At 34.2% G+C, this 72,089-nt stretch overlaps 1 pseudogene across 1 annotated transcript; it reads left to right on the forward strand.

Annotated features, from left to right (window-relative positions):
* The first annotated feature begins 43,521 nt into the window (after positions 1–43,521).
* On the forward strand, positions 43,522–43,864 carry LOC306659616 (protein BEX3-like; annotated as a pseudogene). The gene has a single exon. The product of its transcript is annotated as a protein BEX3-like (transcript).
* Positions 43,865–72,089: the final 28,225 nt, after the last annotated feature.

A 72,089-nucleotide genomic window follows, 5' to 3' on the forward strand; every position in this document is an offset into this window, starting at 1 on the left:
TTGGGTGCCCGCCTGCTACCTCCGCGATGCAAGCAGCCTGACTCACCCACCAGCTCGCTCCAAGACTGCGACCAACCAGTGATGGCACCAACCTAGGTGCGGGGATCAGGCGGGGTTGCTCAATTATGATATCTGTCCTTGGCCTGCTGGCTGGGCAGGTTATCTGCCCACCCCCTACCTCCACAATGTAGGCATCCTGGCTCACCCGCAAGCTTGGTCCGTGACTATGACCAACCAATGATCTTAATGGATATTGTCTAATTCTCTTTTTCTTTCAGCATCTGAAATATCTGACCATTAAAATGACTTATTTAAAAATAAATACAAAATGATGATTGATTCTTCCTCATAACTCCAGAAAGCTTTTTAAGAAACTTTTGTCATCCAATGCTTCTGTGTCCAAAAGGCATCATATCCTTTTGGGTGCTCATCTTAGAAAGGAATTCTCTAGAGCATTTGTACATATCTTATGACATTAACTCTGCCATATCTGCTGAGATTCTTTTGTTGGATTGACATGTTCCTGGATAACAATGGTAATAAGTACATAATTGAATACACTGTAGCATATGGAATTTAGCAGAGTTCTGTAAATTTATAAAGATGTCAGGCCTTTATTTTACCTTATAATTTTCTATAAAGTCTAGTTAGGAGCAAGAAAAGACTGAGAAAAGAAATGGATTCGTAGCTACTAGAATTGAAAGCATCAATTATGCAATGGTCAAAAGAGAACAACATCCTAAGCTAACAACTTAGACCCCAGGAGGTATGTGAGAGGGAAAGCATTAATATTCATCTTTTAAAATGACCTGTGGAGTCTTTCTTACAAAGGAAAGTGCTCTAGTGAGACTTTTCCAAATATTTTCAAGTGCCTTATGTTTAAATAAATGTTATCTTCAGAGGTTCTCTTGAGATCAAAAGAGGATTTTGTTCTGCCTGCATTAAGGATATATAATTGTTTCTAACACTGGCCTCCACCTGTCCCTTTCTCAGATTTTTGACCTAGTATAAATGTCCAGCATTTAATACCATCTGAGAGTCTGCTTCCTGCAGAATCCAAGAAAAATAAGGTAATTTTAAGCCACAAATGTAACAGTGCTTATCCTAGTAATTTCACTTGAAAGAAACATGGAAAGTACATACTTCAGGAAGGTGGAAAGTGATCACAGAAAGATGATATGAGACACAGGAAGGAGTGAAGCATGGTGATGTGTGCCTGGAATCCCAGCAACTTAAAACTGAGGCAGGAGGATTTCAAGTTTGAGGTCAGACTCAGAAACTTAGGGAGACCATCAGCAACTTAGAGAGACTTTGTCTCAAAATTTTTAAAAAATGGTCCAAGAATTTAGCTCAGTGGCAGAGTGCCCTTGGTTTCAATCCCTAGTAAGAAAAATAAAAGCGATTCAAGAGACAATGGTGGACAAACGGAAATGAAGGGAAGGGAGGGGATTGGGAAAACTCAATAAAATTATGAAATTTCATAGCCAATTATCAAAATGAGGGGTATAAGTGGCAAACAAACACACAAAGTGAATCTCAATGTCACTAATGACTAGGGAAATATCTCTTAAAACCCACAAGTATTTAAAATCCAAAAATAAAAATCTTGATCATATCAAGTATTGGTATAAATGTGGTGAAAGGAAAAGTCTTATGTACTGTTATTTTGTAAGAGCATATAGCCAATCGGGAGAACAGTTTAGCACTTTCTTTAAAACAGTAAAATACATCTACCACATGTTCAAGCCCTTCCTCTATTGCTATTTGCCAAAGATAACTGAAAGAATATCTCTATGTAAAAAACTGTAGAATGTTCACAATGGTTTTACAGGAAATGCCCCCTAAACTAAATGTCTATTAAAAGAATGAATAAATTGGGCACATTCACAAAATGGCATATTATAAAGTAATAAAAGAATAAGCTCCTCATAAACCCAGCGTGGGTGAATCACAAAACTGCAATGCTGAGATTCAGGTACAAAGTTTGACTAAGTGATAAATTTGACTTAAGTTTTGATAAGTTTTGGTATGCATACATGTACATGTCAAAATACATTGATCTTATAAAAAACTGGACATACAGACATAAAAGAATCTAATTGTACATTTTAAATAGATGTAGTTTATTACATGTCAGTTATACCTAAGGAAAACTGTTTTTAAATTGGTTTCACTTCACATTATTTTTCAATAAAGTTATTGCTTCCTAAGTACCACACATTTCAATTTCCTGGAGCCATTGCTCAATTACATATTCCAAAACCCCCAAGTCCTATGTGTCATAGTAGTACTGTCTCTTAACTTAGACTTCCAGGGTTGTCATTGCTGTTTTTCCATTTCTACCTTATCCTGATTGAACATAAAGTGCTACAATACAATTCATACTGTCCCTAGATGAACTCTCATAGTTTGTTTCTCATAAAGTTCACCTAGATACCCTCCTTCTAGCTGGAGTGTCTAATCCCTTTAACTACTCATCTTTAAAATCTTTAGGTTACGTAGTTATGACAGTATTTCGTATGATTTTATTGGATAATAATGCAATTTTTTCTCCTGTGTTGTTGATACACAGAGTGCTTAAGCTGACCCGAAGTATGTCCATTCCCACAAATCACTTCATTATCTTTCAAAAGGGACTGTTAACTATTGCCAGTTTTCTGGAATAGCATTTTTCTTAGGACATCAGGGGTTTTTCATTTTGATGGGTTTATAGAAAAGCCATGTGGTATTATGCCCATCATCCAAGTTCAGTTTTCAAAACCCCAGAGGTTTCTTTTGTTCATCAGACCACTGTTTATTTCATCGCTACATATGTTGTTTGTCAGAAGAGGCAATTATTATATCATTAAAGTGGTGTACCAAATTAGTCTTAATTGGAATGCTTATTCTTAATGGTTAGGTATGGCTCTCCTACAATATAATCATGTTCTGGTAAGTTTAAATTTTCTGTGGAAATTTCATGAAACTGATGAGGGCCATTCAATTAAAGTAACACAAGGTGTATGACCTGACTAGTTTCCAAAATAGGTATGGAAAAGAGCCTTGGTTGATGTTAGAAATGGAATTAGTGGGTATCATTTTTTCTCCTTCAACCATTCTGATACTGGGAGGAATATGTTGTCCTAAGGTGTCACTTTGGGCCTTCTCTGAGTTAACTCTCTCTAATATAAACAGCAATGTGCCCTGGCTTTCCTGGAATTCTATATTATTTAAGATTCATTGTAATTCTACAAAGGATGGCTTAAACAATTTCAGAGAACCCCATTCAGTGTGACTCATTGAAACTGGCTGAAAGTTAGATTTAGCCAACAACATTTCTAATTTGAAAATTGAAGAGAAAGAAACCTACTTTTTTGTATACTGTCAATTTCAGTTATAAAGTAGGGTGAACTATTGCAATCACAAACTATTTTCTCAAGTTTTGTTTTCAATTCATATTCAAGGTAACATTTAACACAAAACATTATCACAGAAACCCCAAACTGTCTTTTATATTGTTGTTGTTTTTGTTTTGTTTTTTGGTTTTTGCTGAATAAATAACTTAAGTGAGTTTATTTTGTACAGATAGTATAAAATTGAATTATCTTTCTGATATTTCATGAGGTTAAATTATCACTTAATGAACTATTTTTCTTAGACAAGGTCTCAGATTCTGGCTATTTATAAATTCTTTAGCATTAGACATAGGTTATGAAGATATCTTATCTCTCTTCTGTTCAACAAAACAGATCCTTATCTAAGGATTCTTTGCATTCTAAAAGCCACCAAATCTATGAATGCAGGTTTGCTTGATAACCAGCTACTTTATCAGTGAGAGCCTCTCAACGCAGAGCCAGCCACAAGTGCCCAAGCCAGCGGAGATATCCGACATGCAAGCGGCTTCTGGGACCAGGGCTGGGCAGGCAGAGATCTCTCCAGGCAGCCTTGTCCCCCGCCCCAGGTTGCAGGGTTTTTCCACGGGGTGATCCAAGATGGCAGACTAGAGGGTGACTGCATCTCCAGTCGCCCCAGAACCCAGGATTCAAGAAGGGGAGGCATTGAGAGTCTCGGACTAAAATAGAACCACGGGGTGAGTCTCCCCCACCCAGCGAAGCTCAGCTGGGAGGCAGGACCGGATTCGAGTGGCTTATTAGAGTAGGACAGGGCAGATAGTGTCTCCCCCAGGCAGCTCTGTGCAGTCTGGCGGTGGGCTCCTCCCACAGGGACAGATCCTCCAGCCTCTTGGAACAGGCCCCCCAGTGAGAGCCCTTCTGCACAGAAGCAGCGCAGCCAGCTCCGGCCCACTTGCAGGTTGCTTCAGTGACTACCACAGGGCGCCAGGGACTTCCTGAAGCAGCCCAGCCCCCTCCAGCGGGAAGCGCCTCTCTAGGCTAGATTCTCGTGGCAAACCCCCCAGTGAGAGCCTGTCTACACAGAGCCAGCCACAAGTCCCCAAGCCAGTGGAGACCTCCGACATACCACCAGACTCTGGGACCAGGGCTGGGCAGCAAGGGACCTCTCCAGGTCTCTCTCCCTGGAACCAGTAGCGGGCTAGGGGCAGTGTTCTTCGGAAGCACTGGATTATAAAATTAATCCAAGACTTCTGGCTACTGAAGGCTGGGAGGTGATACACTGGAAATCTACAGGGACACTATAAGCCAATAGAGGAAATCTACAATATCACAGAGTCCCATTGACATCTGACCAATATGAGAAAACAAGGGAAGAAAATGTCCCAAACAAACCTAGATACTATATCAATAAAACCCAATGACAGCACAGGAGAAGAAATGTCAGAAAGGGAGTTCAGAATGTACATAATTAAAACAATCAGGGAAGCAAATGAGGAGATGAAAGAACAAATGTAGGCATTAAATGAAAGCACCAATCAACAGTTAAAAGAGCAAATAATGGAAGCAAACGAGCATTTCAATAAAGAGTTAGAGATACTGAAAAAAAAAACCAAACGGAAATCCTTGAAATGACAGAAACAATAAACCAAGTTCAAAACGCCATAGAAAGCATAAACAATAGTATCGATCACCTGGAAGACAGAACCTCACATATTGAAGACAAAATATTTAATTTTGAAAACAACGTTGACCAAACAGAGAAGATGGTAAGAAATCATGAACAGAATCTACAAGAATTATGGGATATCAAGAAGAGGCCAAATTTAAGAATTATTGGGATTGAGGAAGGCTTAGAGAAACAAACCAAAGGAATGAACAATCTATTCAATGAAATAATATCAGAAAATTTCCCAAATTTGAAGAATGAAATGGAAAACCAAGTACAAGAGGCTTATAGGACTCTAAATATGCAAAATTACAACAGACCTACACAAAGGCACATTATTATGAAAATACCTAACATTCAAAATAAAGACAGAATTTTAAAGGCCGCGAGAGAAAAGAATCAGATTATATTCAGGGGGAAACCAATAAGAATATCAGCAGATTTTTCAGTCCAGACCCTAAAAGCTAGAAGGGCCTGGAACAACATTTACCAAGCCCTGAAAGAAAATGGATGCCAACCAAGAATTTTATACCCAGCAAAACTTACTTTCAGATTTGACGATGAGATAAGATCCTTCCATGATAAACAAAAGCTAAAGGAATTTACAAAAAGAAAGTCGGCATTACAGAACATTCTCAGCAAAATATTCCATGAGGAAGAGATGAAAATCAACAATGTAAATCAGCAATCGGAGGAACTAGCCTAAAGGAATAGCCAAATAAAGGAGAAACCAAATCATGTCAAAAAACAAAAATGAGTCCAATGACTAGGAATACAAATCATATCACAATAATAACTGTGAATGTTAATGGCCTCAACTCATCAATCAAAAGACATAGACTGGCAGATTGGACTAAAATGAAAAATCCAACAACATGCTGCCTGCAAGAGACCCATCTCATAAAAAGAGATATCCATAGACTAAAGGTGAAAGGATGGGAAAAAACATACCATGCACATGGACACAGCAAAAAAGCTGGAGTATCCATCCTCATTACAGATAATGTGGACTTCAAGCCAAAACTAGTCAGAAGGGATAAAGAAGGGCATTACATACTGCTTAAGGGAAGCATAAATCAGCAAGACATAACAATCATAAATATCTATGCCCCAAACATTGGCTTATCAATGTACGTCAAACAAATCCTTCTCAATTCCAGAAATCAAATAGACCATAACACAATAATACTAGGTGATTTTAACACACCTCTCTCACCGCTGGATAGATCGTCCAAACAAAAATTGAATAAAGAAACCATAGATCTCAATAACACAATCAACAATTTAGACTTAACCGAATTATATAGAATATACCATCCAACAAAGAATGAATACACTTTCTTCTCCGCAGCACATGGATCCTTCTCTAAAATAGACCATATTTTATGCCACAAAGCTACTGTTAGCAAATACAAGAAGATAGAGATACTACCTTGTATTCTATCAGATCATAATGGACTGAAATTAGAAATAAATGACAGAATAAAAACAGAAATTTCTCCAATACTTGGAGATTAAATAATACACTATTATACGATGAATGGATAACAGAAGACATCAGGAGGGAAATTAAAAAATTCTTAGAAGTAAACGAGAACAAAGACACATCACATCAAAATCTCTGGGACACTATGAAAGCAGTACTGAGAGGAAGATTTATTTCATGGGGCACATTCAACAAAAGAAGTAGAAATCAACAAATAAACGATTTAACATTACAGCTCAAAGCCCAAGAAAAAGAAGAGCAGACCAACACCAAAAGTAGTAGAAGACAGGAAATAGTTAAAATCAGAGCCGAAATCAACGAAATTGAAACGAAAGAAACAATCGGAAAAATTAACAAAATAAATAGTTGGTTCTTTGAAAAAATAAACAAAATTAATAAACCCTTAGCCACGCTAACAAAGAGAAAGAGGGAGAAAACTCAAATTACTAAAATTCGGAATGAACAAGGAAATATCACAACAGACATGAGTGAAATACAAAACATAATTAGAAGCTATTCTGAAAATCTATACTCCAACAAAACAGAAAACCTCGAAGACATCAACAAGTTTCTAGAGACATATGAATTACCTAAACTGAATGAGGAAGACATACACAACATAAATAAATCAATTTCAAGCAATGAAATAGAAGAGGTCATCAAAAGCCTACCAACAAAGAAAAGTCCGGGACCAGATGGGTTCTCAGCCGAGTTCTACAAAACCTTTAAAGAAGAGCTCATTCCAATACTTCTCAAAGTATTCCATAAAATAGAAGAGGAGGGAACCCTCCCAAACTCATTCTATGAAGCCAATATCACCCTGATACCTAAACCAGACAGAGATATATCCAGGAAAGAAAATTTCAGACCAATATCCTTAATGAACATCGACGCAAAAATTCTCAAAAAAATTTTAGCAAATTGCATACAAAAATATATTAAAAAGATAGTGCACCACGATCAAGTTGGTTTTATCCCAGGGATGCAAGGTTGGTTCAACATCTGGAAATCAATAAATGTCATTCACCATATCAACAGACTAAAAGTTAAGAATCACATGATTATTTCAATAGATGCAGAAAAAGCATTCGATAAAATACAGCATCCTTTCATGCTCAAAACACTAGAAAAAATTGGGGTAGTGGGAACATTCCTTAACATTGTGAAGGCCATCTACGCTAAGCCCATGGCCAATATCATTCTAAATGGTGAAAAACTGAAAGCATTCCCCCTAAAAACTGGAACAAGGCAGGGATGCCCTCTTTCATCACTTCTATTCAACATTGTTCTTGAGACTCTAGCCAGAGCAATTAGACAAACCAAAGAAATTAAAGGGATACGAATTGGAAAAGAGGAACTCAAACTATCCCTGTTCACTGATGACATGATTATATATTTAGAGGAACCTGGAAATGCCACCAGAAAACTCTTAGACCTCATAAGTGAATTCAGTAAAGTAGCAGGTTACAAGATCAATGCTCATAAATCCAATGCATTTCTATACATTAGTGATGAATCTTCAGAAAGAGAAATTAGGAAAACTACCCCATTCACAATAGCATCAAAAAAAATAAAATACTTGGGAATCAATCTCACAAAAGAGGTGAAAGACCTCTACAATGAGAACAACAGAACACTAAAGAAAGAAATTAAAGAAAACCTTAGAAGATGGAAAGATCTCCCATGTTCTTGGATAGGCAGAATTAATATTGTCAAAATGGCCATACTACCAAAAGTGCTATATAGATTCAATGCAAATCCAATTAAAATCCCAATGATGTACCTTACAGAAATAGAGCAAGCAATTATGAAATTTATCTGGAAGAATAAGAAACCCAGAATAGCTAAAGCAATCCTCAGTAGAAAGAGCGAAGCAGGGGGTATCGCAATACCAGATCTTCAACTCTATTACAAAGCAATAGTAACAAAAACGGCATGGTATTTGTACCAAAATAGACAGGTAGATCAATGGTACAGAATAGAGGACACAGACACAAACTCAAATAAATACAATTTTCTCATAGTAGACAAAGGGGCCAAAAATATGCAATGGAGAAAAGATAGCCTCTTCAACAAATGGTGCTGGGAAAACTGGAAAACCATATGCAACAGCATGAAATTAAACCCCTATCTCTCACCCTGCACAAAACTCACCTCACAATGGATCAAGGACCTGGAAATCAGACCAGAGACCCTGCATCTTATAGAAGAAAAAGTAGGTCCAAACCTTCAACTTGTTGGCTTAGGAGCAGACTTCCTTAACAGGACTCCCATAGCCCAAGAAATAAAAGCAAGAATCAACAACTGGGATAGATTCAAACTAAAAAGCTTTCTCTCAGCAAAGGAAACTATCAGTAATGTGAAGAGAGAGCCTACAGAGTGGGAGAATATCTTTGTCACTCATACTTCAGATCGAGCACTAATATCCCAAATCTATAAAGAACTCAAAAAACTCTACACCAAGAATACAAATAATCCAATCAACAAATGGGCTAAGGAAATGAACAGATACTTCACAGAAGAAGATGTACAAGCAATCAGCAGATATATGAAAAAATGTTCAACATCTCTCGTAATAAGAGAAATGCAAATCAAAACTACCCTACGATTTCATCTCACCCCAATTAGAATGGCGATTATCAAGAACATAAGCAACAATAGGTGTTGGCGAAGATGTGGGGAAAAAGGTACACTCATACATTGCTGGTGGGGTTGCAAACTAGTGCAGCCACTCTGGAAAGCACTATGGAGATTCCTCAAAAGCTTGGAATGGAACCACCATTTGACCCAGCTATCTCACTCCTTGACCTATACCCAAAGGACTTAAAATCAGCATACTACAGAGATACTGCCACATCAATGTTCATAACTGCTCAATTAACTATAGCCAGATTGTGGAACCAACCCAGATGCCCTTCAGTTGATGAATGGATAAAGAAACTGTGGCATATATATACAAAGGAATATTACTCCGCCATGAGGAATGACAAGATTATGGCATTTGCAGGCAAATGGATGAAATTGGAGGATATCATGCTAAGTGAGATAAGCTAATCTCAAAAAACTAAAGGACGAATGATCTCGCTGATAAGCGGATGAGGATATATGGGGGGTAGGAGGGGTTAGTGTTAGGGTTAGGTTTAGGTTTAGGGTTAGGGATAAGGAGGGTGGTAAGAATGGAGGAAGAAAGGAATGTATACATGGAAAAGAGGGGTGGGAGGGGAAGGGGTAAGGGAAAAAAAAATAGAATGATCAAACAACATTGCCCTATGTAAATTTATGATTTTTAATTAAAATTAAAAATAAATAAATAAATAATCACAAAAAAAAAGTCCCATAATACCCCTGATAACCTCACTAATGACTATAAAAAAAAAAAAAAAAGATGAAGAAAATGAGAATCAGTGTGGGTAACTCATCTTGTCCAAAGTTACATAGATTGCAATTCTATGAGAAGACCATAAACGTTTTAAAAAATACTGTAAAGGAATGCCTTGTGCATTATTATGCATAATGAAAGCAATTTCTCTGATTTTTCCTTTTCATACCAAAATGATAGATGACATTTTCTCTTCTTGTATTTTAACTTTGATAATTGAATATCTTGTGTATATGCTTAATTCTACCCTTCCAGCCTTATGAATTCTAACTTTGTCCTCTACTAACAAGCATGGTAATTTATTTCCAGAATAAGTGATTCATTTATGATGTTTAATTCTGAATTGTAGTATTTACTTGCTATATTTACAATTATGAAAGGAATTGAAGTTGCATGTAAATTAAACATAAGTTAAAAAGAAATAAGTAAATAGATCATCCAAATTATACAGAGAAGATATTGAAATATTTCTAAGAAATCTGATTTGTACACCTTTATTCTCAAATTAGTCTTAGTTTTTTGATGGTTAAAACAAATAAAATACAATTTGCAATCTACATTACATTTCCGATAACAACAAAAGCATGTGAACTAATCTGCCAATATTTTTCTAAAGCTGTACTTAAGAAAAAAATTTCCAACACAAATTCCAACATAAATCTTTGAAACTGGAGGATTTCATTTGATGCTGATGTACATGATCTGAATTAACTCTTCTAACCTCTTGCCATACAATAAATAAACAAGTCATAATACCAAAAAAAAAAAAAAAAAAAAAAGAATCATGGAAAGATACAAGTGGAAAAGACTTAGCCGAACTTTCTTCTTAAATCTTCTTACCTTTTTTCTTTTTTTGTCTGTGGTGAGGGTGATTACCAGGGGTTGCACTCAGAGTCATTTGACCACTGAGTCACATCCCCAACCCTATTTTGTATTTTATTTAGAGACAGTGTCTCACTGAGTTGCTTAGCGCCTCACTTTTGCTGAGGCTGACTTTGAACTCGAGATTCTCCTGCCTCAGCCTCCTGAGCTGCTGGGATTACGGGCGTGAGCCACCCAGGCCTGGCTTTTTATGTTTTTTGAGGTCATTCTGCATCCCTCATTGAGAAAACATAATAAACTAACATATGATATTAACAAAAACTGTTGTATACCACTCCTGAGTCACTAATCAATGAAATTACACACATCTCTCCCTGATTCTCCACTCAGGGTTATGTGAGCTCATTTTGGCAGCATATTCACTGCAACTAATTAGCTGTCCTAGACTAGGGAAGTTTGTTTTTTCATAAAACTTCACAGTCATTTGGTTTCTGGCCATTAAGCCAACATTTCTCTTATGGTTTGCAACATTTAGCAGTTTCAAGAATCAGTGCTTTTCCCCCAGATTGATTCTTTTTAAACTCCATGCCCTCAGGAATTAAAAAGACTTCTACCTGTGCTTCTGCATGTTGTGCTCTATATTCTCAACAGACCACTCCCGGGATGCTGTCATTACTTGATCATAGGTTTTATCTACCCATATGTTTTTCAGGTGACAAATAGTCACATTACATATGATAGCTGATTGGTTCAGTCACAAGATAAATCAATATTATCTTTCTGACAATATTTTAATTTCTATCAATGGAAGTTTCATTTAATTAGTGTTGTCAATGACATCCAGAGAAAATGATCATGTTTTTTCCCCTAAACTTGACTATTCTCATCTACCAACTTAATAATCTATTTTTGAGTCTATCCCATCGAATTTTATTAATAGGTCATAGACCTTATGATGCGTCCCAAATCAGGAATTAATAGCTACCTGAATATCAATTTTTATTATATCTATTGATCCCTCCTATTTCTTCTGATAAATCTCTTAGACATTATATTAATATATGTTGTGGAGCTGAATGACTTTGCCCCTTGTTTGCTTATTTAAAAATATTGATCAATTAGACTTATGCAAAATCTCAAACTCTTCCATCACAATGATTCAAAATAATTAGTATGGTATACAAGAAAGTCATACCCTTTAAGGCACACTGAGGGAGTCCCAATTTCCACAGTGGGATATGTTATGGCATGGAAAGATAAATACAAACTGAGTACAGAAGGAGTTAAAAAAATTGTGTAATTTCTGAGTTTTATATCAGCACTATTAACACAGAGAACTGCAATTCATATAAATGATATAAACTACTAAGACCATTCTTAACTTAATATTAAGAAAAATTTTCCAAACATTCTAGGTAATAAATTTTATCATAGTTGTTCAAAATTTTGGTTAGTGCCAACACTGTGTCAGCATCTGACAGGCATAAGGTAGAATGTAACCTATCTTTCCTTCTCAATCTGGAATAACTAAAATAATCTTGAAGGAAAAATATACCACAGGTATGGTTTGCACAAAAACTGTTAATTAAAACATTGTGTACTGGCACAATGTACAAAAATGGATTCATGGGAAATAATAAATTTTTCAGAAATATATTGAAATATATTTATTTGTAACAAAATAGAACCTGTAATATTTGTAAGATTTGTAAGATTTATAAGAAAAAGATCCTAATATAAATCAATGGGGGAAGGAATAATCACTTTAATAAATTACAACTATATATTTAGGCAGTTTATTTTATTTTTTACTTTTTACTCATACCCATTGGAATAAAAATATAAAAAGCATTATGCCAAGAAGAATGGGAAATACTGTGAATATTTGTATATAGAGTAGCAATCAAAAGAATATCTGGATATGGAAGGCAATAAAGTGATATTTACATATATAGCCTTACTTATATTATAAAAGAAATTTATAAAGTTGCTTGTTGTACCAATCACTTATATAAGAGAAGATAGTAAAAATGAGAATATGAATACCATTTTTGACATACATAATCTCATAATCTGGGTTTCCTGTTGAATTTGGAGGATATAACTTTCTATAGTTAATTGCAATGCTGTATGGAAGGTCAGATAAATGCCGGGTTTTGGGGTTGTCTCCCCATAAATTGCAGCTAAGTTTTCAAAGAGAGATTATATAGTTAACAAACAATCATACACTTTGCCATTAAAAGAGTGCAACTTTGGGGTTTATAACTTCTCTTTTATGCTTTCTATGTCTTTCAATGGGTCCAAATTGACAAAATTGCTCTATTGTGTCTAGATGCTTATTCAGATATAATTTTAACTGGATAGATGGCCTAGCTCCCTCTTGAGAATTTCTTCCTTCAGTATTTATGGACTGGGGAAAATTATCTCTGAATAGTTTATCCCTTTGTATCTCCCCAACCATCTTTAGTTATTCTGTCATGTATTTTGTATCCTTTCATCAGATTAAAGTTGAACAAAAGAGTTTTTACTTTTGCTTGCTTTTTTACCTAAATTTTTTTTTTTAATCCTCTCCCTGGAATTTTGTACAGCTCACTCCAATTCTGCATTGTAGATTAGAGATAAAAATTTCAGCTTGTATCAAAACAAAAATTCTATTTGCTTTTTTTCCTATGTATATATTCCTTTGAAGAATTACAGGAGCAAGCCAGGCATGGTGACACACACCTCAAATCCCAGAGACTTGAGAGGTGGAAGCAGGAGAATTGCGAACTCAAAGCCAGTCTCGGCAACTTAGTGAGGCCACGAACAACTTAGTCAGAACCTGTCTCAAAATAAAATGTGAAAAAAGCTAGGAATGTGGCTTGGTGGTTAAATGTCCCCAGGTTCAATCCCCAGTAAAAACCACAAAACAAAAAATAACATTACAGGAGTAAATCTGACATAAGGAAGAATGTATATATATCCTGACTCTTGCCCAAAATATCCCAAATAGCCTCTAGGCTATCATCCCAATTTGCTAATATTTAATAAATAACAACAAGTATACCTAGGACAATATTTAAGTATTTAGGTAGCCAAACAAATGAGAGTAAGTGAAGGTAATTAAATATACTACTTCACAATCTAAGAAAACTTACATCCATGGCTTTAATTTACAGTGAGCTAGTATTTTCAATTTTAAAAATAATGAAGTTATTTTCTATTTTTAAAAAGAGACAGTGATAATTAATTTTCCCCTTGCCTTTTCTTGTTTTTTAAATTTAGATAATTAAAGTATTGAGAATATTTAAGTATAAGAAAAAATTTTGATTTATTTTTTCCACTTAATATGTAGGACTCACAAAAAAAGTCCTACTATTTGGAGATATCTTCATTTAAATCATATTGAATGTCCATCATATAACATAATGAAATGAAATATACTACATGTAGTCATATTTTCCAAATTCATCAAGAAGTAACATGATATCAACGATAGATATTAATCTTTATCGCTTTTTTGTGATTTGAAAAACAAAAAGCAATGCAAAATTCTCAGCATTATACACAGCACTGAATTGCTAGGTGAAATAGATATCTCTTATCCAAGCTCCCCTGGACAAGAGACAGATCACTAATTGCACAGATATTTATGTTAGTATGTTTGCTCCCATTGAAGTAAATTTTTCCGAAGAATTTTGTATTTCTTTCTTCCATTCCAATGTTTGAACTACTAATAGTCCCTTACTCCTTAAGTAGAATTTCAGTAATTTCTGTACCCTTTTTTTTTAAGTTGCATTTTTACAGAATGCATTTGTTTTGTTTTGTTTTTTTATTTTTTATTTATTTATTTTTTGTGCATTTTGATTCATTGTACATAAATGGGGTACAACTTTCATTTCTATGGTTGTATCTAATGTATATTCACACCACCATTCATGTAATCATACACATACATAGGGTAAAACTGTCTGTCACATTCTACTATCTTTCCTACATCCAACCCCTCCCACCCCATTTTTCTCTACAACATCCAGAGTTCCTCCATTCTTCTCTTGCCCCACCCCGCTACCACACTCCCTGTTATATATCATCATCCACTTATCAGAGAAAACATTCAGTCTTGTTTTGGGGATTGGCTTATTTCACTAAGCATGATTATCTCCAATCCATCTATTTACCAGCAAACGCCATAATTTTATTCTTCTTTATGGCTGAGTAATACTCTATTGTGTATACATACCACAGTTTTTTTATCCATTCATCAATTGAAAGACATCTAGTTTGGTTCCCCCCGATCCCTCTGACCCCTCTTTTCCCTCTATACAGTCCCTCCTTCCTCCATTCTTGCCCCCTTCCCACCCCCCATTATGTGTCATCATCCACTTATCAGTGAAATCATTTGTCTTTTGGTTTTTTGAGATTGACTTATCTCACTTAGCATGATATTCTCCAATTGCGTCCATTTGCCTGCAAATGCCATAATTTTATTATTCTTTATAGCTGAGTAATATTCCATTGTATATATATATAGATATATATACCACAGTTTCTTTATCCATTCATCAACTGAAGGACATCTAGGTTGGTTCCACAGTCTGGCTATTGTGAATTGAGCAGCTATGAACATTGTTTTGGCTGTATCTCTGTAGTATGCTGATTTTAAATCCTTTGGGTATAGGCTGAGGAGTGGGATAGCTGGGTCAAATGGTGGTTCCATTCCAAGTTTTCCAAGGAATCTCCACACTGCTTTTTGAGCATGAACAGGTGTTGTATTTTGTCGAATGCTTTTTCTGCGTCAATTGAAATAACCATATGATTCTTATCCTAAGTCTATTGACATGATGGATTACATTTATTGATTTATGGATGTTAAACCATCCTTGCATTCCAGGGATGAACCACACTTCATCGTGGTGTACGATTTTCTTAATATGTTTTTGGATACGGTTTGCCAATATTTTGTTAAGGATCTATATTCATCAAGGATGTTGACCTAAAATTTTCTTTCCTTGATGTGTCTTTTCCTGCTTTGGGTATGAGGGTGATATTAGCTTCATAGAATGAGTTTGGTAGGGTACCCTCCTTTTCTATTTTCTGGAATACTTTGAGAAGTATTGGAATGAGTTCTTCTTTGAAGGTCTTGTAGAACTCGGCTGAGAATCAGTCTGGTCCTGGGCTTTTCTTGGATGGTAGATTTTTAATGGCTTCTTCTATTTCATTGCTTGATATTGTTCTGTTTAAATTGTGTATGCTCTCCTAGTTCAGTTTGGGAGGAGCACATATTTCTAGAAATTTGTCAATGTCTTCGGTAGTTTCTATTTTGTTGAAATACAGATTTTCAAAGTAGCTTCTCATTATGTTCTGTATCTCAGTGGTGTCTGTCGTGATATTTCCTTTTTCATCAAGAATTTTAGTTATTTGAGTTTTCTCTCTCCTTCTCTTTGTTAGTGTGACTAAGGGTTTGTCTATTTTGTTTACTTTCTCAAAGAACCAACTTTTTGTTATGTCAAATTTTTAATTGTTTCTTTTGTTTCAATTTCATTGATTCAGCTCTGATTTTAATTATTTCCTGTCTTTTACTACTTTTGCTGTTATTCTATTCTTCTTTTTCTAGGACTTTGAGCTGTAATGTTAGGTCATTTAGTTGTTGACTTTTCACTCTTTTTGGAATGCACTCCATACAATAAATTTTCCTCTTAGTACCACTTTCATAGTGTCCCAGAGATTTTGATATGTTGTATCGTCGTTCTCATTGACCTCTAAGAATTTTTTAATCTCCTCCCTGATGTTTTTTGTTATCCATGTTTCATTCAATAGCATATTATTTAGTCTCCAGGTGCTGGAGTAATTTCTGTTTTTTATTTTGTCATTGATTTCTATTCTCAGTCCATTATGATCTGATAGAACACAAGGCAGTACCTCTATTTTTTTTGCATTTCCTAAGGGCTGCTTTGTGGCATAACATGTGGTCTATTTTTGAGAAGGTTCCATGTGCTGCCCATAAGAAAGTGAATCCACTCATTGATGGATGGAATATTCTATATATGTTTATTAAGTCTAGGTTATTGATTATGTTATTGAGTTCTATGGTTTCTTTGGTTGGATATTGTTTGGAAGATCTATCTACAAGTGACAGCAGTGCGTTAAAGTCACCCAGAATTATTGTGTTGTGGTCTATGTGATTCCTGAAATTGAGAAGGATTTGTTTGATGTACAGGGATGCACCTTTGTTTGTGGCATAAATATTTACTATCCTTATGTCTTCCTGATTTATGGTTCCCTTAAGCAGTATGAAATGTCCTTCTTTATCCCTTCTGACTAACTTTGGCTTGAAGTCCATGTTATCTGATATAAGGATGGAAACCCCCGCTTTTTACTGAGTCCATGTGTGTGGTAAGTTTTTTCCCATCCTTTCACATTTAGTCTATGGATGTCTTTTTCTATGAGATGAGTCTCTTGCAGGCAGCATATTGTTGGGTCTTTCTTTTTAATTCATTCTGCCAGTCTATGTCTTTTGATTAATGAGTTTAGGCCATTAACGTTCAGGGTTATTATTGAGATATGATTTGTATTCCCAGTCATTTGGCTTATTTTTGGTTTTTAAATTGGCTTGGTTTCTCCTTTGAGTGGTTTTTCTCTAAGGCAGTTACTCACTTTGCTGACCTACATTGTTGTTTTTCATTTCCTCCATGGAATATTTTGTTGAGAACATTCTGCAGCACAGGCTTTCTATTTGTAAATTCTTTTAACTTTTGTTTATCATGGAAGGATTTTATTTCATCTTCAAATCTGAAGGTTAGTTTTGCTGGGTATAGGATTCTTGCTGGGTATAGGCAACCATGTTCTTTCAGAGCTTGAAATATGTTGTTTCAGGCCCTTCTAGCTTTTAGAATCTGGTTTGAGAAGCCGGCTGCTATCCGTGTTGGTCTCCCCTTTTTTTTTATAATCTGATGCTTTTCTCTCGTGGCCTTCAAAATCCTATCTTTATTTTGAATGTTAGGCATTTTCATTATAATGTGCCTTGGTATACTCTGGTTTCTCTTCAAATCGTATAATGTGCCTTGGTGTGGATCTGTTGTGATTTTGTGCATTTGGTGTTCTGTAAGCCTCTTGTATTTGATTTTCCATTTCATTCTTCAGGTTTGGGAAATTTTCTGATATTATTTCTTTGAATAGGTTGTTCATTCCTTTGGTTTGTATCTCTGTGCCTTCCTCAATCCCAATAATTCCTAAATTTGGTCTTTTCATGATGCCCCATAGTTCTTGGAGATTCTGTTCATGATTTCTTACCATCTTCTCTGTTTGGGCAACTTTATTTTCAACATTAAATATTTTGTCTTCATTGTCTGAGGTTCTGTCTTCCAAGTCATCTTGTCTTTTGGTGATGCTTTCCATTGAGTTTTTTATTTGGTTTATTGTTTCCTTCATTTCAAGGATTTTTTTTTTTTTTTTTTTTTTTTTTTGAGAATCTCTATCTCTTTGTTGAAATGATCTTTTGCTTCCTGCAGGTGCTCTTTCAGCTTATTGGTATTATCATTCATTGACTGCATTTACTCTCTTATCTCATCCTTTGCTTCATGAATCATCTTAATCATGTATAATATGAAGCCTTTTTCTCACATTTCTTCTAACATACTGTCATTGGATTCTATGAATATAGAATCCAGATTTGTTTGGATCATTTTCTTCCCTTGTTTTTTCATGTTGTTCATGTATCTTCCCCTCTAGCAGTGCAGATCTGGTGTAATACAGATTTCCCCCTATAGGCTTATAGTGGCCCTATAGGTTTCCAAAACCCTTTCTTTAAGGGGAGATCAATATTAGTAGTGCCCAATTCAGACACTATGCAGTCATAGACCAAATAACCCCTATGAGGACAATAACAAAATTGTCACAATAAACAGAATGAGTTCAAATATTATCTTCAGTAAAACAAACAGATTTGCTATAAGGTCTGCAGTTTCAAATGGAGGACAAAGAGGATGCAGAGGGATGTAGAATGTGGCTGTTAATGGAATAAGAAAATAATATACAGAAGTTCTAGATAATAGAAAGGGTGAGAGTGTAATCAAAAGAAATTGGATGTTAGTATGCAAAAAAGGGAGAAAGAGACTCTGAGGGAACAGGTGAACAAAAGGAAAAGAGAGCAAGAAAAGTAAAGAAATAAAAACTTAAATTCTTTCAATAAGAAGAAAAAAGAAAATCTATAAGTATAACAGTCATATAGTAATGAAACTCCCAGAATTCAGTAGCCTGATGCATGAGAGGTAACCTGACAATGAGCTTCAAGCCTCCAGCAGGTGTCTCAGGATGGGTTTTGCCCCAACTAAAGATGAGAGCTACAGCTTCCAGGATTATCCAAGATGGCTGCTCTGTGTTCAAATGTGTTGGCAAATGGGGAGTTGCAGCTTAGGGGGTGGCCGTGGTCAGTTGGAGGTCCTGGAGGCGGGGTGCGGTTGGTCAGGCAGGGGTCCTGGAGGTCGGGTGTGTTTGGTGCGATTGTGGGATCCCGGAGGCTGGTTGCAATCAGTAGGTCTGGGGTCCCAGAGACAGGGCACAATCAATTGGTCTGGGCGTCCTGGTGGCAGGGAGTGGTCAGTCGACGTGAGGGCCCCAGAGGCAGGGAGTGATTGGTTGGGCTGAGGGATCCTGGAGACGGGGCTCAGTCAGTTTGGCCAGGGGTCCTACAGGGCCTGGCTGTTGTCTCAAAATGGTGGCAGCCATGTGTAATCAAACCTGCAGGTACTGTAACAGTGAACTTCCAGGCAACAGCAGGCAGCTGGTGCTCCACTGGTGATCGGTGATCAGTTTGCTGACTGTTGTCGGAGGATCGGGAGGTGAACCTTGTGCTTTGGGTAATGGATAGGTGTAAGGCAGGCGATGGACAGGGGAGAGGCAGGAAAATGGCGGATGATAGGCACCTGACAATGAGCAATCTGCACTCCAAAAATGCGTCGATATGCTGGCAGACTGGTAGCCACTGCCAATTCTCACTGAGATTTCCACTTCTCCCTTCCTCCAGTCACACGCTCCTTTGAAAAAAGAGCACACTTTTTCATAAGTTTGTTGATCAGCTGTATATCTTATTCTGTGAAGTGTCTACCCAGTTCCCTAGCCCATTTATGATTGGATTCTTTGTATTTTTGTTGTAAAGTTTTTAAGTTCTTTATAAATTTTGGAGATTAGTGCTCTGTCTGAGGTGTGTGAGGAAAAGATCTTCTCCCCTGCTGTAGACTTTCTTTTCAAATTATTGACTGTTTCCTTTGTTGAGAAAAAACTTTTTAGTTTGAATTCATCCCATTTATTGATTCTTGCACTCTGGGGGTCTTGTTAAGGAAGTCTGGTTCTAAGACAACATGATGAAGATTCAGGCCTACTTTTTCTTCTATTTGGTGAAGGATCTCAGGTCTAATTTCTAGGGCCTTGATCCATTTTGAGTTGAACTTTGTACAGGGTGAGACATGGAGGTTTAATTTCATTTTACTGCATATGGATTTCCAGTTTTCTCAGCACCATTTGTTGAACTGGCTATCTTTTCTCCATTGTATGTTTTTGGTACCTTTGTCTAGTATGAGATAACTGTATTTTTGTGGGTTTGTCTCTGTGTCTTCTATTCTATACCATTGGTCTACCTGTCTATTGGTGACAATACCATGTTGTTTTTGCTACTATTGCTCTGTACTATATTTGAAAATCTGGTATTGTGATACCTTCTCCATCACTCTACCTGCCTAGAATTGTTTTGACCATTCTGGGTCTCTTGTTCTTCCAGATGAATTTCATGATTGCTTTTTCTATTTCTATGAGGAATATCACTGCGATTTTAATTCGAATTGTGTTAAATCTGTATAGCGCCTTTGGAAGTATGATCATTTTGACAATATTAATTCTCCCTATCCAAGAACATGGGAGATTGTTACATCTTCTAAAGTCTTCCTCAATTTCTTTCCTTAATATTCTGTAGTTTTCATTGTAGATACCTTTCTCCTCTTTTGTTTGATTGATTCCCAAGTATTTTTTTGAGGCTATTATGAACAGAGTTGCTTTCCTCTTTTCTCTTTCAGATGATTCAACACATATGAATAAAAATGCATTTGATTTAATGTGTTGATTTTATGTCCTGCTATTTTTCTGAATTCATTTATTAGTGCTAGAAGTTTTCTGGTAGAGTTTTTTGGATCATCTAAATATGGAATCATGTCATTGGCAAATAGTGACAGCTTGAGTTCTTCTTTTCCTATTTGTATCCCTTTAATTTCTTTCATCTGTCTAATTGCTCTGGCTAGTATTTCAAGTATGATATTGAATATAAGTGGTGAGAGAGCATCCCTTTCTCTTTCCAGTTTTTAAAGAGAATGCTTTCAGTTTTTCTCCATTTAGAATGATGTTGTCTGTGGGTTTAGCATAAATAACCTTGACAATATTGAGGTATGTTCCTACTATCCCTATTTTTTCTAGGGTTTTAAACGTGAAGAGATGTTGTTTTTGTCAAATTCTTTCTCTGCATCTATTGAAATAATCATATGATTCTTAACTTTAAGTTTATTGATGTGCTGAATTACATTTATTGATTTCCAAATGTTGAACCACCCTTGCATCCCTGGGATGAACCCCACTTGATCATGGTGCACTATCTTCTTAATATGTTTTTGTGTGTGATTTACCAGAATTTTGTTAAGGAATATTCATAAAAGATATTGGTTCAAAGTTTTTTTTTCTTTAATGTGTGATTGCCTGGTTTTGGTATCAGGGTGATACTGGCTTCATAGAATGAATTTAGAAGGGTTCCCTCATTTTCTATTTCATGAAATACTTTGAGGAGTATTGGTATAAGTTCTTCTTTGAAGGTCTTATAGAACTCAGTTGAGAATCCATCTGGTCCTGGGGTTTACTGAGTTGGGGCCTTTTGATTGCTTCTACTATTTCAAGCTTGAAATTAATCAGTTTAAATTTTCTATATGCTTCTGGTTCAGTTTGGGAGGATCATATGTCTCTAGAAATTTGTCAATGTCTTCAATATTTTCTATTTTGTTAGAGTATAGGCTTTCAAAGTAACTCCTAATTATGTTATGTTTTTCAATGGTATCTGTCATGATATTTGCTTTTTCATCACTAATTTTAGTAATTTGAGTTTTCTCTCTCCTTCTCTTTGTTAGTATGGTTAAGGGTTTATCTATTTTATTTACTTTTTCAAAGAACCAACTTTTTGTTTTGTCAATTTTTTGAATTTTGAATTGTTTCTTTTGTTTTAATTTCATTGATTTCACCTCTGATTTTAATTATTTCTTGTCATCTACTACTTTTGGCATTGTTCTGTTCTTCTTTCTATAGGCCTTTGAGATGTTGTTAGGTCATTTAGTAGTTGACTTCTTATACTTTTAATGTATGAGCTCAATGCAGTGAACTTTCCTCTTAATACTGTTTTCAGAATGTACCAGAGATTTTGATATGTTGTATCATTGTCTGCTAAGTCTAAATTATTGATTGTGTTATTGATTTCTATGGTTTATTTGTTCAGTTTTAGTTTGGAAGTTCTATCTAGTGCTGACAGTGGTATGTTAATGCTACCCAGAATTATTTTCTTGTGGTCTACTTGATTCCTGGAATTGAGAAGGATTTGTTTGATGTACATCAATGCACTGTTGTTTTGGGCATGTTTAGAATCATTATGTCTTCCTGATTTATGGTTCCATTAAGCAGTATAAAATGTCCTTCTTTATCCATTCTGACGAACTTTGACTTGAAGTCCACTTTATTTGATATAAGAATGGAAACCCCTACTTTTTTACTGAGTCCCTGTGCATGGTAGGTTTTTTTTTTTTTTTTTTTTTTTTTTATTCTTTCACATTTAGGCTATGGGTGTCCTTTTCTATGAGATGAGTCTCTTGAACGCAGCATATTGTTGGGTCTTTATTTTTAATCCAATCTGCCAGTCTGTGTCTTTTGATTGATGAGTTTAGGCCATTAACATTCATGGTTACTATTGAGATATGACTTGAATTCACAGTCATTTTGGCTTATTTTTGGTTTTTAACTTCACTTTGTTTCTCCCTGACTGGCTTTTCCTTTAGGGTAGTTCTTCCTTTTGCTGACCTACATTGTTGTTTTTCATTTCCTCCTCATGGAATATTTTGCTGAGAATGTTCTGTAGCTCTGGCTTCCTATTTAGAAGTTCTTTTAACTTTTGTTTATCATAGAAGGATTTTATTTTGTCCTCAAATATGAAGCTTAGTCTTACTGGGTGTAAGATTCTTGGTTGGCAATCATGTTCTTTCAGAGCTTGAAATATGTTGTTCCAGGCCCTTCTAGTTTTAGGGTTTGGACTGTGCAGTATGCTGATATCCGTATTGGTTTCCCCCTATACGTAATTTGATGCTTTTCTCTCGCAGCCTTTAAAATTCTATCTTTCTTTTGTATGTTAGGCAATTTCATTACAATATGCCTTGGGGTGGATCTGTTGTGATTTTGTGCATTTGGTGTTCTGTAAGTCTCTTGTAGTTGATTTTCCATTTCATTCTTCAGGTTTGGGGAATTTTCTGATATTATTTCTTTTAATAGGTTGTTTATTCCTTTGTTTTGTATCTTTGTGCCTTCCTCAATTCCAATAATTCTTAAATTTGGTCTTTTCATGATATTCCATAGTTCTTGGAAGTTCCATTCATGATTTCTTACCATCTTCTCTGTTTGGTGAACTTTATTTTCAAGATTAAATATTTTATCTTTATTGTCTGAGGTTCTGTCTTCCAAGTGATCTAGTCTGTTGGTGAAGCTTTCCATTGAGTTTTTTCTTTGGATTATTGTTTCCTTCATTTCAAGGATTTTTCTTTGCTTTTTTTTTTCCCCAGAATCTCTCTTTGTTGAAGTGATCTTTTGCTTCCTGCAGTTGCTTTTTCAGCTGCTTACTGGAGTGATTATTCATTGCCTTCAATTGCTCTCTCATCTCATCCTTTGCTTTGTGAATCATTTTAATTATATATATTCTGAACTTCTTTTCTGACATTTCTTCTACCATGCTGTCATTGGATTCTACTAATAAAGAATATTGGTTTCTTTGGAACACTTTCTTTCCTTGTTTTTTCATGATATTCATGTATCCTCCCCTCTAGCAGTGCAGATCTGGGATATTGCAATTTCCCCCCTATAGGCTTATTGTAACCCTGCAGGTTTCCAAAACTTCTTCTTTACAGGGGAGGTCAATATTAGCAGCACCCAGTATAGACAATATGCAGTCCTAAACCAAATAGCCCTATGAAGATGTTAACAATATTGTCATAATACACAGAGAGGATGAGTTCTATTATTATCTACAGTATAACAAACAGATTTTAAATGGGGTCTTCAGTTTCTAATGGAGGACAAATAGGATGGGAAGGGGTGTAGGATGTAAGTGTTAATAGGATAAGAAAAGTGTATATAGAAGTTCTAGATCATAGGAAGAGTGAAATTGTAATCAAAAGATGTTGGTTGTTAGCATGAGAAAAGGGAGAAAGAGACTCTGAGGAAATAGACAAAAGGAAAATAGAGAGCAAGAAAAATAAAGAAAGAAAAACTTAAAACTCTGAAAAGGAGAAAAGAAAAATCTACACTATAACAGTTATATACTATTCAAACCTTCCAGTCTTCAATTGCCTGATATGTGAGAGGTATCTGACAATGTGCTTCCAGTCTCCAACAGGCATCTCAGAATGAGATTTGCACCACCAAAAGATGGCAACTTCTGCTTCCAGAATAATCCAAGATGTCTACACTGATTTCCAAACTTGTTGTCAAATAGGGCGTGGGTGCAGGGTCTGTGTGAGGTACAGTTGGTCAGGCCAGGGGTGCTGGAGGTCAGGTCAGTCTGGCCAGGGTCCTGCAGGTCCTGGCTATTTTCCCAAAATGGCAGCCACCACATGTAATCAAACCTGTGGGTATTGTGGGGTATTGTGACAGTGGACTTCCATGCAACAGCAGGCAGCTGATGATCCACTGGTTGTCTGCAGGTTACTGGCAGACGATTGGCAGATGGACCTCGGGCAACAAGTGATGGGTTGAAAGGCAGATGATGGGTAGGCAAACAGGCAAATGGTGGATGATGGGTGAAAGTCAGTGAACAATCTTTACTCAAAAAGTAGTCGATATGTTGGCAGACTGCAGATGATTGAAGTGGACAAATTGGGTAAACAGCAGGGGATTGATGAGCAGCAAAGACTGTCTCACAGAGAAACAGATTTCCTCTGCTTGAAACTAGAGTTATGGAGTGACAAGGAATGCAACCTTCCTCTAGTCTGCCATCTTGGATCTATATCAATGTCTGTTCCTTTAATACTCTTTTAGTTTCTAGCTTCTTCTTGGTTCAGAGTCCAATTCTTAGACTGAATTTTACTTCCAAATTGATCAAAATATATAATCAAAAGAAAACTCTTGTGTTTTTGCACACTATTTGGGGGTTTTAGATAGTGCTGACATGGAATTAAGGGGTACCAACCTTTCTTCCATTTCAGTAGTAACTAAAATGTCAGTTGATATCTGGGTTACTTGTATTCTCTCAACACAGAGCTCTTTATATGATCAAGAGTACAATAGGCCAGGCAACCAAAAGTCTAAGACCACCTATTTAACTCCTGAGAAAGGAGATTTGATCATATAAACATTTCCTGGGAATGATATATGGTAAGCAGACCTTGTAGCCAATACTTTCACATACATGATTCATGTTTGGTGAGTATCAAATGGAAGGTGTACACCTAAAAACTGCCTTGCTTTACTAAAACTAAAAGGAAAGTTCATATTTTAAGCTTGTCCAGACTTTCCTATTCTTTAAATTGACCCGTTCATTTCTGTACACTAATATTGCAATTTGGAATAAGTATAAACATTTGGGTCATGATTAAAATCATACAACATATATCCAACAAGGGTTTACGAGACTTTTACATTTTTGTTTTGTTTAATTTTTGCTAAATTTTGATCTTTGTCCCATAGCTACATCTGTTTATTTGTAGGAAAACTGGATACTATCTAAACAATAGATAGGGATTTTGATATTTTAGAAATTCTGGTGCCTGCATTCAGGAAAATCACTTTTATTAGCTCGGTTTCTTCTTTTGCAAAAGAGATTTTCAACAGGTGAAAATGGGTATTGATTTGAGACCAAAAAACTTATGACCTGATGCTGTTTTCTTCATTACCCTTTTCTTTCATACTTTCCTTTATTGTATACCACTTTATTTCCTGCAAGATAACTGAAAGGTGTGTAATATCATACACACTATAGTTTATAAAGATATGACTTAGGTTTATAGAACTTCATGTCCAGGAATATATAGAATTATTCCAGTAGTGCTTTAAAATAGACCAGTAGAGTATTTTAATGTGTCTTTTTTTCCATTTCACAAGAGACAGAGTGTGAATGATAGAAACAGAAAGATAAAGGAAGGAAGGGAAGGAAGGAAGGAAGGAAGGAAGGAAGGAAGGAAGGAAGGAAGGAAGTTAGGAAGAAAGTAAAAATGTATTTATATGTAGTCTTTTCTCAAATCTATAATTTCATTGAAAAGTTTTGGAAAACAAAGATATGAAGAAGTAAGAAAATTGACTCAAGTATATGTAGTTCTTTGGGCTTTGTAATTGAAATTCCATCTGTTCTTTTGACATAATTTTGATATGCTTTACCCCTAGCATAGCTGTGAATATAAATTTTAATTCAATGTTTCTTTTAGTATTTGTCCATGTTCCATTTTTAAAATAATTTGATCATTATGGTCTTAAGTTGTATCTGAAATAAGTATCCCATTACCGAGAACCACTGCTATTTGCCCACGGGCTGCTTTAAGCGGCTCCGGTTATGGAGGAAAACCTCAGCCCCAGGGCTGCTTCAAGTGGACCCAGTTATGGAGGAAAACCGTGGCTTTTTTCCCTTTTTGCTTACCTAAAAGCTCTGCTTCTCGCGCTTACAGCCGACCAGCGGGACAGATGACAAGTACTTCAGAAGTTCATGAAGCAGCTTCCCGTTTATTCCAATAACACCCTCAATATAGAAGCAGTCTCATGCATAAGCAATTGTAACCAGATATGTCCATCCAATCCTGTTAAAGGTCAAGCAGTCACTCGCTGGAGCATACATACAAAGTATATCTGTCCACGTGCTAGGCAGCTGAACTGATTATAATACAGCCAATTGTAAACCCGTTCTGCCTTTCTCCATGCATATTCAGATAGTCATTTGCTCTCTGCCAGTCACCATCTTCGGATGCACGTGGCATAACCCTGGGCCCCGGGTTCCGCCTACCACATCCCATGGAATGATTACACAAATATAAGTTGATAAAAAGTGTAAGAATTTGACTCGTAAAGATTGAAATAATCATCAGTGGAAATTTGGTTTATACTCAGACCATCACAAATCAAGCATTTATGTCTCCAGGTAGTGACTTGTTCTTGAGATCAGACTAGAGAAGAACCAACAGAGAGTTAAATGAGAAGTGCCACCACTTATTTCAATATAAACCTAATTATTAGAATTAAGCAGTTAGACCATGACCACACATATTGCCTAACTATGCACATGAAAAAAGTTCTAGCACAAGAAGAAAGGACAATGAATAATTTAGCAGCTTCACTGTTTGTAGAAAATCTTGTGAACAGATTGTTCATCTAGACATGGAGCTCTGATCAGGAAACACTTTGTTCACCTGAACAAACAGTCTGCTTATCAAAATCACAATTTGCTAAATAGATCTGAGGTAAGATATTCTCCACCAACCCTGAATAATTTTGTCAAGACTCCTAGTCTCTACCAGCTACTTACTTTTAAAGTAATTATTTAAACCACTTAAATCCAGATCACTCACTAGATAAATTTATATATAAATATGTTTTTTATGTTGTGTTTTTTGACACAGATCAACATCTGGTGCAATTCTAGAATTTAATTGAAGACCTTTAAGTAATTTTATAGTAAATTCTTATATTGCAATAGAAAATTCTATTAAGAAAACATTTTTTTAAAGAAAGTACCATGATAAGATATTTAGATAACAATTTAAACATAAAAGAATGAACATACCTTCCTATTTTATCAAATACCTTGGACATTATAAAACATACACACACACATATGTGTGTGTGTGTATATATATATATATATATATATATATGTTATATCTATAAAGTTGTTCTTTTCCCTAAACTAGGCATATATATACATATATGATAAAAAGTGAAAAAGAATGAAAGAATCAAATATCTTTAAACCATACAGAAAATTTCTCTTCATACTCTTTATCTACTTTCAATGCAGAAGGACATTAATCCTGTACTATCTTTTGATCTTCCACACATTGATTCTGAGTATTTTCTATGTTGAAAAATTTAGTAGGGCCGATCACTTTTAAGTCGAAAACAAGACATGTGCAAAGAACACCAAGAAGAATTACATATTTGAAAAGAACTTTTTTCTACTTTTATATGGGCTGTGGCTCCTTTGACAATACTTCAAATAGTATTAATCCCTCAGGCTATTGAGTAACCACTTCTACAGCCAAGGTGGTACATTAAAATGTAACAATTTCTGTTCAAGTTCAATTTAAGATTGTAATATCCCACAGCTATACCATGTCAATTCTAGTCTATTTAGAAACTTAAGAAAGTAAAAGAAACTGCAGCATCCATCAAAATAAGAAATTGAAATTTGAATATCCTATTTTCTTATCAAATATACACTTAACATTAGTCATGACATATTGACTGGATCTGAAAATATTAAAAAGACAAGAATTTTATAAATTGCATTTAACACATATGCAACACAAGTTATGAAATTCTTAAAATAATGCATGCAGGTATGTTTTAAATAATATATTTGATTAAGCAAATTAATATAAATCAACATTGATGTTACATGTATAATTGTGGCAAAATTTTGGTCCATTTTATTCCAATTTTTTCCACTTGAAAAGATCATTCTATTATTAAAAATGTAGCTACTTCACACACACACACACATATATACACACACACACACACATATATATATAAAACTTTAGTATATGATCTATACTAACAAATTAATGATTATGGCTTAAAATAAGTAATTATATATCATTATATAATTATAGTGTGATTATATGTAGCTTTAATGTTGGCACTTTTAGTTTTTTAAATTGTATAACATTAAGAACTACTTATCTAAATAGTATTTGAAGAACTAAAATGTTATTTGTTTTCATGATCTATGTTGTAACTGTGTTGTATACGATTTCTGCTTTTCATTTTTTGGTTAATATTTTGCCAATACCTTCTAATCTTTATGAAGTGCCCATTCCCCAAGGGAAATAACTTAGTTTTGGGTAAAAAATGTTATAGATGATTCAGATACATACAATGTGAAGAGGTGATTTCAAAGGAAGAAATAAACTATGTATTTTGATGTCTATTACATTTCTTCTGTTTCTTAAGTCTTTTAACATGTTCTTTTGTAGTATCTATTAAATCTTTTCTGTTCCTCATGGCACATATATTGGGAAGTTTTCAATTTTACTATGACTATATACACACACGTTTAGTTATTATAGTCTAGTAGTTAATTTTGAACATTTTAATTCTTACTGTGATTAAAATAGTCATTAAAATCAAAGAATTATGAGAAGTCTTGTTTCTTAACTAAACATCTTTGATGAACTGTAATTTTTAAAAATTGAAATGATATAGATTTTAAGGAATTCACATAAGTTACTCTAGTCCCAAACTATTATGATAAGCATAATTAAGAATAGACGGCATGAACTCACAATCAGAAATTTGTTCAGACTTAAGTTTGAAGGGTATCTAGATTGGTTCCACAATCTAGCTACTGTGACAATAGATGAATGGATAAAGAAACTGTGGTATAAATACACGATGGATTATTATTTAGCCATAAAGAAGAATAATATTATGGCATTTGCAGATAAATGGATGGAATTGGAGAATATCATGCTAATTGAAATAAGTCAACCCCAAAAAACCAAAGGCCAAATATTTTCCCTGATAAGTGGATGATGATATATAATAGGGATGGGGGAATGGGGGTGAGAGAAAATGGAGGACCTTTAGATTATGTACAGGGAAATGAGAGGGAGGGAGGTATGAAAAATGGTGGAATGAGACAGACATCATTACCCAATGTACATGTATGATTACATGAATTGTATGAATCTACATCGTGCTCAACTATAGAAATGAAATGATGTACCCCATTTGTGTACAATGAATCAAAATGCAGTCTGTAAAAGTAAAAAAAAAAAAAAAAAAGACTTAAGTTTGCATTTTTAGGTAAGGTTTTAGGTAAGCATTTTTTTGAATTGGAATGGATTCATTATATAAGATGTAAGGGATGTTCCAAAGCAATACACAGAAAATTCTGGAAACAGCAATATTGAGTTAGTAAATAATACAGTACAAACAGAAAGAAAGTGGTATCAGAAGAATTAAAGAAAATAAAAGGGAATTTAAAATATAATTAAAGTAGCAGAGTCAATAATTTATATAATGATGGAGAATTCATATGTAGACTTAGATATGAGCCAGTTTCTGAAGTCAATTAAGCAATTATTTGAAAATGAATCATAGAGTTCAGGGAAATAAATTGCATATGGAAAATTAACACTTTAAGACCACATGCTTTGCAGAAGAGGAAATAAGGTTTTCTCTTTTGTTCACAGTGTAAGCAAAAATAACCAAAACAGTTCTGGCACCACAATGAAAGCACAAGTAACTGGGACAGGAGCAGACTTCATGCATCAGCTAAGCCTTTGTTCAGTAGTGGAGTCAGGCATCAGAGGGGCTCACTTTCTAGGTAGAAAATGGCCCCTGAGTACAGGAGGGGTCTGGGTTTACATAGGTTATACATTGGGAGGTGACTTAACCATCATAGACATTAATAGGACATGGGCATTCAGGAAAAGGGTTGTGAGAATTTGAAATTTGTTTTTGCCGGGCAAATGTTTTTTCTGGGCAAGGATGGAGGGTCCAGAGTTCAACATTCAGTGCTTATTTCTTTCCTTCCATGGTCTGTTTTACTGTCACTGGGAAAGGATTTATTGGAAAAGGAATCAATGCTTGCCCTTTTCCCAGGGATTCTCTTATTACTAAGTGATGTTTGCTTCCTTCCCAGGGATTGTCTGATCACTGGGAAAGGATGCATTGGGAAAGGATCAATGTTATCAATGTCTTGCCTTCTTCCTTCCTCCCTCTTACCAGGCCACACTGTTTTGGAGGTTGCATTTCCATATCCTTCATATACAATATAAATTGGACTTCAACAATATATGCTATATTATTTATATGTGAGTTAAATGGGGATTAGAAATCCCCTTTTCTAATAGTGACATTAAATGAGTTAAGCAACAAATATACATACATACATATAGGGATGAATAAGAATAGTGTAGATGAGACATTGTAAAAAGAGGGACAGTTTTGTATGTGGGGGAGTAGGATAAATTTTTCTAAAGACAGAATATTTTAGCAGGCAAAGAAAAAAATAAGAATGCAAATATTTCAGGCAGACAGCAAAAGCCTATACAAAATCTCTTAGCTGAAGACATGTGTGCTGTTTAAAATCACTTGAATAGAGGATAAGGAAAGAGAGCACATTGGACAAGACAAGTTGGTGAGATAGGCAAGGTTCAACGCACAGGATGTCTTGTATTTTGCTTTAAAAAATAAATTCAAAGCAACTTAGTATGAGACTGTCTCAAAAATCTTAAAAAGTAAATAAAATGAGCTGGGGTGCGACTCAGTGATTAATTGCTTCTGTGTTAAATCCCTGGCCCAAAAAAGTTTCCTTTCTTCTGTGTGTGATGGGAATTCTTGAAAGATTGCAATCAGTGTGAATGAAATTCAGGATGATAAAGAGATACCTCTGCTTTCTGTATGGACAGAAGAGAAAAAAAAAAAAAACATATTGAGTTGATGTGGCAGTGTACGCCTGTAATGCTAGAAACTCTGGAGACTGAGGCAGGAGGATTACAAGTGCAATGTCAGTCTTAGCCACTTGAGGATACCAGTTCACAATAAAATTTGAAAAAGGAGGCTGGGAATATAGCTCAATGGCAGAGAACTCCAGACACAATCTCTAGTTAAAAAAAAAAAAAAAAGTTAAAGTGAGGAGATGGGAAATTTTTGCACTAATTTCTCTAGAAGGAGAAGGCTCTTGGATTGAGGGGGATGGCAACGAGAGATATAGAATCAGGCAATGACTAGAATCACAATATGTTTGCAAATAAAACCAAAAGGCAATCAGTAGAATTGAAGAAAAGGACCAGGAGTTGGAAAGACAGGAGGGAGGGGAAGTGCTGGGGAGTCAAATTGGCAAATTGTTATGTTGTGCACATGTACTAATATGTAACAACAAATTACACCATTATGTACAACTCTAAGGCACCAATAAAAATAAGGAAACAGATCAACACAATAAGCTGATGGTTACAAAGTTATAAAAAAATAATATTAAAAATGACTTGCAGAGTTCTGCCTTGAGTGTGGACTAAAAGGAAGAAGGGAGGACCAAGATTGGTGGGAAGGACCAGAATAGTATTTCGAAGATGTATTTCAGATACATGAAGATTCTAAGTTCAGATTTCAACTAGGCTGTACTATAGAAGGGTCTGAACTCAGGGCAGATATTGGATTAGATTGAATTGAAGAATAATATTAAGAAAATGTTTAAGTACTTGAAAATTATGGGGAAATATTTTAGAAAGCTTCTGAAATAAAAATTGTTCACTTCAGAAATCATTTCAAAGAAAGTAAAGAAGGAGGATCCAATAAAATAGAAGGATAAATAGCAGGTAATGAGAAACACAAAAATAAAATATGATGAAGGAAATATCTGACTAGATGGAAATAATTGTCATTGACATAATATATAAAAAAAAATGAATCCAAGTGTAAGTTAAAGAATAAATGTGACCTGAGAGAGCAGTGGCACCTAAGCAAAATACTTTTCATTTTACTAACTAGAAATTGATGACACTTGTAACTACAACAATGAAAGAACATTTGGGGACATTTACTAAGACATGTTTGTATGTCTGTAAGACCATTACACTAGAAAAGCAAAACTTGTGCATGTGGGACAAGAGAAAAAAAGCAATTAAAGCATTGCAATTGTGTTAGGGTGACAGTGAATGACACATTGTAGGTGAAGATTAGAATAAGAAATAAATCATCCTTTGCTCAGAAATGGAAAATGACTCTCAATTTCCCAGGAAAATGTCACATAAGAAATTGAATGTTTTGCCTGGAAGTTGTTCATACACATAATCAATGGCCTGAATTGCCATGCAACCCACTTCACTGCAAAGCAACTGAGAAGTACAATTCCCTACATGGCCAAAGGGAAGGAGACCCTGATATTGTAACATAATTACTATAAAATACCTAAACTATGTGAATACAGATATTTTACCTATATTTTCACTCTCTCTGTGGGTAACAGTCACAGCTACTACCACTTCTCTTTTTCTTTTTTGTTGTTTGCTTGTTTTGGCCAAATCTGTTCAGAAGAACTCTTAGCATGATGATAAAGATTCATAGTATAAACTGAATGGGTCAATGTTATCCTAACAAATATATTGCTTCAATTATTTAACTAATTCTTTATTTTGGAATCCAAGTTATATTTGGAAGAATCTTGTATTATAGTTTTGTAACTGTCGTCTTTATAAAAAGTTATTTTGCTGAAAAATATTTTTAATTTTATATATTGCAGAATCAATCATCTTCAACATATTTTTATTCATTTAATGTCCAAAATACATCTGACCTGCTTCTCCACCTTATATTAGAGAAAGTCCAGGGCTCTCGTCAGAGTGTCAGCCTTTCTTATCCCAAAGTTCTAGCTGCCTCTAAATTTACTATAATGTTTTCTCAACTGCTGTATCACATATATACAGAGACCCCAGAGAAAATCTGAAACTGAAGCCTGATGAGTATAAAAGAACTTTCAGCTTCTGTGGTCCGGACATAAAAGCTGCGTTCCACTGCCCATCGCATCCAAAGTTGGAATCGCATATTTGTCATCTCTGTCACTGGAAATCTTTTTAAACACTTGAAATCCATCAGTGATTCCTTAATAAACACCTTCCTCCCTCCAGAGCCCCACCCATTCACTGTAATTCTAGAATTTTCTTTCCCTCTTTGCCCCCTCTATCTCCCTATTATTCTCTTTCAAGTTTTTCTCCCCAACTATGTATGCTGCATGAATACTTTTGTATAAGTGAAACCCATTGCTATTGAAGTTTAATGTGTACACTGTTCAGAAATAGACCATTTTTCTCTTTACAAAAAGATATTGCCATTCTTAGAAGTCTGTTCTGGCTAAAAGCATGATTTTGGGTAGAGGTAATGTTGAGATATTTAAATTCATTCCTGAGTAAAAGATTCTTAAAGCAGATCCTGCTATAAAATATTCAATTTATGATTGCTAATATTGTTGTTGCAAATATTTGATAGTCTAGTTAATTTACAAATATTTTTCTTTATCACTGTCAATTAATACTCTGTGGTTTCTATTATTTTTCTAAAGAGATTATAGAAATGTCATGTTTTCTGACTCCTTGGATGTCAATGAATGCCCTTCTTCATCTTCCTATGTGAAAGACAGTCTGACAGATTTTGTCAAGGAGGGCGCAACCTTTTTTTCACATAGAGCAGATAATGAGTCTTTGTCTTCTGACATTTAGTGTCACAGAACAGCCTAAAGTCAATCTCATTATTTTTCCATTTCTGTCTACTTGACTCTAGAGGTTTTTTTCAATACTTTGTTTGAAAGCATCAACGTATATTTACCTAAAAATTTATTATCACCAATGTTGCTTTTATGGTCAACTAATTTGATTTCTGCATTAAAGTAATTTTTCAGAGAGGTTTTTATTTTAATTTTTCCATCTTTGTTTATGCTGATTGTTGCTCATCGATGCCTCCTAAAACTGCCTACTTCACCTTTGTCCGGCCTCAGATACCCCAAATATACCCTTGTTTTAGGGTTTCTTCATTTACCTCAGATTTTGTCTGGAGTACTCTTCTACCTGTTATGTACATTCTTATTTAATTATCAGTACCTACCATATTATTAATTTAATTTTATTTTTTTAAATTTTTACTTTCAGATCACTCCCCACAGTCCATAGCCAGTAGGAGCCTCTTAAGAGTAGATTTCTTCATTTTTTCTGAAATTATTCATTCTATCTCCAAGTCTCAGAGTTTCTGGAGTTATGTAAATATTCTTCAATGACAAATGAAAACTGATGAAGGAATGGGTGAACAAATGAATGAATGATAAATGAATTACTTTCTTCTATGCCTGATGGAATTCTTTTATATGTTTGTAGGATATACTATTTCTATTCTTCAAGTTTGTCACCTTTCCTATCATATAAGAATGTATTTTCCCTTGTGTTTTAGAAAACTAGCTCCACCTAGTTTTTCTAATTAATTCAATCCTCTTCAATTTGTTGTTGATTAAACTCAAAGTGTTTTCATTTTAGTCATACACTTTTATCTACAGGAAACGTTTCTGTACTTTAAGTTCTTGATTTGTGTTTCCTTATCTTCTTATTCTATTAATGTGATGCCTCATTGAGTAAAGATAAAAATGTAAATAAAAATGAGATTAAGTGTGAATTCAAATCAGGCTTGTAGTCCTGGCAACTGGGGAAGTTAATGCAGAAGAACAGGAGGTTTGAGTCCAGCCTGGGCAACTTAAAGAGACCCCATTTTAAAGTAAAATGTAAAGACAGGACTTATTGGAGATGTAACTCCCTTGCAGAGTGCTTGTTTAATATGTTAAGTGTTATGGAAAATAATACTCCTCCAAGACAATTCCCAAGAAAAATGGAGGGACAGTGTGACTCAGGAGGAGGGAGGGGAAATTAATCAAACATTAAACCTCTCCCAATACATCCTTTCCCAACAACAATGCCCTGAGGGGAAAAAGCGAACGTTCATCTCTTCCTGGGTTCATCCCTAGCATCTCCACCAAAAGCAAACATTTGCCCCTTCCCCAACTCAGTGGATCTTGAAGGAAGGAAGCAAATACTGAAATGCTGGGTCCTGGACTTTTACCTTTCTCCATTGCAATGAGGCTTAGAAGGAGAAAAGCAAATAGTGAAGTTCTAGGTAAAGATGGGTCCCAGAGGAAGGAAGATAAGCAGTGAACACTGAGTTGTAAGCTTTTTCCAGTGACAATGAGTTTTGGATTTTTTACAACTTCCTAAGTTAAAATTTTAACCTGCACAATTAGCCCCTGATTGTCCAAATTGCATGTCCACAGTCTCCAATGAAGCTATAAAAACCTAGACTCCTTCTGTAACCCAGGGGCATCTCCATATCCTGAAAATGGGTCCACCAGTGCCTGATCAATTGACTGCCTGATCAATTGACTTCCTGCAAAATAAAGGAAAGCTTGCTGATCCGAGGTTGTTTTACATCTCTTGCCTCCATCATTTGTGGGCCATGAGCTTACAGTATGTATATGGACCTGGGTTTCATCCTAAGTACAGAAAATAAGAAGAGTGAAGATGAGAGGAAAGGAGAGAAAAGAACTAATTCAAGTAGTAAAGTGACACCTAAAGAAAATGGATTAATCCTTGCTTTAACTTTAGTTTATGTGTTCATGTTTACTGTTTTAGATGCAAGGACAGTTAATTGATTCAGTAATCCATTCTTTATCTCAAAAGAATATTCTAAGAATCATCATTTACTGAGTGTGTCATTAATGTCTTCCTTAAAATTTACAAAGACAACAAGGAAATTTCTAGTTTCCATAAACTCCAGCACCAGGAGTCCATTTAGAAATGTGGTTGTAGACAAAATTTGACTATTAAGAACTATTCCACAGTAGATAAAATAGTCATCAAACTGAATTTTTAAATTCAATAATTTTGGTGGGGTTCCATCAAGGGCCTAAAGTATATTTTTCATTTTGAAGTGATACATTGTTAGTTTGACATTTTCTTACTGTGATCTTGTAAGTTTTGTCCACTTAGCAATATGGTCGAATTTGAAATTGAATAAGAATATAAAACTTTGTGGTTAAGAAAGTGACTTAAACGACTATTATAGATCCAGAATATAATAGGTCAGCCTTTAAAGTAGGGGCCATGGATAAAATTATCCATAATTATAATACTTTTTTATAGCTAATATGTATTTATCCTTAAGTCATGAGCTTTGTAAGAAGAACTTTACATTTAGTCTCTCACTAAATTCTTATAATAATTCTATGCAGTAGGTTTCTTATTAAGAAAAGGATAATTAGTTTCATGAAATATAAATGTGCACAAAGTGATACTGTTGTAACTTGTGCCATGTTGTGAATCATGTCTGTCTTAGTTTAGACCTCATGATTTTGTCTACTTTTTGTTGTCGATTTTTTCTTCTATATTGATCTATATAATGAGTCAATTCTTTTGCATGAGTGATAATTGTCTTGGTATAAAGTCTCAAATTTTATTTTTAATTTTACAGATTTTTCTTTTCTGTAGCAGTAAAGAAGAGAGAGGGTGAAAGTTATAAATGAAAGTCAAATTCTCAAATACTATGGAAGACTATTAAAGAAATCCTGGGATTGAATTCAAACAGATTTTGGCTTAGTGTGGAATCATGTCACTTTCGGTATTCAGTCCTACATCTGTTCATTAATTAAATGGGGATTAATTTCTCACACCATAAATGGTAATAATTAACTTAGTATTAAATCATAAATACAAATTGCACACAACATATTCACATGTATTTATTTTCATTGCTGCTTTACAAATTTCTACAGCCTTCGTGGCTTAAAACAATACAATTAAAACAAAACAATTATTTTATAATTCTGGTAATCAAAAATTCAAAATATGTCTTCCTGAGTTGAAATCACAGCATCAGTCAGATTGCATTCCCCTCTGTATATTTTAGAGGAAAAATGCAAAGTCTTATCTCTTTTAACTTTGAGAGTCCACCTGCAATTTTTAGTTTATGATCCCTTGTTACAGTTTGAATATGAAGTGTCCCTATAAAGCTCCTATGTTAATGCAGAAATGTTCAGAGGTGAAATGTTTGGACTGAGAGAGGTGAATTGTAATCAGTCCACCCTAGTTGAATGGACTGGGTGATAATCAGGCAGATGGAGCATGGCCAGAGCAGGTAAGTCATTGGGGGGTGCCCTGAAAAGGTTCATCTTCCCTATGTCCTCTTCTACCCTCTTCCTATCTCTGCTTCCTGGTTGCCAGGAGGGGAACAGTTTTCCTCCATCACTCCCTTCCACTGTGATGTACTGCCTCACCTTAGCCTCAAAGCAGTGCACTTATTCAATATGGGTTAAACCTCTGGAACTGTGAGACAAAATATTTTTTTCCTTCTCAAAGTTGTTCTTTTGTCATGTATTTCGGTCACAATGTCACAAACCTGATTAACACAGAAATTGGTACCCAGAGTGAGTCATTACTGTGACTAAATTAACCATGTGGTTCAGAAACTTTTGGAGCTAGTTTGCAGGAGGGATTTTGAAAAGTTTGAACATGCAGTCAGGAAAAGTCTCAGAATGTTGTAAGCAAAGGTTTAATGAACAATTTGATGGGATCTCAGAAGACCAGAATGCTAATAGGAACGTAGACTGTGCTTATGAGGTTGCAGAGGGAAATGAGGGCTCCGTGGGAATTGGACTAGAGTTCACTCCCATTATATCATGGCAACTTGTCTACATATTCCCACATCTTGAGATTTTGTGTCAGTCTGAATTTAAAGGTGATGGACTAATGAATCTGGTGAAGGAAATTACAAGGCAGCACAGCATTCAGTTAGTAGCATGACTATTACCGAGAATTTTTAGCTCTGTGTACTGTGAGAATTTAGAGAAAATGTGAAGTTTGGTCAGAAAAGTACCCGTAAAGCTGGGACCAAGGAGTATGGGCTTGTTGAAGAAATTAGAGCCCCTAAAGAATTTAGATTCTTTTCGCAGAGATAATAAAAAAAGATGGCTTGAGGGCATCTCAGGAATTTGCAAACTCACACCCATCCACCCATCGCTAGCACAAGGGTCTAGAAGGAGAAATCCTTTTGAGAAAAGATCAGGAGGGCACTCTGCCCACAGGAGGTGGCCAAAGAAGTTGTTTCACTGTTTTCAGCCATGTAGACATTTAGACTGCTACAGCAGGGGACTCAGGTATTTCATGAACTGAAAACAGACTTTGGTATCATACATATAGTGGTATAGTGGTAGGAAGAAAGAATTCTATGATTAAGAAGTGAACTCTGAATTTTATTAGACTACTCAATGCCTATTTTGAGGTCAATATCAGTTGATTAATCAGCACAATTTGGATTCAATTAAGGAAGAGTGCTCTGGAATCCAGTGATCTCAATTGTAAGTTTGAACTAAAAATCTTCTTTTGAGTATTTTGGTAAATCTTGATACTCATTGTCTTTATTTCCTCATCTGATAATTAGGCTTAATTATAGAGCCTTCCTCTTGCAATTAGGAAAAAGAAATCAGTTCAAATATTTAAAGTGCCTAATATAGATTCTAGTATATCAAAAGAACTCAAAAGATATTATTAACAAGTTAAATCATATAATGAAAATTCAGTTTCTATGTTTGCTATAATATAAGTATTTATATTTTGAGTTACATCAATATCTATAGTATTCCTCTTATTAGCCAAACATCCATATAAAATAAGTAAGATAAGGTTGATGTGGCTTGTTCTTAGTGAATCACACCTTATAGCTGCTGTGTTCTATAAAGGCATTTTGTTTGTGTATCCATTGATTTCATGAAGCATTTTAAAATTATCTGTTTGATGCATTAAAAAAATTTTGTGAGAACAAAAAAAAGAAGAAGAAGTCATGGAGAATTCAATCAAGATTTCAAAAGAAGGCCTGGGAGGCCAGGCAAAGTATAGTGGGGTTGGAATCACTGTGGACTGCTCCCCAAGAGCATCATGCATGAGGCTTCATTCATGCAAAGCTAGAATGGAGATATCAGTAATCTGACCTGCCTTCCAAGAAAAGATACTGACTGCAGAGACAGCCAGGAAAAGTGAGAGCCCCTGTGTGCTGCAACCAGCGAGGTCAAAGAGGTGGGGCTACCCAAGTCCTTTGGAGAGCACATCTTGCTCCCCATGTATCCTAGATTTTGTAGAAGGAGTTATCAATGGAGTTACAAGCCTGGTTTGCCCTACTGGGTTTTGGTCTTGTCCTAATCCTATGCCTTGTTTCTATGCACCTACTCCTTCTTTTTGGAATGGGAATGTTTACTCTGTGCCACAGTATATTGAATATATATAACTTATTTTGATTTTTACAGGACTTCCCAGTCAAGAGTTTGCCTTGAGTCTTAGAGGAGACTTTGAACTTGGACTTTGGGGCAATACTAACTGGTGAGATTATGGGGCTCAAGCCAAATGCTTTCTGCATTGAGAGATAGACATAAGTTTGCGGGGGTCCAGAGGTGAGATGTTATTATTTGGATGTGAGGTGTCCCCCAGAAGTTCATGTTTTAATTTGTGAATGTTTGGAGCTGATATGATTGGATTGTGGGAGCAATAACCTAATCAATCAATACGAGTTGAATGAATTGGGTTGTAACTACAGGCAGGTTGGGCATGGCTGCAATAAGTGGGTCACTATGGCTATGCTCTGGAAGGGTTCATCTTCTCTATGACCCTGTTCCTCCCCACCTGTTTCCCTTTCCTTCCTGGCTGCTATGAGAGGAGCAGCTTTCCTCCATCAATCCGTTCCACCAAGATGTGTTGCCTTGCCTCAGGCCCAGAGCTGTGGACCTGTTCCACCATTTTTCTTCCTCTAAGTTGTTCTCTTGCCAGGTATTTTGGTCAGAGCTATGCAAGCCTAACTAACTCACCCATTTTCATCTTCCAAACCAGCAAGAGCTGTTTCCACCTGGAACACTGGCATGACTTTCCTTGCTTCCCTCTTATTGTGAGGATTATGTTGATTACATTGAGTCTCCTGCATAATCCAGGTTAACCTCTTCATATCAAGGTCATCTTATTAGCAAGCTTAATTCCATCTGCAACATCAATGCCTCTCCCCAAGTGTTACAACGAATTAATAATTTATAAGGTTTAATACTTGGGCATCCTTGGGATCAGGTGAAAGCATTATTCTATACATATATAAAGTATTTTCCTATAGCACTCATGGTACTCTCATATTTTTTTCTTTAGAAAACATTATGGGTTTCAAAAATATTAGTTTAGTTTATCTGTTCATCCTGTTGCTATGCAATTCCAGGTGTGATAGCAACATTAGTACAAAATACTGACACTTTAAAAGAAGTTATTTTAGATTGATTATTGTATTGAAGTTTGGACTTGCTCACTTGGTGTTAGATCCTTTTTCTCTTTAGAGTAATTATACTACAGAACTTTACCTCATTGCTATAGTTACCCAGTAACATAAGGTATGTCACTATCTCTCTGGGAAATTCTATTATTACATTAAAATCAAATCATTAAAAGACCCGTGTCTTTAGCACCTTATGTGCTAATGCAGGAATATTCAGAGATGGAATGGTTAGATTATAAGAGCTGTAACAAACCAGTCCATCCTAATTTGAATGGACCTACTGGGGTGATAATTGTGAAAATAAGGTGTGGCTGAAGGAGTGGGTCACTGGGCCATGCCGGGAAAGAGTTCATTTTCCCTGTGGCCCCTTCCCCTCTTTCTTTGTCCTTCAGCTTCTTGGCTGGGATGAATGGAGCTGTGCTCCTCCAACATGGCCTTCTGATATGATGCTCTCTTTCACTTTGGGCCAGAGCAATGGACTGAGAAGACCATGGGACTAAACTGACTTCGGCCTAAACCTCTAAAACTGTGAGACCCCCAAAATTTTACTTCCTCTAAATTCTTTAAGTCAGGTATTTTGGTCACAGTGATGCAAAACTGGCCAACACATTCATCATGAAAAACAAAATGATCTAATGTTATTTACAAATACACTAGATAAATGGAGCTTATTTTTGCAACCTGTCACAAAGTGCACTTGAAATAACGTGTTTGTTGTAAAATTTAATATTTTTCTCCTAACATTATGACATACAAATTTTTATGCACATAATATAGTTTCAAAATTTTATGAGATAAACTTCATAATAGATTTTAATTAATGATTTCTTAAAATATTTGTGAATGTTCAACACCAAAATTGATGTGGAACTGTGTTTTGAAAGACCCATTCTTTTTCACAATTTTGATAAATATAATGAAGTTCAATAATTTTTACTGAATTTTTACAGGAAATAATTATGCCAAAGATGTTTCAAAAGGGTGAAATTAGTTTATTTCAGTGCTAAAGGTATGGATCTTTTAATGATTTGAATTTAATGTAATAATAGAATTTCCCAGAGAGATAGTGACATACCTTATTAATCTTCAGTCACTTTTTAAACACATTTGTTTTGATATACACATTGTCTTAATTCAGACATGTTAGTATATTTGATTTTAGAAGACCAAACCTAAGTTTTAATAAATGGCAATATGAAGTTAAACTTAGATCTCTGCTATTTCTTTAATCCTTGCTTTAGATTTTAATCTCAACATAGAGTTTCATGTATGTTCTTTTATTTGGGTTATTTTATTTTGGTAATTCAAAATAAAGTCACTTATAATATGTAATATGGTTGTTTATAAATTCATAGTTGTATATAATTTGTTACATGAAATATGAAATTGAAATTTAAAAATTTCAAAGATCTTTGTTCAAGGTATAAGTTCAAAAACAAAGGCAAAAATGTTTGCAATGTTGAGGATACATAACTATAATAAAATTATAGTTCTCTTAAAATTTGCTATTAAAGATATTTTATAAAATTACTATTTATATCCAACCAAAGAACAGTGAATTTTTTTTCAAAGGAAATATTTTTTAGATTTTGATCAGGTCGGCAACATATATTGAAACACAAAATGATAGAAAAGATCTTCAAAATACAAATTATATTCATTCTGAGGTATCAGCTCTTCATACAATACAATCTCATAAGAGCACCAGGGGACAATAATAATAGAGCATATCTTGAATTTATTTGTTTACCTATTTCTTTATATAGATAAAATGATGGATTATGATGCTTTTATGTTGAAAATTATAATGTATAATATGTTTCAAATTGAAATGATTTCATTTGGGAAATACATTCTTTTATCTCATTATCATAAAATCTTTATAAGTGTTCCTTGAACATTTATATAATTATCCTTATATTACTAAGTCATCAGAACTTCAAAACAACTGTTTGCTTTATTAATAGAAATGTGAGTTTTATAAATATGTAAGAATTACAATCAATACTAAATTAACTCATCAATTACTCAAGATAATTATTACATATTAGTTTTGTGATTCTTGGATATTATAATTTTAAAAATTAATCCTTATGTTAAAAACAACAAATAAACAAACTTGTTTCACTATGGTATCAAGCAAGTGAAGTATAAAAACTTAAATGACAAAATATTGAAAATGATTACTGAATTAATTATTTAATTTATTAAATTCAGAATTAGTCTTTCATCTTTTGTTACTTTATTCTGAAAGTAGGATGCAGTTGAAATGATATAACAATTAATTTAAATTTATATAACACTAAATTAAATGATCTTTTGACTTGGTTAAAGAAAATATTTCAAGTATTTTAATGTATACATCTGCACTATTGTGTTTTTGTGTGCTAATAAAATTGTTCAGGTCCAACGTGGCAGAGAAGGAACTGCTGCTGCGAGCCCTGGGCTGCAGCGGTCTCAGCTACTCCAACCTCCACTGTCTGCAGATCTGTTGGTTCTAGTGTCTCTGTGGCTCACCTGGAGGTGAGAATCTGGAGGTGGAGAAGGCAAGGATAGGCCCAGGAAAACAAAGAAATGGAGCAGCCGATGCAGAATGGACAGGAAGGCCACTCTTTGGGAGCAGGTGAAGGACACCAGTCTGCAGGAAATAATAGATGGGGAAAGGCCATCTTATTTGCCCCCAATTTTCAATGGGCCATACCCAAAAGGAAGTCAATGATGGGATGGGTGGAGATGGAGATGATATGGAAATGTTCATGGAGGAGCTCAGAGAAATCAGGAGAAAACCTAGGGAGCTGCAGTCGAGGAATTGTCTGTGTATTCCTATGGGGGTGCTCTCTAATCACTATGACTTTCATGATGAATTCTGCTTTATGCCTTGACTTCTGCCATTTTTCATGAGATTAATACTGTGATTCCTACTGTTTTCCTTTTCCTTGCATTTTCCTGATATGCTTTTACTGATCTATTTACTGTGAACCTTGTGTTATTTCCATGTGTTAAGTGGGTCTTCTGTTACCAGCTTCTGATCCAAGATTGCTTTTGCACCCAGCCTACTTTTCTGTCAACCATAGAGTTTTACCTGTTTGCATGGGAAAATGGAAAGTTAATTAAAAAGTCAGAAAGAAAAAATAATTGTTCCGGTCCCTTCTAGTAAATACAATACAGAAAAATTTTCAAGAACATAGCAAACATCTTGCTTTATTATATATGTCTTTCCAGAGATTTGTTTTCCTTTTTCAAATTAATGCATCTTTAACTTAATGGCAATTGGAAAGTTTGTTAGTATATAACTAGCTAATGTGTACCTGCTGTATCACATTTGGGGCAATTCACAATATAACTTCTTTAGGAAATAGAAAAAGAGATTCAAAATTATTAATTTGAAGTACCCAATGGAATACCTTAAAGGCATTGTTAAATGTGGTCCCAAGTCCTTCATATTTCTGAAGTTACCTTCCATAGCATAAAATATTCACTCTTTCATCAAAATGTTGTATTGACTGTTTGTAAAAAGCTGGGCATACAAAATGGATATAAATACGAAAATTTTGCTAATTAAATTTGTGGAATTAAATTATATCCCCAAACTAGATTTTGTTTATTCTTTTATTGTTTACCAGGGCTTTAATATTAAGATCACTTGAAAATTCAACATTATAAAACACTCTAAACTGCACTGCTTCTATCAGATTTCATTCTGTATAATTAATGTATTATCATTTTAATAAATATCTATTAAATTGAAAGATGAATCATACAGTCCTTATGTAATAAATTGTCTTCGTTAGGAGTTACAGTGTTTGAAATGTTCTGGTGAAATTATCATAAAGTACCACTCTGTAGAATTAGTATATCTACATGATAGTTCCACAGTTAGGAGGTCAGGTTTAGAACTGGGTAATACTATATTAACCAAGCCTGGTCCATTTCACTTTTGTTTACCATTCTAAGTATTGTGCCTCTACTGAGATGAAGGGATACTGAGATTTATGATACAAGGTGGTGTGAATCCTGGATCATTGTGGGAATTTATTCAGTGAATAAGAGAATGGTGTTAGATTCTCTAACATTTGAATGAACAGCTATAACAAAATCCCTGAAAGATAGTAGGAAAAGATTGATAGATACTTCTGCCAATGTTTCTGTAAGACAACACTACATTGAGTGGATTAAACAACAAAGACTGAATTTCTTATTGTTTTGTAGTCTGGATCCAATATCAAAGTGCCATCAGAGTTGATTTCTGGTGAGGCTACTCTTCCTGGGTTGTAGATGACCACCATTTTTTCTATGTTCTTTTGTGACCTTTCTTTTGTGTGCCGAAGGAGAGACAGAAGTCTCTGTGACACTTTATCTTCATTCAAGGACAGCAGTCCTATCTGATAAGGGACCTTCTCTTCCCCCCCAAAATACACTCAATTGGAGATTATCACTTCAATATATGAATGTTGAGGGAATAAAACTCAGTATATAACAACTAGAAAACTGCAGAAATCTGTATAAAACTTTTTCATTGGAACACTTTTTATTTGTCCAACATAAATATCCAAGACCTTTATGATCACTACTAATGCCATATGTTAGACAAAGTTGAATGGAATGTCTGGATGTTTTTGCTTGTTAGATGATCTCATGTTACAGCCACAAAGGACTGAGGACATCACAGGCAGTGGCATAACGTATAGATGCTACTGTCAGTTTGGAAGAAAACATGATGAACCGCATACATTCAATTATGAATGCATTTGTTACATTCAATAAATATGTCTTGGAAATACGTTATTTTCTGGGACACAGCATACAAGAAATAGGATAGATTATTAGATTTAGCATACCTTAAAACTTAGTTCTAGGGCAAGCAGAAGAAGAAAGAGAAAACAAATAAATGGAAAATAACCATAATAATTAACTTCATTTTTGTAAAGTAGATCTAGTCAAACCTTAATTTCAAAATTTTAGGAATTATTAAATGAGCTAATCTTTACATAAAGAAAATATACAAATATCTCATCCAAATTGCACTCAGCATCCTTAATTATTAGAGTATTGTATATTTAGATCACAATCAAGTTGCCATACATAGCAGAATGACTCAATATGAACAGATTGACAATAAAAATCACCAACAAGGATGTAGTTGAAATGGATCTCATCACATTTAAAGATGCCAAACATGGAGCAAATACTTTGAAAAACTCTGGGCAGTTTTTCATAAGTTGAAAATAAACCTCTCATATGGTCAAGGAATTATACTGTTTATTTTCCCCCTTGCCCAAAAGAAATCAAATCATACCTACAAAAGAGTCATAAGTGGATATTTAAAACTGCTTTATTTGTAATAGACAAATCTGGGAGAAAAGCATTTATCTGTAAGAAGAAAATGGATGAACACATTGTGCTATATTCATGAAGTGGATGTTATTCATCCATCAATAGAACTAATGCTGATACCTAATAAGAATATATTTGGTACAAGAATCTGTAAATAAAAGAGTAAATACCATGATCTATGATTCCATGATTATGAAGTTGGAAAACAGGCACCATTAATATATGATAACAGAACACATTGCAGTATATGTTTCTGGGGGTTCAGTGGAGATTGAATAGAAAAGGAACACAAAAGAACTTTCAGAGTTGATGGACATGGTCTGTCTCTTCAAGAGAGATTTAGGGGTTATGTAGTTGATCTGTCAAAATTCATCATACTGAACATTTGTTATGTGCATTGTAGATTATTTGAACATAATTGTACAATAATTTATGGTGAATGTACTTTCAAATGAATGAATATAATACATACGTAATTATATTTCATGAATTCAGAATTAAGGGAAAATGATTTTCTTGTACTTTGAATTCTGCAAACCTTACTAAAAACATTTTAATTAAAGGTGCTATATTTTAAATTTTGTGTTTGGTTCTAAATTTTAAAGATGATGTCTAAACCTGGCATGGTGACACAGGTCTGTAATCGCAGCAGCTCTGGAAATGGAGGCAGGAGGATCCCATGTTCAAGGCCAGCCTGGGCAACTTAGTATGATCCTGTCTGAAGATAAAGAAAAAGGGCTGGGAAGTACTCAGCTGAAGACTACATCTAGGTTCCATGCCCAGGTCCACATACACTCAAGAAATAATAAAATAATGGTGATGCCTACTTTGCAAATAGTATAGCAGTACTATGATTATTAGTTCTTTTTATTTTGATCCAACTTACTGAAACCTGTTCAGATATTTCTTTCTCTTTTATTTCTTTAATTTTTGTTATTTATCATTCCCAGCAAACTACTCTGCATTTTTTCCTTGACCTGTGAATAACCGATTTTAACAGTGCTATCTTGATTTCATAATTAATTCTACAGTTCCTTCATACTGAGGTAGGTCACAAGCAATAATGGTGAGGTTGCCTTATTCTTCTTGTGTTCTTATCTCTGGATGCTTAGACATAATTACACACTTAAGTAGAAGTGTTGAAATTTCACCTTCAGTGACAGGTTTTATGTGCTAAGGTCAACTCCTAGCTTGCTGACATCTTTATTAGAAAGAAAAAAAAATTCTCAACTTAAACGAAGACACAGAGATTCATGAACAACATCCTGCTTTAAAAGCCCATTGACTTTTCCTACTTAAAACCCTTGGGACACACCCATAATTGACTGTGATTGGTGCATGCCATTTTTCTATACTCTGAGAGTCTTAAACATATATATGTTGTGGCCATATGAGTATAAATACTGATTCAAAACAGAGATATTCAATGTTTCTGGATATTTTAATCATGCTACTATTTTTTAAAGAAAGCAAATTCTATGTTCATCTGTATTAAGATAAGTACAAGTCCTGAATCCTAATTTTATCTGATTAAGAATTAAGTAGCAACTTTACCTAAATCTGTAAGACAAAAATGTATTAATTATTTGGACCATTTAAGACAAAATCAAAAGTTTACCTTTATATTACTACACATCTTTTACACTTAAAATATTTAAAGCATAGAATGCAATTTTTGAAATTTTGTAATATTCAGACAGCAAAATGGACAATTTTATTTAATTACAGAACCCATGTTTTCCACTTCTGTATTTTTCTTATTTATATCTATATACCATTCATAAGAACTTATTATTTACTTTTGTTTTATTGACTTGATAATTTTATCAGCCAATTAATCACACTAAAACCCAAACCCCCATCATTTAATTTTGTGACTTTTCCAATCCATATTTGTATAACTGAGTGCAACTCTTATCTTTGTAAATAAATGGCCACCTACTGCTGGACATTTTAAGCAATCTTGCTATATTACTCTAGACAGCTATCTCATTTATTCTGTAGTGAAAATTCAAAACTTCAACACTTTCCTCAGTCATCTGCTTACCAAGATCCATGGCTATTCACAAGTTATTTCACCAATCACTTCTAGAAAAATAATTATTAGATACTGTACTGAAACTCAACATGCTTTCAAAACAGCAGAGTGGGTCAACATTGTTTGCATGCTCTCTAAAGACTGAAAGAGAAATCAATCCAATTGTATTTTCACTCAACTACAATCGTACCATGTCAGCATTCTCTCTTAATGTGTTTTCTCCATTCTGTATAGCATATACAAACACATTCTCTCTTGCTGCTTTTTATCATTATAATTTTAACTTGCTCACATCATTTCCATCTTAAGCAACAACATTACTTCCCATTCAAAAATCAAGATTCCTATGAAAATATTATGTTTAACAATCAACTCACAAAAAATTCATTCTACTAATACTCCTCTGCTTCTTAGAGCAATTCTTGCCTAGATCAATAACCTCCTTGTTGTTAATTCAACAGAAAGACTGCAGGCCTCCTGTTACTTCAAAATCTGTGTTGTATGACAAACTCCATCCAATCTGTATCATTGAGCAGAGGCTTCCATTAGATATATAGAGAAAAAATATTTCTCTACCACTTTGTTTAATGGTGGTTGCTATAATATAATCAAGTTTCTTAAAATTTTTATGTTAAAATTCAATCTCCAGTGTGATAGCAGGTGATTAATTCAGAAGGATAGAGCTCTCATGAATGAGATTAGCACATTTATCACATTTATTAAAAACAAAAAAGTACAAGGGAGTTGGGAGTATAGCTCAATGGTAGAATGACTACCTAGCATGTGCAAGACCCAGCACTACCAAAAACCAAGTGGACAGGCAGGAAGGAAGGAAGGAAGGAAGGAAGGAAGGAAGGAAGGAAGGAAGGAAGGAAGGAAGGAAGGAAGGAAGGAGAAAGACAGGTAGACTGGCTGGCAGGCAAAGTAGCTAGCTGCGTCCATTTTGATGGCTCTTTTCTCCTTTCTTCTACCATGTGAAGACACTGAGCTCCTGTCCCTTTTGACTTTTTATCTGTTCTCTGTGTGTTGCCATCTATGAGGAACAGATTTTATAAGACAACTGAACCCACAGGTGACTTGACCTTGGACAGCCCAGCTCGAAGCATCATGAGAAAAGAGATTTCTATTCTTTATATATCACCCAGTGTCTGGAATTTTATTAGAGAAACACCCATGTAGATGTTCAGAGATGGGGTTCGCTGAGGGTGAGGATGAAGGACGCCTACCTTACCTAGCGCACTTACTCAGGCGTTGGAGACCTGGCTCTGGAGGCACAGATCTAATTTTATTTACAGGACATTTATAGGCACATTATCCACTCAGGTTAACACACTTGTTAAAGCATAACAGAGTCAGTCTATAGTTGAACTATATGTCGAGGTAGAGGTAAGTGTAAACAAATCAAGCATGCCTAAGCAATTCTACCCAGCAACAGGTCTGAGACAAAGGACTAGGGGAATGGCAAGCTCCAGCACACAGCATGAGGCAAGGCAGTGCAGGTGAGCTCACATCACAGCTCTCTGTGATACATGACAGAGCAAGGCCTCCCCTCAGCTCAAATTCAGCCTCAACAGCTGCAAAGACCTTCATTCCATGGCGAGTCTTTACCATTACCTCAGTTTCTCTGTTCAGACTGTTTGGCTTACTTAGTCCATGGTGTCAGTGACTGCTGTCAGATAAGCTTGAGGAATGTTCCCTACACAAATGGATTAAAACAAAGCTTTATAATTTTAATCATATCTCCCTTTCCCCCACCCCAAATGTGTAGAGTTCCAAACTCCTGGCAACTGGAAATGTGGTTCTATTTGGAAATAAGATTTTTGCAGTTCATCGACTTGATGTTTTTGGAGGGGATCTTAGACAAATATAACTATAGCACACAGACCAGCACAGAGGTAAGAAGATAAGAAAAATAGCCATGTGAAGATGGAGACAGAGACTAGATTGAAGTATCTGCAAGCAAAATATATCAAGGATTTCTGTACTCCATTAGAGGGTAGAGAGGGGAAGAAGGGAATTTATTCAGTAGTTTCAGTGCCTGCACCTTAGTGTCAGACTTTTAGTCTGCAGAATCCTGAACACAGATTTCTATTGTTCTGAAACACCAAGTTTAAGGTACTCATATTACAGCAACTCTAGGAAACTAATACAGATAGTGTTTCTTTAGCATCAGCTGCTGTCCCAAATCTTCATTTTTTCAACCTGCCACCTTTTCAGTTGCACTGGATATAGCTATCTTCACTGTGAGGAATCATCTTCACATGCCCTTTAAACCATTTGGTAACCTAGGCTTGTTATTTTGCAGTTCATTGTTTTCACTTGCTTCTTATATTCCACATTCTCATCACACTGTTCTTTTGCATAGGGACTTGAAGCATGGTTTCTTAGATCAGAGACTAGTTATAAAAGCTGGTAGTCTTTGGGAATCTGCTAAACATTTTAAGTCCCAATTTTGAGGTCTATAAATTGAAATTTTAAAAGTATTCAAGAATCCCACACATGGGGCACCATTCATGGCCAGCAAATAAAACCAGGCTTGGTTGATCTGTGAGACATGGAAATCTGACTCTCAGGAACTGGCAACTATGATGAAGTATTCCAGATTGCCTGGAGTTTGTGGTTTCAGTGCATTGGTTCACCTGCCAGAATGTGCAGGTCCAGCTGGGATGACCCGCTAGAGCAAAATGGCTTGCTTAACTCCACCCCAGTCTGTTTCTCACAGAAGAAGTTCCTCCCAGTCGCTATTTAATCTGTACTGCTATAAATAAAGAGAATGTGGGCTCCTCTATTTTGTTACAGCCAGACTCAGCTTCAGAAGATAATTGTCTCCTATTGTTTTACTATTAAATACATTTCTTAGCAATTAATTTACAGCCAGCCCATCCCTCCAACAGAAACCCTTTCCCTCACCCACGTGGGACCTGCAGGGAGACTACTCTGTAACTATCCCATCACTTTTCTTATTTGCTTATTTCTTTTCTAAAGCATATTTTCAACTAGCATTTTCCAAATCTTGAAACTGAGTACTTTAAAAAGTCAGAATTATAAAAGAAAGTAGAAAAAAATATTGGGTGTACCATGATGCATCTTCTATTTCTCATTTGTTTCCATTTGTCCTTTATAAGGGTCCAGATAAAAATTACTTAATTTGAAAAATAAAATGCCAACACAAATACAAATTGCACATTGGCTTATTATTGTTCGTTGCCAGCATTAGCTTTTACTTGGAAATATTTAATATAGGTTTGGTTCATGATTTAATGACTCACATTGAATATCAGTAATGGAAAAAAAATCAGTGTATTTTTGTGAATTTATTACATTTCTACCATATGCATTAAGTAAATTAATATTATTCTAGTAACTTTTTATTTTCTTCTTGTGTTTAAATACTGCATATACTGTCCTCATACACTTAAATTACTCAAGAATTTTTGTGTTGGTGATTATATTTTTTTGTTTGCTTTTGAGCTATTGTTTTTTCACAATATTTTTATATAGGCAAGTAAATTTGGATTTCCATCCAGAGTTAAGGAACTTTCAGTATTAAATGATTTCCAGGATTTTCAGCTGTAAGCTGTAAAGTTTAATCAGAACGAACATATAGGACAAAAATGTGTTGATAGAAATTACAAAGTTTACTGGTTCCACCTAGTGGCAATGCAAAGACAGCCTAAAAATAAAATTACACTAGTGACATTAAAATGATTTATATAAAATTTTTCAAAAAGTTTACTTGTATAACCTTTGCATAAGGTAGGATATTCAATGCTGAAAATACAACCCACTATATTAAAAATCTCATAAAATTAATTTTGAATTTGTATAAAAAATGTTTTCTGGTAAAATACATATCTTTTAACTTTAGAAGAGCTGTCTGAGCAATAGAGAGCTAATAAATATTTTCTTCTGGTGATATTTAACATTTTCTTTTTTTCTTCTAATTAAGCATATGTTTTTTCCATACTACTAATAAATGCCATTCATTTAGTTACTGGGTCCTGAATAAACAGCTATAGGACAGTCATAAACTATCAAAAACACAAAAATCTGAAAGATAATATGAGTTCTTACATAGAAATTCATCTTTATTATGATCTAATAAAATAAGGAAATCTGCCAGAACCCCAAAATTCCTAAGCATAGATGTTCGGAGACTGGGGTCTGCTGCGGGTGAGGATGTCGATGTCTACCTAGCCCAGTGCACTCAGTCAGACATCGGAGATGGAGCTCTGAAGGCACAGATCTAATTTTATTTAGGGCTGTACAGGACATTTGTAGGCACACTATCCAATCAGGTTAACATGCTTGTTAAAGCATAACAGAGTCAGCCTATAGGTGAACTATAAGTCCAGGTAGTGTAAACAAACGAAGCATACCTAAGTAATTCTGCCCAGCAACAAGTTTGAGACAAAGGACTGGGGGAATGGCAAACTCCTGCACACAGCATGAGGGAAGGTCACGCAGGCAAGCACACATCACAGCTTTCTGGGATGCTGGACAGAGCAAGGCCTCCGCTCAGCTCAAATTCAGCCTCAACAGCTGCAAAGACCTTCATTCCATGGCGAGTCTTTACCATTACCTCAGTTTCTCTGTTCAGACTGTTTGGCTTACTTAGTCCATGGTGTCAGTGACTGCTGTCAGATAAACTTGAGGAATGTTCCCTACACCTAAGTGCTTTCAACAGTTTAACATTTTATTATTAAAAACCCTGTATGTTTTATAAAACAACATTCAAGAAGGTGAAGTGTTGATACAGTGATAAACTTAGATACAGTTGCAGAGTACTTGAAATTTCACAATTAGTTATGGCATTGCACGCTAATTGTGCCTATCATCATGAAGTCCAATATGACTAATATATGACATATTTTTTCCAGAACAAATATCAGCAGAACACCTATCATAGAAAATTATTTTTTTCCTTTGTATCAAGAGCACCTTTGAGATTCTTATGAGATCTACTATGTCTTCCAAGTACTTTCATTTTTATTGTCTTTCTAATGCCTGCAAAAATGTAAACTGCACAGAGCATGTTTTATCTTAGAACAGTCTTTCCAGTTTGGTTGTGACAGACTGAGTTTTATATGATGTGTGAAACTATTTGATCTGTATACAAAACAGATTACTGAAGAAAAAAACATTTCCACACAATGCTGGATATCATTAACTAATCTTTTCGATATTTTAAATGGAGAAAATGAAAAGAAAATTACAAATGGGTATTCTTTTTTTCAGATAGAAACAATATGCTACATTAGGCAAACTGAATAAAATCTTCAGTGTGTCAACTTTCAATCTTGCTTGTTTAATTAATTTTACATATAAAAGCAAATGACTTAAAAAACATTATGTGGCAGCAAATTACCATTTTTACCTTTGCAGCTTACTGTAGATAAGCTACCCACATCCTTTTATAGCAGTCAAAACTCCCAGAACTTAATGTTGCTATTATTCAACACCAGAGGACAAATAATGGGTAAACACTGTATTATCATTATATTCCTAAAATTTCATATTAAATTACATTGAGTTTTGATGGATGTAAGCAAAGACAGGCAATATGTTATTTACACTAATAAAACACTAATCCAATATATTTAATTAACATATTTTAGATTGTTTATATTTCAATATAAATGCATACATTATGTTTCTTTTCAAATCATATTGTATAAACCTATTACTTGATGAAAAAGAAAATTACAAATGTATACATGTTTGTGCACTCAGCATATGAAAAAAACTTTGCCATAAATGCTTCCCATGTCTCTACAGAAAGAGGGAAAGAGGAAATAAGGAACAGCCAGAGATAAAGGGAAAAGTATCTATAGGCTTTCAACATTCATCAACTTTTTATTTATTTATTTTTACTGGTGCATTACAATTATACATAATATTAGGATTCATTATGCCATATTCATACATGCACATAATTTGACCAATTTAATTCTCATTAAATCTTATAGAACTTGACTATGTGGAAAATGAACACAATTGACTCCATGTCAAATTTCATGTGGAGATCTTCATACTTCTTTAGAAAATTGCCACTGAAAAACTATATCTGATATAGGAATTTCAAACTGCAGATTAATCTAACTATAGTTGTTTCCAAGTATCCCTGGAAAATCTGTAAAAAATGCTATAGCATTTGCATTTCAGTTACGTACATCCTCCAATACAATTTAAATTATGTGTAGATTACTTATATTACTAATACAATGTAAGTGCTATGTAGATAATTGTCATACTTGATTGTTTAAAAATAATGAAGAGGAAAAAAGTCTGTACTGAACCCAAACAATTCTTTTTTTTTCAAATATTTTGGATCTTTGCTTGGTGTAATCAATGAATAGGGAATCCAGAGTATGGAGAGTAGTTGTACAAATAAAGAATAAAATATGATGGATAATACTTTGAAAAATAATTGAGCATATTCATATTAATTTGTAAAAGAATACATTTGTATTCTAAGCTACAATATATTAGAGGCATGCTGTTGCATGCCTCCATACCTCTGTACCTATACCTGAAAACATCATTCCCCTAAAAAGCTCAGACCACTCATTCTGCTGTAACCTCTAGGTTTGCGCACAAATGTGTATTTTTTAGATAGATCTCCCTTGATTTCCTAAAATAAATTTAAAATTATACTCTTTTTATAAAAAGTACATGTAAAAGGAAATGAATGGCTGGGTTCAGTGGCACAGGCCTGTAATCCCAGTGTTTTGAGGCAGAAGGATCATGAATTCTAAGCCAGCCTCAGCAACAGTGAGATGCTAAGCAACCCAAGGCCTTGCATGATTAGGCCAGGGCTTAATGATTACCTCTGAGTACACCCCCAAACCTTAGGTGATTTTTTTTTTTAAATATTGGATTTCTAGTGCATAGAACACTTTTGTGACTGTCCTTTGAATCATAAAAATGTTTGAAATTTGATTAAAATCGTCGCTATATTTTTGAAAGGATGACCTGTGAATATGTATTAACACATTAAAGTAACCTATATATGTATTTTCAGAACCTTACCATTTAGGAGGTGAACAGAGATGCTCACTTAGATTGAACACAAGATCACCTCCCAGATTGAGATTGGTCACTGTGCATCATACACGTAAGTGATTGTAGTAACATGTCCTGCAGGGATTCTCACAGGCAGTTTCTTGCTACCTTTGTTTTCTTTCCCAATTGAGTATGAATCTTCCTCAAAGTTCATACCTTGAACCTCTAAACTTTTTCTTTATACTACATTTTGGAATTTGATTGATTTCTACAACTTTCAAAATGCTCACAAAGTGATTCTAAACATTAATCATCAGATTCCCTGATTGTAGATCTATATAATAGATATATATATCTATTATACCAACACACACCAGAAGGATACACATACATAGAGGATATTGTGATATATCTTCCAACATTTTAATTTGAGATATAATTCACAAAATTTACCCTTTAAAGTGTAGAGTCCAGTGTTTCAGAACTTTTAGTATAGTGAGTTTCAGCACACCAAAAAGGAATGCTTTCCCCATTTGCATTCTCTCTTCTCCCAACCTTGGTTAATTTTAGTAATCAGGAATAATGTTGCTATGAATGACAATATACAAATGCTGTTGTGAACACTATTTCAATTCTATTAGGCATATCTTTCTTGGATATCAGTCTATTCAAATCCTTTGTCTAATTTTACAGTTCTGTAATTTGTCTTTTTGTTGATGAATGATAAGGATATTTTATATTTTATGTATATCAAACCCTTGAAAGATTCAACTTACAAATATTATATCCCAAGGGATTTTTTTCACTTTTGTGGTAGTGTCCTTTGAATCATAAAAATGTTTTAATTTTGATTAAAATTGTCACTATATTTCTTTTATTGTTTGTGTTTTGGAGTCATATCTAAGATATTATTTCCTAATCCATAGTCACAGAGATTTATATTTATTTTGTTTCTAAGATTTTTATAGTTGTAGCTCAGGTATTTAAGTAATTGATTTGCTTGCACTTAATTTTCATAGATGGTTTCCAACTTAATTATTTTGCACATGGTTATACAATTGCATCAGCATCCTTTGTGCAGACTATGAACAATTCTTTTACCTCTAGGTTTACTATTTAAAAATTAGAACACAGCCATAACAATGACAGATAGTTCTCACAAAGTAAAAAAAAAATGTGTGTGTGTGTGTTTTGAATTTTCCTCTACTCATATTATTGCCCCCACTGACATCTGTACACATTACACATCCAGATTTGTGACCTGAGTGAATAAATAAGCCCTTGGAACTTCCTACTTATTCATTAAATACTTTGAATTGAAAACCAATCAACATTTGATTCACACAAAATATAAGAAAAAATCTAGCATTTCATTTTTAATAAAGTAAATAAAAAGGAATATAAAATTTAAAGTTTGAGAAAAAAATTCAAGTGTTTTCAGTTGCAAAAAGCATGAGCACAAAATAATGCTATTCGGTAATTTCTACTTAAAATATAAGTATAGCATATAACTTAATAAGTCAGAAAAAAGAACAAAGAATTATAAGGAGGATAACAGATTTAAAAAGGAAATGCATGAAAATCTTTCAATTCCTTATCTTTTATCTTCCCCTCATTTGATCATGATTAGCGATGACATAGAAGTAAATAGAAGAACAATTTCATAGCATTATGAATTAGAAAGGTGACACAATACAACAAAGAAGCAGATGTAAACAAATTCTATGATTATCTTCAGTTTGTGCATTAAATAATTTCAATAAAATAGAAGTATTAAACAATACAAATGGTCAAATGTGATCAAGAAAAAAAATGCAACTTTCACCATGAAAAACTGATAAGAGAAATCGGGGAATTTGTCAAGGGAAACAAATACACAGAAAGCTAATAGATGGAACTAGTTTCACAGAGGACATCTTTTGTTTTGATTGTTTCCCTATCACCAGTTAAGATAAACTCTATAGATATTGCCTATTTCTTTTTTTCAAAACAAGAAAAAAGACCTAAAATTTACACTTTAAATTTTTGCTTTTATTGGTGCATTATAGTTGTACATAATAGCTAGGTTCATTCTGATAGAATCATACATGCATGGAACTTCATTTACTCCATCTTGTTTCCCAGTACTCCCCCTTTTCTCCCTTCTTCCCTTCTCCTATTCCCCTTTTTATACTCTATTGGTCTACTTTCCACTCATTTATATATTTTTAGTTTAATTGGTGCTTTATAGATTTACATAACGTTGTAATTCACTGGAGTATATTTACACATGCACTTAGTCATTTTCTCAAATTCATTCTGCCTTTCCTCCCCTTCCACATCACTTCTTCCTCCCCATTAATCTCTTACACTGCTGAGATTCTGTCTGTCTTTATGAAATATTACCCTCCAATACTTTTCACCCCCTACTTTACTCTAGTTTCTGCATAAGAAAGAGATCATTAGATCCTTGATTTTCTGAGTCTGGCTTAATTCATTTAACATGATGTTCTTTCTCCAGTTCCACCCATGTACCAAAAAATGCCATAATTGTATTCTATATGGCAGAAGTAAAATTCCATTGCATATACACACTACATTTTCTTAATGCACTCATCTATTGATTGGCACCTGGTCTGGATCCTTATCTTGGTTTTTGTGAATAGTACTGGTATAAACATTGATGTGCCTGTCTTTGTAGTATGCTGATTTTAGTTCTTTTGAATAAATACCAAGGAATGGAATAGTTGAGTCATTTGGTAGTTCTGTTCCTTCCTAGTTTTTTGAGGCATCTCCATCTACTTTCCAGAGGTGTTATATTAATTTTCTCCACATCTTTGGTAGCATTTATTATTGTTTGTATTCATGATAATTGCCATTCTCACTGAAGTGAGATAAAATCTCAATGTAGCTTTGATTTACATCTCCCAGATTCCTAGGGATGGTGAACATATTTTCATGTATTTGTTGGCCATTTGTGTTTCTTATTTTGACAAATGTTAGTACAGTTGTTCTTCCATTTACTGATTGGATTTGTTGTTATTTGCTAAGCTTTTTGAGTTTTTTAAAATATATTCTGGATATTAACACCTAAGTCAGAGGAGTAGCTAACAAAGATTTTTTTCCTCATTCAGTGATCTCTCTCTTCACTCTCTTTATTCTTTCCTTTGCTGAGCAGAACTTTTTAACTTGTGTCCCACTTACTGATGCTTGTTTTTTTGTTTTTATTTTTGTTTCCCTTGCACTTTCAGGGTCTTGTTAAGGAGGTCGGGGCCAGAACCAATATAATGGAATGTACCTATGTTTTCTTACAGCAGTTGTATAGATTCTGGTCAATTCCTAAGTCTTTGACCACTTGATTTGATTTTTGTGCAGGACCTCATTTGATTTTTCTACATATCCATATCCAGTTTTCCCAGGACCACTTGCTTTCTATAACATATAATTTTCTCCAATATATAATTTTGGTTACTTTGTCAAGTATCCAATGATCATATGTGGGTTTGCCTCTGGTTCTTCTTTTCTGTTCCATAGGTCTTCCTGTTTATTTTGACGCAACATCAGGCTAATTTTTTGTTAATATAGCTCTGAGATCAGGTATTGTGATGCCTCCTGCACAGCTGTGAAGCCAGAAATCAGACAAGGGGCGATGAGGGGACGAGTCAAAGACAAAACGACAACAAAGAGAAAAAAGACTGGGGCTTGGTGGATCATTAAACCCTGATTGGGATAATAATGACCCAGAACCAGCTCAGCACATTTATTACATAGGTTTTAACATCAAAGAATTTATTTTGAGAAAGTTTCTTCAAAGCAAACAACCAAGGCTGTAGGTATGGACAGCCAATTATAATTAACAATCTGCACTCATAATTCTTTACCCTAAGCAGCCAGTGTCTGAACTATAGGTCAAAAACCTCCTTTTGAGCAGGGTGTCACCATAGCAACTGGACTGTCTCAACCATGGCCTCTGCATCACGAGTTCCCAGAAGAGGGCGCTCCCGTCGCCTGACAGTTCAAGGACCATAATTCAAATCACCACTCGACAGCCTCTGACATCACTCTTCTTGCTCAAGATTACTTTGGCTATTCTGAATCTTTTATTCTTTCAAATGAATTTTAGAACTGTTTTCTCTAGTTCTGTGAAGAATGTCATTGGTATTTTGAGGGGAATTGCACTGAATCGCTATAACACTTTTGGTAGTATGGCCATTTTAGTAACGTTAATTCTGCCTATCCAAGAACATATTCTAACATCTTCAATTTCTTTCTTCACTTTTCTATAGTTTTACACAATATTTAAAACGCAAAAATAAACTGCCATACTAAATTATGGTAAGTATAGAATGAGTAATAAGAAATCCCATACAAATTAAAGAAATTAAAAACAATTCTAAATACATTAGAAAAATTTATTAGAACTCTTAAATAGAATTTAGTTGTTATCCGTGTAAGAGTGAATATTTCAAAACAAAACCTATGATATCACTATGTTAAATGCATAATTATTTTGACAGAAGCTCAGGAATACTTGATGAAATCCAAAATCTACTTATGTAATCTGTTTTGGATCACTTCTAAGTTTTATTATTAATAATCATAACATTTACCAAAATTAATATGTAGTCATTTGCCAATCTTGGTTTCAACAGTATTTTAAAGTATATTCAAGTCTCCTCATAGCCTAAGGAATATAGTGTTTACTTAAATACAAATCATTCTACACATTCTTCAAAATTACTACTCATAACAAAAATGTGCCATAAATCCACATGATCATTCAGAAGGAGAAGAAAGTTAACATCACAAATATTAAATTGCCTATAAGCAGAAAATTGGACTTCAATTCCAGTAGCACTATTTTTAACTCCAACTAAAAGTCTAGATTGGCAAACCCTGAAGAAAAAAGCTATGAGGGATAGCTATCCTATGAAATCTGAAAGGACACAACAAAAACTCTTATTAAAAGTATAGAATATAGACCTTTTTACATAAAATGCAACAAAATTTGCAGAATACTTGAGTTAGAAAATCATAGAAATGATGTCTTAATTAACATCAATAAATACTAACCACTAGTTAGAATGTAAAGACTACTAAGATATTTACATACTCCCAAACATTTTCCTTAATTATTTACTAATTTCAAAGGGAAGATAAAACATAGTAATTTCATAATGGGGAAAAGAGAAGACAACACCATCACCTGATACATCTACCAAAAATGAAAACTTAAGTCTGATTATGAGAAAATATCAGACAAACATAAAATTCTCATTACAATACTCAATTAAAATTGCTTTGAATTTCTGTACACTTTGTAGGACCAGAACAAGTCACCCTGGATTTTGCTTTTCATAAACCCTTTCCTTTTTAATACCTCTCACACATTTTTCAGATCTCACTATATTGTGATAATTAGAAACAATGGGTTTTTCTTCAATTTTTTTCTTGTTTGTATATTTGTTCTTTCTACAGTTTTCTATTTTATCTTTTGTATTAAGCCAAAATTTATTGCACAGTTGTCTGTTCAGTAACTTAATCTCCCAGATTAATTAGAATTCATATTCATGAGTTCCTACATAACACAAAATATAAATCATAGAAATGTCCAATATTAGTTTTAATTAAGTTAACTTTAATTGTATTTGATTGAAATTGGAAGAAAATTGGATTTATCAACTGAACTCCTGAACTGAATAATTCTCTTAAATACAAAATTGTATGTTATTAAATACTTGATGTTATAATAAATATTTTTTTTCTTTCACAAAACATTTTTTAAGAAAAAACATATGAAAGAAAAGAGATGGACAATTTGGGTAAATTAAATTTCACTGAAGATAAATTAACTTTAAAAATCTAAATATAACAAACATACAAACAAAAAGTACTCTGAGATGCGGAGTGTTTATTTATCTGTGGAAGGAGAGCACATTGGAGAACAGATTGTAAAACCTCTTGATTCCCGTACAACCCTCTTGGATAAATTTAGACTTTCTAATAAAATATTTTACACAATTTTTATCAGATATATTTAAAAAATCCAGATTGTCAGTATGCTATAGCCATGTACTGAGTTGCTAAATAACAGAAGGTACTTAAGATCCTGGGCCTCAAAAATTGTACTCGTCAGTATTCCTATGAAGTAAAGAAACTTTAAGGATATGGTATCATACAACTAGAATCTTTTACTCAGAGAAAAGAAAAGGTTTTTCTTCTTCCATTTAAAAAATTAAGATGCTGTCCAGGACTAGAAAACTTTCTATTTCAAATGCCCTTTCTATCCTTGGTGTAATAAACATTGCTATCATTAGAAAATAATGTCTAAAATAATACAATAATTCATATAAGTTGGTTTGTATTCCAATGCCTAAGTATTTCACTTTTTTCCCGAGAGTGGAAGTGTTAATTGTAGGCTTACAACTTAGATAAGTCAAGGGCTTTAAGAATGGAGGCTGGAATAGTCAAGGTTAATTAACAGAATCACCAATTTTCTGAGATAATAACTTGATATCTATGAAACAGGAATATGAACAATACATCAAGGACAAGATGTAATTGCTGAGTATAGTCGTGCACACCTGTAATCCCAGCAAGTCAGAAGGCAGAGGTAGGAGAATGACATGTTCAAGACCACCCTGGGCAACTTAGCAAGACCCCGTCTTTAAATAGAGCAAAATTTAAAGGACTGAGGGTATAGCTTAGTGGTCGAGTGCTAGCTTAGCATTGCAAGTTCAAACAAGGCAAAAATAAAACAAGAGGTGACTGTGGAAGACATTTATTAGTGTTGGTCATTGTCAGATCTAACTCTATGCCAAGAGTAGTTGCCCACACTGGGGTACCACTACAGGGGTAAAGTAGTATAAGCGTGCCAATGTACAGTAGTACAGTAATAGAAGGCATCATCTTGTACTGTCTTGATAAAGTCTCATTAGCTAAATTTGTCCTATTTTATAACTAAGTTATATTAAATTTTACATGTGTTTGTACAGTCTGCTTTCTTATGATCTGTAAGTTCACCTAATAAAATGGCTCTCATCAGAGTTACTTTACTGAAGATGTGAATTTCAAAAATTGGAAGCGGGAACTGGGAACTGGGTCTATTGTGTCTTCTCTGTTCTCGACACCTTTTCTTCATTCCAGCTTGGTAAACAGGGGATGTTGTAACTAAAGCTGTATTAATTTTAAATTTATATTTAGTTTCAACATTTTCTATTTATTTGAATTCATAGAATAAATGAGCAAAGTAGAAGATACTAACATTTTCCCTAAAGGTTTCACCATCTGTTAATCCAATTTGATAAAATACAGAAACCTAGAACCTTAAATAAAACTTCAAGAAAAGGGAACACCCTTGAAACAAGAAAAAAATTCAAAAATATGGTAGCAATTTATTTTTTTCTGAAAGGTTTTTAATTTCATAAGACAATCTATGGATATTATTGTGCTATTTGTATTCACCCAAACCATTATGTTTTCAATTATAACAGGTAAAGGTTATATATGTTTATTTTCATGTAAATACAGTTAATTTTGATCCAAAACCATAAGTGGTTTTACTTTTTCTTCATAACAGAGATTTTGTTCTCACATATTTGGCATTAAAATAAATGATAGATGCTAGGATCATTTAAGATCATATAATGTCTAATGAGATTTCATATACAAAGTCATGCTTTTCTATAGAACTTTTAGAGAAAAAGATAATTTTAAATTTTAACATAGATGCATATGGTGATTTCTTTTGCATGTATCAATTTTGATTAACAATTTCAAAAATTTCTTCAAAAGTCACTTACAAGTTTTCTTTGCTCTAATCTACTAATCGTAAGGTTTGTGTTTTGTGACCATTTACTCTGTGCCATTGGCTGACTTCTCCAGGAAGCAAATTCTGGGATATAATAGACTAAATAGGGTGTGCACCTAATTTCTGATAATAGTAAGGGGAAAATTGGGATTCAACAGAGTGGACTATAGAAAAGCCCTATAGGGCAGGGGCTGAGCTCAGTGGTAGAGTACTTGCCTAGCATGTCTGGGGCACTGGGTTCTATTCTCAGCACCACATATAAATAAGTTAATAAAATAAAGATCTATCAACATCTAAGAAATATTTTTTAAAAAGAACGGCCCTATAAAATTCCTCAACTGACTCTACATGAGGTAACTGGTATGTCATTTTAGCATTTTCTTAAGTTGGGGCAATGAGGCCAGGGTCTTACACATCATATTAAGGAATTATAGGATCATGGATACTGGAAGTGAGTCTCAGTTATAAAATCATCTATCATTTCTGTAATGTATAGTGAAGTGCAGTTGTGGTCTTTTCTTAGGTAGATAAGAAATAGCAAATTTGAGAAAGGAGGCAACAACATTGTGAGGGTTTTGTGAAACTACCTGCAATTTATTAGAATATTCTTTAAAATACTAATAGGTTATTAAGGCATGTATTGTGATATGGGTGTGTTGCACATGCGTGACAATCAATTTCAATCTCAATTTCATTAAAACAAAAGCATTGAGAAAAAGAAGTAGGTAACAAGTGCCATATCTTTCCGAAGAAAAGCATTGCAAGCTGACTAGAGTATGCGCTAGTCGGCTTTTCATTGTTGTGCCTAAAATAGCTAATGAGAAGAAATAAGAGGAGGAAAAGTAAATTTTAGCTCAGAGTTTCAGAGGCTCAAGCCATAGTTGGCTAACTTCATTGCCATGGACCTGAGATGAGGCAGAACATTGTGACAGAAGGGCATCTTAGAAGAAAGCTACTTAGCTCATGACAGCCAGGAAGCAGAGAGCAAGAGTCATAAACTAAGGACAGATATAGTCCAAGAGAACACCCCAGTGATCAACTTTTTCCCAGCCATACCCTCACCTGCCTTCAGTTACTACCCATTCAAATTATTCATCCTTCAAATGGCTGAGGTCACAGGTCTCTTCATTCCTTAAAATTCCCACCTCTGAATCTTGCTACATGATCTAATATATGAGATCTTTGATAAAAGTGTTTTTGTTTGTAAAAGATACAAGAATAATGAGAACTTAACATATGTCAGGGGTGGGCAAGGAAAAGATCCTTTACCTAAAAAAATAAAAAAATGCAAAAATACCCATAAAATACACAATCAATTTTGGTTTTAAGCAGTAAATTTTGGAAGAATTTACTTTCCTCTCTATGCTTACATATGACATATTCAACTTCTGTTTACAATGGTAGGTTAGTGCAACCTGATGATAGAATTAATACTTATTGATCAATAAACATATTAATTCTAAAGGAAGGCACTTGTAGACTGCAAAAGGAGATTTTTGTACAAAACGAAGTGTAATAACATCAAGTGTCTCTAGAAGGACACAATTACATGAGAAGTTAAATGGTAATTCAACAGGGTTCTATCTTAGATAGTTCTTAGATTGAAACCAAGAGAATAATGGCATTTGTCTCTCTAGTAGCAAAGGTGAAGGTTCACTTTAAATCTTTCACAAAAGACAGAATGAGATCTGGGGCCATTTAAATTCCTGTTCCTTGTTTTCCACAAGGGCTGACAGCAAATCTTCCCTTTTCCCATTATGTTTGCCCATACATTTTTCTACTATGATTTCTCCTTTTTAAGACAAAATAATCATGACTAGAATAAAAATTCATTACTGACAATATCATGGTGAAAATTATAAAACAAATTGTGGGATTTCAAGTCAACACAAGCTAAGGAGCAGCCTACACCTGGTTTGGGGAAATTACAATAATAACATTGACTCACTCTGACTATAATTCTGGTCTCTTGTGACTTTGACGTTATGCTCACCAAGGTTGTATGTTAAGGAGACTCAAAGTGTGAACACTAAAATGGATTTTACCTTTTTAAATATGTTGTAAGAAAAATAAGAAAGGAAAACAGTAAAGATATGTAGATTTATAAATGTGTCTGTATTGTGTCTAACATAGAAGGCTGAGAGTCAAAAAATACATGATTCTATATTTACCTATGCAAGTACATGCATATAACTATGGATCACATAATAAAATTTCAGTCAGTGATGAACTACATATGCAAACATGGCTAAGCCACAGAGCCTAAGTAGCAGGTTGTATTTTCTAAGTTTGTCTGAGTACACTCTATTATGTTCTCACAATTATTGAAATGTCTAATGATGCATTTCTCAGAGTATATCTCCATTATCAAGCAATGAAAGATTGTATGTGTGTATGTATACATATACATTTTCAAATATAAATCTGTCCTCTGTACTTGATAATAATACACAGGCATGTGTACACATATATACTTGAGATTTTACACATATATGTATACATATACTTATATATGCTAAATTACTTCTAATTGAATTTTAAGATATATATTAAAAGCCAGTGTATTGTAGAAATCAGAATGGAATTAATTGTAACAATTTATTGTGGACAGACTTTTGCCAGCTCCAGTTATTTTGTGTCCTTGCTAAGAAGTTTGTTCTCAAGTAAAACACAATATGAAAGAAAATGGCATCTTTCCCAGGCAGACCAGTCATGCCAGGACTCTGACCTTTGTGTCCTATTTCTTGGAAGTCACTGCCAAGGTCTACAGGATTAGTCCAGGACATGGATAGCTGGATTGATATAGTGTACCGGGTGCTCAGACTTTAGAACCTTTATAGGCAGGGATTTTAGTTTTATAGAGACAATGACTCAGCAAGATACCTGGCACAGGTCCCTTAATGAGAAATCTTGCAATGTGAATTCCACACTCATGTGATAATGGAAAATTCTCCAATATGTGAAAATGATGTCTAATCTTCTGTATCCCAGAAAACTTTTAGTTCAGTGAGATTTGGGCTATGAAATGTATGATAATTTCTGAGAAAAAAGCACTTTACATTCCTAAGGAAAGACCTGAGAAGCCCTAGAAAATAATTCATCCTGGCAGAGAGCAGCTAATTGCACAAACTGGTGATCATGAAACTTCAACATATGTAAAACTGCCCTTCCTCTCTCTGTTGCTTGATAATAGGTAAGATCTGCTAACCACATAAACCCACCAGCCACAAATAAACATGTGATCCAAGCCAAATCAATAAAAATTTCCCTAGGATAATGGAAGTGAAATGAAAAAAATTAGAATAGTATAATTTTGATAGTGAAGCTAAGATTTATGATAGGAAATTATCTATACAATAATAAAGGAATACAAGATGAAAAAGCCCAGAGGCAAGAAATAGAATAACAATACTCTGAAATGATTCAATCTTCTGTGTTAACTTTTTCTTTCGGTAAAAGCCAGTTGCTACCCTTCCTTTTATAACTCTCAATTTAGAAAAAAAAAAAAAAATTGCACTATTACACAATATTTTAAAATTTCTAAAACTGTATTTTATTAGTGAGTCAATGAATGTAAAAAGCAGAAAATAAATGGATACTTATGTAAGGGTTTCTGCATACTAAACTGCATCTATTAATAGTTCATCTTAAACTGGTCAAATTCATGTGATAGTGTTTCTTTTTCTCCTAACATCTTCATTTGAATATATTGGCATATCCATTCCTGGTGGAGAATACATTTTTTCAATATGCATTCCTAATTCATTTGTCCATCTCAGTTCACAACCTTAAAATGATCCGGCACACCCAGGAGAATATAAGTAAAGAACAAACAAGTATCCAAACTAAGTTCTTGACTGCCAGTGATTCATTCTGATTCATTCAGCTCTAAAATCTTTTCAGATAAGTCACATTTATATGGCATGGCATAATTTTGTCCAATTTGAAAAGTAAGTTCTTCAAAATAATCCAGGATTAACTCATTTTGAAATCAGTTTCTAAATAGGCTAAACAGCTCTTTTTCTTACTTACCTTTGTTTCTCTCTCTCTTCCCACCTCTTTCTCTTCTTCTCTCTGTTTTGGAGACATGTTAACATTCTTTGCAACATAATTAATTTTAGATGCTTTTCAGTAGACTCTTGTTTTATGAATGTTACAATGGGCCTTTAGAACTATCATGTATACTGTTTGATATTCACCATTTGAAATTCCAAGGTTGTTGTCATGACTTTTATTATTGGGTTCTGTTTGTGGATTCCCAGGAAATAAAATACCGGGAACATAAACAAGAGTTTCAAATCACATTTCCTATCTTTCTCCCATTATATCAAATATAAGATACCTGCAACAGAACAGGTAGCAATAATTCAGAAATTTAAGAAACACATATTATAGTTGAATGAGGTTTTTAAAAGTATATCATTAAAAACAAGTTCAAAAAGTGGGTAATAAAAATGTCATAAAATATACCATCAAAATCCAAATGAATCTTTACCATTTTGAATACTGCTAAAATCACCACTGAAAATAAGGGCACATTTTCTTTAGATGAGTCTTGTGAAAATTTTTGATATTTTGGAAGAAGGACAAAATTTAGATACATAAATGCTGAATTCAAATGTTGAATCTTTTGCTCAATATATCAAGGACTTGATAAAGTTGTTCTTATTTAGTAGCCTCAATTAGCTAATATAAACATTGCAATATTTATTCTTATGCAAGGGCAAGAAAAGCTAGTCAAATAATAAGTAAACTATCTGCCATTGTTCTTAGGTCACAGTAGCTAGACAATAGGTGCAAAACACCTTTTTTTCCTTAGCAAATATTATTGATTATTTGTAAATGAATAATACACAGTGTATTAATATATGTGGATATTAAACTATTGTGCAGTTTAGAATTCTCATGATTCTGTTTTATAAAATGAATATTTATTAAAAGACTAAAAGTGTTTTGAATTAATTTTTAGTTATAAAATATAGCATCTGTATTATATACCATAAAATAAACCAAAACAAAATATAATATGATGCAAAATATAATATTTATTTATAAAATTTAAAAAACCCTCAAACAGAATATATTGTGGATGCTAACACAGTGGTGCATGCCTATGATGCCAGTGAGCTCCCGAAGGAGAATCACAAGTTCAAAATCAGCCTCAGCCACTTCATTAGAACCTAAGCAAATTAGTGAGACCCTGTCTCAAAAGAAAAAAAGGAAACAAAAAGGACTCTGGATGTGGCTCAGTGGTTAAGTTCCCCTGGTTTCAATTCCTAGTACCCGCCCCCAAAAAAGAATAAATTGAGGTTAAGTGCATATTGTTTAACTGTGTAAATGAAAAATAAATCATGAATATATAGATATAAAAGTATTTTATATATAAAAAAGAAGAAATAAGTACAAATATTCAGCAAAATTTACATATAATAAACAAGCCAACAAATCACACACAAAACCACTAAAAGACGTACAACTGGAAAATTTCTTCTTGAATGATATTCTATGTTTTTATTTATTGCAGATGAAAATAACTTCATTGCTTTACACAAACATTCTATTTTGACAGTGGCTATATCATCTAGCTTGCTTAACTAAATTGCTGACTACTGGTATTTTTGCAACTAGATCCACCCTTAATAAACAAATTCTATATTTAATGAGTGTAGTTGTGATCTGTCAAAAAATGTTTCTTCCTTAGTGATAGAGCATGAAGTTCAAGTTCAAGCATTATTTATTAATTATTTTGAAAACAATATTCAAATTTATTCTTCAAGTAATTTTAGCTTAAGAAGCATATACATGCTTACATTTTTAAGAATATTTCTTCTATGATGTTTGTAAGGAAAAACTGAACTGGTGTTGATACTTGAATTAAATTGAAAAAAAAAAAAAAAAAAAAAAAACATTGTCAAAAGCAAAATGATATGACCCAGAAGCTATAGGAACAACTACAGAAATAGTTATATTAGACCAATGTTATTTCACAGAATCATTGTCTTATTTCTTACAAACTGTCTTATTAAAACAAAACATAGATAATTACTGTAGTTTTCTCCCCTATTATTTCCTGAATTATAAAAAACAATCAAGAAATGTAAATAGTGACTTTATTTTAATACCCTGAATTTGTAGGTGACTTAGTTTTTTTCCTGAGGAAATCATAGCTGAAAGTGGTATTCAGAAGATGATATTGGTAAAAAAATAGGTAAAAATTGATGAAGTCATTAAATTTTCAAAAGTTATAAATTATCCTGTAAAGCTTCACTGGCTGCAAATTAGCCTGTGCTGTAGCCCTCTGCTAACAATCTATAGATCATTTTATTATTCATGAATTTTAGTAATTTCAGGACACCACAGGTCATCTTATGCTCATTTATTTGCTAAACACCTTGTGCTAGTATGCCTATGCTGAAAAATTGCTACTATTTACTCCCTGTGAGACAAGCAAGCAACAAAGTGCCGATTTTGGCCCTAGACATCCAGTATGCCAGGCTGCACATACATCTTGCTGTCAGTGAAATAAATGAGCCCTTAAATTGGCTGCAAAGCTTTAAGAACTGAAATTTATATGTCTAGTTATCAAACAGAAAGTTCAGAACACCTGCCAATATGAAACATAATTGTGACAAACTGTTACATTTTACCTTTAACTTTTCAGTTTTAATACCACAGTGTCATTACAAAATATTCTACCAAATGTCCCAACTCAGTAAAACAAAACAATTGTGACTCTTAGCGTGTTTGCATGTTCACATGTGTGTACATGTATGTCTAGGTGTGTGTGTGTGTGTGTGTGTGTGTGTGTGTGTGTGTGTGTGGTGTTTATGTGTGTGTGATTGCCTTACCATTTAAACACTTGGTCATCCATCAGTAGATAAATAACATGTCACAAGAAGCCAGAGCATCAGAATTTTCTTTGAGTTGAAAGTCAAGTCCCAGCAGATTTACCAACTTCGGCAAGCATTACAACTTCTTTACAAGTTCCTCTCAAAATATCAACAATTCCAAGTGTAAAATATTTCTTTATTGCTCTATTTCTTAATCATTTGAGAATTTGACAGCTGAAAAAGTATTAAATATCATGAATCCCTTTCTATCCACTTAAGGATGGAAGAACATTCTTTAAGGGGTTATGTGACTTTAAGAAAACAAAGCCACCCAATGATGGAGGCAGAATTGTCTGTACAGGATAGGGAGTTCCATAACTCTGATTTTTAAGTAGCGTAGTAAAATATTTATATTAATAATTACAATAATGTGAGCAACCAAGATAGACACTAAATATTTAAAAACACTCGTGCGTTTCATATTAAATTCTCACTATGACTTCGATTTTAGTGATGAAATAACTAAAATGCAGCCAGGATAAGTAACTTACTTAATGTGGTCATGTATAGGCTGCATAATTGGGAGCATGACTAAATTCCACACCTTAACTCTAGGATCCATATATTTAAACCACTCTGTTAATTCCCCGAAGCTGCAAAAGCCCAGGTTGATTTTACCTAAAACTTCTCTTTTGTTTTCACTATTCCACACTGCATAAAATGTATACCATAACTTTTAATGTGCTTCTTGTTAATGCCATACTGAGATCTGATGAACAACCATAAATAATCTCTAAGCAATATAATTCTGTACGGAGTATGTACTCTTTTATAAGTTCCATGTTTTATCTATATGTGTTAGACAGATTATTGCACAAAATGCAGAAACCAAGCAAAGGGTGAGACTGGAAGAGGTACACTCTCTTTTTGGTTACAGGTTACACGTTGTCTTTTCTTTTTGCTCAAGGACAGTCTTTCTTGCATAAAACCAAGATCTTTATAGCAATAAGGATAGCACAGATTACCAATATTCTTTTTCAAGTAACGATATATTCAATTTAAAAATCTCCATTCCATTTCGAATGCTCAAATGAGAGATTTGAAAAATAATGCATTTGCAGTATAACTGTATCCTCCCTATCAATGTAGCTCACAAAAGAAACCAAGGATTATATCTTACTCTTCTTATGAATTCATTTTGTGTGGAATTTTCAAGGCAAAGGAACAGCTTTAATAATTCTGAAGGAAGAACTATACTTTAAAAATGTATGACACTTTTTCTTTGATTAAATTTTTTCTGATACTTTCTCTCAGATGTTGGCTTTTAGCTTGGCGATAGCCAATGATTTGTCCGCTTGTAGACAGCAATGTGATTTGACTGTCATATATTTTGCTAACAGATTTTCCAAGTCACTCTCTCCTTCATTACATTCATCATATAAGCTGCCTCTGCAGCTATCTTAGAAAAATACAAAATTGATTATTTTACATTTTAGTTTAACTGCCTTTGTTCAAAATTCAACTCTACCATATACCATCTTGAATTTTAATTTGCCAGTGTAGTTAGTGCCATGGATTATTTACAATGCCTAGAAAACTCCTTGATTAACTACTCAATGTTGAATAAACTAATTTATTTCTAATTACTTACCTTTCCTTTTCATTCAATTCCCTACACCCAGAAACATTGGGTGATAATATTTCTAATAATAATTGCTATCAGCATTTCCTGAGCTTGTATGAAGTGTCCAAACACATTTTCAATAAAGTTGAAGATCTTTATTTAAAACTCAAAATAAACACAAAGAATTTAAGGCCACAAAGAGGTTAAGTAATTGGCTAAGGTCACAAAAATATTAAGTGTTTTATATAGCAAGCACCTGCAGGCAGATGGAGGGATTGTGGAAAATGAAGTGGTACTATTTGTTTTCCTCGCTCCTGACCTTCAAGGACCTTGCTTTGACTCTATACATAAATTTACAATCCCAGAATTGCTAGCAAGTGGCCCCTCCAAGCCAAAAAATTGTCCTGGTCCAAGTTTGCTGGTCATTTGCTCCCATTAGGCCCTGATACATGATATGTTTTCTCCTACATCCTTATCCTTCACCCCA

The sequence above is a fragment of the Sciurus vulgaris genome (genome assembly GCF_902686455.1).
Source record: "Sciurus vulgaris genome assembly, chromosome: 4".
NCBI classification, from domain to species: domain Eukaryota; kingdom Metazoa; phylum Chordata; class Mammalia; order Rodentia; family Sciuridae; genus Sciurus; species Sciurus vulgaris.